The sequence below is a fragment of the Xiphophorus maculatus genome, chromosome 23 (genome assembly GCF_002775205.1).
Source record: "Xiphophorus maculatus strain JP 163 A chromosome 23, X_maculatus-5.0-male, whole genome shotgun sequence".
Lineage (NCBI taxonomy): Eukaryota > Metazoa > Chordata > Actinopteri > Cyprinodontiformes > Poeciliidae > Xiphophorus > Xiphophorus maculatus.
The window spans coordinates 1350521-1411468 of NC_036465.1; the positions used below are offsets into that span (position 1 = coordinate 1350521).

General features: G+C 39.7%; 1 long non-coding RNA gene across 2 annotated transcripts; it reads right to left on the reverse strand.

The window, feature by feature from the left end:
* Window positions 1–15824: 15824 nt before the first annotated feature.
* LOC111606819 lies at window positions 15825–51311 on the reverse strand. 2 transcript variants are annotated; one of them, XR_002752252.1, is made up of 4 exons: window positions 51135–51311; window positions 50821–50975; window positions 49518–49577; window positions 15825–15961 (listed from the first exon to the last, which is right to left on the reverse strand). It is a non-coding gene; the product is annotated as an uncharacterized LOC111606819 (long non-coding RNA). The 2 variants fall into 2 exon arrangements; XR_002752251.1 differs by lacking the exon at window positions 15825–15961 and having other exon boundaries at window positions 49432–49577.
* Window positions 51312–60948: the final 9637 nt, after the last annotated feature.

A 60948-nucleotide genomic window follows, 5' to 3' on the forward strand; every position in this document is an offset into this window, starting at 1 on the left:
ATAGTATATCCGTTTTTGCACTATGATTTCCATTGGGCTCCGAGCCACGTCCCTGCTCATGGTGAAGTGAGAATCAAAGAACATCTTTTTATTTATCTCAGTCCAGGATTCCAATCCATCACCAAGTAATATCAACATTACAGGAAATTGCGATAATGTAGATTTGGAAAGATGGGATTGATGATTCTTCCCATCCCGGCTGTTGTTGCTTGCCTCTTGTTCCATTGCTGGCTTTTGTAGGGGCTCCAGTTCCCCTCTTTCTTCTTCTTCACTCATAGTTGTCTTTGTCTTTCGAGTCGCCTATCCCCCAAAGCCTCTCTTTGCGCTTTCGAGTAGGGATGGGTCCAGGCTGTGTTGGCTACTGGCTTCACTGTCTGGATCTGGTCATTCTATCCTCAGTAGAAGCTTTCCCTCACCTGTATGCTATACAGTTACTGCGAGGGTTGTGACTGATGGCCTTATCAGTCACCACTAACTCTCTTCCCCAAGAGTTAGTAACCCAAGTGAGCTATTCAGAGTCTCACATCTGTTTTCACTGACTTGGTATCTTTGGGGCCCGCCTACTCAGTTGTGCGCCGCCCCACGTTGGGCGCCATGAAGGTTATCCTGCAATAGTCAGCCCCGCCCACTCCTCACTACTACCCAGGGCTGCCTACTGACCAGTTCTCTGTCTAACAGGTCCGGAAGATCTCTGAGACCTGGGTATTACCCTAAGAGTACTCTATAAGAGATAATCTATTTAAACTGGTGGCGAAAGTGATTCGTCTAGCTCTAACTACCTCCAATCCAGAAGTTATGACCCTTTACAGTTAAGAAACAATCAGCTGAGTAGCCCTCACAACTGCATAATTCCAATAACCACTTCTGTTAACGGTAGCCCACTTTCTAAATCATAACTTGCACTTGGAACCGGCTAGATTATGTTTAGTGACTTAGATGTAAGTCCCAGGGTCATTATTTATTCTCACCAAAGGAAATTATGAAGCCTCCTATTTACTGGAATCATGTACATTAGTTTTACCTTAATTAAAAGAACTGAACGAAGATTAAATGACTCTATTAATTCCAATGTCCACCAACCTCTTTAGAATTTTATAGTATAAATTTATTAAGCAAGCTTAAGCAGGGATATGCGACATACAAATCAATAATCAATCGTAAATAATTCAAAAACAGTGTAATAAAATTTACATGTACAATCATACTACCCTGTCCTCTTTTCCCTGACTAAAGTCGCAAGTTCTGAGATGGAATTTCAATGAGCAGATTCAACTCATACCCAGACGATGGTGGATCTTTGGCAACAGGAATTTCTAGCATCCTTGGTTGAGGTCTTTGCCTTGTGTGGAAAAAACCCTCTTTAGAAAAGAAACAAAGCAGAACGGGTCCGAATCCTTTTGCAAAACCCAGTTCCTCATCCCTGAGGGAGCTTTGTCCTTCCTCCAAGTCTTGTTGCAGAGTTTGTAATTGCTGGGCTGAGACGAGACCGACGATCGAATGAAGAACCAGGGATGGGGCGATGGAACCCAGTCCTTTCTTGGCGGTGTGAAGTCCGAGCTCCCCCGTGGTTCTGAAGTGCGGTCCGTGGCTCAATCTGCTTCAGCAAGTTGTCTCTCCTTCTGCGCCGTCGGACTGGGAACGGCTGGTTCCTCTCTTCAGCCCCTTTTTATGCATCTCTCCCCCATGTGTGTGTATGGGGAAATTTGGTCTACGTGACTTGCTTCACATCTGCTATGTATCATGAAAAAGCCCCCACCTTGCCCAACCTATTTCTGCTGACCACAGTGGAAAGTCCCGTACTTCCCCTTTCTCCGTTGCTTCAGCCAAACTCAACACTCCAACCATCCTGTGCGCTCTGACCATCTGTTCAGAACTGCTTGCGACATTTCCTGTTTCAGGACTGTACTGTATTCCTCTCTTTTTCTATAACCCACTATTATGTATTATAGCTCATTAAACACATTAAATCTGTTGTTAAACCTGTTTGAATTAATTTCAAATGATTACAACTTCACATTATCACAAGTTTGATCCTTAGTTAACAATCAATCACATCTCTTACTTATTATAATTCATCAACCATAATCTTTCCACAGTTAATTCATTACAGAAATCATTACAGATCACATTTCAGATAATACATTTCAGAAGGTTACTATGTGATTACTTGTATTCATTTTACTATTCCTTCATATTCAATTTAATTAGCTTTTAATCAAACTACAAGATTACTTATTTTCTCTCAGGCCTCTATGCACCTTTTCTGCATGCACCCGGAAAGATCTCACACCCTATGCCAGTTTTCTTGACAACCGGGACGCGCCTTTCTTTCCCTGATTCTGCTTCCTGCCAGTCATTTCATAAAATAATGAGATTCTAAAATGTTATTCATCACTAATAAATTCAGATTTCCCTTTTATTTCCTTATGAGGGCCAGATTTTCTATGTCAAAATATTAGAAATTAACTTTTCTACTCATATAAAAGCAATAATAATTAATATTCATCATACATTTTTTTCTAGATTTTTCAAAAGTTTAGCTGTTTTCTGAGTTTGTATGGAAAGATAAACAGGCCATAATCACTGCTGCTTTTCTGTTGTGGCAAAATGGCGTTTCCCTGCAGCAATGAGCATATTCATATTCATACTCGGCACAAACATCGCCAGTGTCATCTTTGCAATAAAAATAAAGATTATATCTCGCGGTTTGAATAGTTTAAATACTGCCTCCAGTGAAAAGCAAGTGGTTTGAAATCTAAAACAGGCTCCATGACGGATCATGATTGAAACAATCTATCAGCACTGAAGATAAGTGTGGAAATGCAATAAATAAATATGCTGTAAAGATTTAAACCACCAAGATAACAATAGAACAAGCCCAAGTAGTTCCACAACTGGAAATAATCTAATGGAAGATATTCGACTTTGTTTCCCTCCATCTCTGTGAGAAAATCTCCGCAGCGGTTTGGTGAAGCGACTCTGGTGGATTTTTGTTTACAGTGAAACGTTCCTGTAGGAACCAATCAGAGCCTCTTTCACTCCCCTCCCACCCAACCGCACCAACCCTACAGCTGATGGGTTTCCTGTCAGATTCAGCGGATGGAGGTGTCAATAAGACGCGGCTCGTTTCCATATTTTCTGATCCGATAACAGAAATGATGTAAAATGTTGAGTAACATCAAAGCCTTTCATAGAGTAAAGAGGTAAACAGGAAAGAGAAAGTTCAAACTCCATTAAAATGTTTAATGGAGTTTATTGCAATCGCATTTTAATCGAAAACCATATATCGACAAAATAAGCAACTTTAAATTCAAAAGGATACAGATAAACACTAACAAGTCAAAATGCTGCTGAGCTTCTTCGTTACTAAACTGAATCAGGCCTTTCATCTAAAAATTATTAGCAGCAATCATTTTAAGATAAGATAAGATTTATTGTCATTGTCATCAACAGATTACAACGAGATTGAGATTAATGTTTAAAAATGTTAAATATTGAAATGTTAGCCGACTTCTACAGCCAACAAATTGGAAACTATATAAATATTTCCTTCTACTTTATAAATACTCTAATTTGTTTTGATTCCCAATAGAAAAAATACCAATAGAATATATAAAAGTTTGAACATCTGAAAACATCACAGGAGTGTGAATTGTTTTGTAAAGGTTTCCAATCATTACACAAACAAAACTGTTATTTATTTATGGTTTAATATTTGGTTATTTACTGTCATTTATTTCTTCAGCCAGAGACCTGGAAGGCCCAAGATAACTCTCCACTGCCACCTACAGGCTTCAGGAAAATTGAGCTCCTCTGGGATTTGCTACATCTGACTCTGATTGGTCAGTTTCCTGTCTCAGGAGGTCAGGAATCTGCAGCTTCGGCCTGTTTTAGCGCCTCGCTGACGTTTCTGCTGAAGTTAAACACAAGCTGCCATTAATCCTCCTACTTCCAGGAAACATGTTTGTAAAGTTTCGCTTTGATTTCTACCATGAAATGCCCTGAATATCTGGAGCTGATATTCATGTTTATGATTCACAATGAGTAGCACATTTTCTCCTAACTCAGACACTTAGCCTTTTGTGCGCTAGCAGCTTTCGCTCGTCAGAAATGTGTCATACATATTTGTAAATTCTCAGCCTGCAGACCACAGTCCACACAATGAGATCCAGCCTCGGTGCGCCTGACTCACCGCTCAGCTCCACGTAACCTCCACAGACTCCCGTCCACAGACTCCCGTCCACAGACTCCCGTCCACAGACTCCCGTCCACAGACTCACCTCCACAGACTCACGTCCACAGACTCACGTCCACAGACTCACCTCCACAGACTCCCGTCCACAGACTCCCGTCCACAGACTCACGTCCACAGACTCACCTCCACAGACTCACGTCCACAGACTCACGTCCACAGACTCACCTCCACAGACTCCTGTCCACAGACTCCCGTCCACAGACTCCCGTCCACAGACTCACGTCCACAGACTCCCGTCCACAGACTCACGTCCACAGACTCACGTCCACAGACTCCTGTCCACAGACTCACGTCCACAGACTCACCTCCACAGACTCCCGTCCACAGACTCCCGTCCACAGACTCCCGTCCACAGACTCACGTCCACAGACTCCCGTCCACAGACTCCCGTCCACAGACTCCCGTCCACAGACTCACGTCCACAGACTCCCGTCCACAGACTCCCGTCCACAGACTCCCGTCCACAGACTCACGTCCACAGACTCACGTCCACAGACTCCTGTCCACAGACTCACGTCCACAGACTCCTGTCCACAGACTCACGTCCACAGACTCACCTCCACAGACTCCTGTCCACAGACTCACGTCCACAGACTCCCGTCCACAGACTCACGTCCACAGACTCACCTCCACAGACTCCTGTCCACAGACTCACGTCCACAGACTCACGTCCACAGACTCCCGTCCACAGACTCACGTCCACAAACCCGGCTCAAAGTCTCAGCTTGGAGATTTTAAAGCTCAGATATTCAGTCGCTCTGTGACTGAAGCGACATCCAAACTCCTCAAAATAAACGTGTTTAACTGCAAGAAAAAAATCTCACAACAAAAGAACGAATCAAGATATGAGCTTGAATCATTTTTGACTTGTTAAAGAAAAATTCTATTTTTTGTTTACTAAATTACAGGTGGCACTTTTATTTTCACCTCAACAATTCCTGTTTTTATTTCCAACCAAGCTTTGAAACGGATCAGTTCGTGGGCTTAAACTTCAAACTTCACACAGATACTAAAGGGAAAATCTTGAAACTCAGTAGGATTTTTTTTATTTTGCAGAGTTTTTATGATTCTCTCTAATAAAGCTCAGAAATATGTACTAAACGGTAAGTAAGATGGCTGCTATTTAGAAAGAGGGCCAGCAGAGAATCAAAAAAGATCCCAGCTGTTTAAGTGTCGCTACTCTCCATGGAAACGGTTGATCAAGTGTCTTAACGGCATAAATAAGGAATAAAAATATTTTAGGCTGTTTGTCTCTTTGCATTTGGTGATTCTGAGTCAATCGGTGATCAGAGAAGGTTTCAGTTTGTTAATGTTGACAAAAAACATTTTTATCATTAGTTTAGGCTTTTCTCACCAGTTTTAAACCTTTACATTCAGACAGTTTGGTTTATTGTTATAATTTGCATCACAAAGTCTAAAGACTTAAGTTTCAGACGGAGTCAAGTTTTAATTCTGCACGTTTACGGTAAATATGCTGAATAAAAAGTCAGATTCTTTACAAAGTCAGACGCTTTGCCCTCACTTATTGCTATGAGATCTTATAACTGTATTGCACATGTAGCTGAAACATTTACTGTCTATATGAATTCAATTACTGTCAGCTTGTGGATCTGTACCACAGATTTATATTCAGCCAAATTCTGGTGATCCAGCTAATCCGCTGCCATTACCCACTTGCCTCTGCTAATCCATTACCGCTCATGGAGGATGACTGGATATCTTCCACGCCTGCTTAGAAAATGCTGTCATTCTAAAAGCAACCATGCCGCACACTCTGCATGCTAATAAATGCAATAAAAAGGTACAATTTTAAAAAGGAAGGCTGATCCATTTTTTAAACCCACGCCGTTCTGTCAGGAGACGGGGGAGGATGAAGCTCATCCCAAGCAGCTGGACAGGTTGGCGGCCCACACACACACACCCACACACACACACACTCCTACTGTAATTCATCTCACACTCACCTTTATGCACCGAGGAAGACAGGTTACCTCAGAGGATAACAGGCACGCAGCTTAAATCATTAAAATGCCACAAGAAATACTTGGTTTGCAGTAAATAAATGGTAAATATAATTTAGCAAATCAATAAATTTATACATATTTATGAAAAAGTTATGTTCAATTTGTCATTTTTTGCCAAAGAGATGATAAGCTGCATTTATTCATTACTTTACATTTAAAGATTCATTTACAATCAAAACAGTATCACATTACCACCTTAGGCATTGAAACACAGCTCTGTGTTAGCATGAACAATTCTGTAGGCCTGAACAAGCCAGGAGATTGTAAAACTATAGAAAATAAAAAAATCACAAACAACCTCTGCATTATTTTTAAAGGCAACTTTTGATGAAAAGGAAAACTTTTGTTGATGTACAGAAAATGAGTTTTATTCAAGATTATTATTAGAGACAAGACAAATAAGAGATTTCTAAAAGGAATTAAATGTAACAAATGCTACTGGCAACATGGAAAAAGAATGGAGTGAGCATCATACAAAGATCCTCTCTGCAGGAAATTCATGTAAACTCAGTTCAAGTTAACAGGAGAAAAAACCCAGAACAGATAAAGACCCAATCAATCAACTCAAAGTCTTTACATCATAAAAACACAAAAATAAAATTATTAGAACTTGTAACACGGTCATAATAAAGTAAGGATAGTAAGTTTGAGCAGTGAGTCAGCAGCCAGACTGAGCATAAAGTTTATCTAGTAAAAATTTTATTTTATGATGTTTTAACTGAGTGTCTCCTCTGTCAGAACAAAACGTCACTTTATCAGATAAGTCAGTAACTGCAGCTGCTGTAGGATCACAGATCAGCATTTCAACCTGCAGCTTAGCATTAGCAGCTAATGCTGTTAGCTTGAAGTCACTCTTTAAGGCCAAATAACATGTTGTGAGTCATGACAGAATAACTGGGGCAGTTAAACCACCAAGAGGAAGTCATGTTTGTCTGGAGAAAAGTGAGACTTCCATATTTGTTTGCTGTGACAGAAGCCTGTGAAACAATGCTGGTCAGAACTGGAGCTTACATTTCAGCTGGTGAATGCTGCCAGAACTAATGTTTGGTGTGTAAGTTTCTGCTCTTAGACAACATTTCCTCTCTGGATTAATTATGACATAAACCTTCATCTTGAGCCGTTACTGGAGTTGGGAATTGATTTGATCTAAATGTAAATTCGTCGCCTTTCTGAACCTTTCAACTTTTCATTCACCCTCCTATACGTGTGATTTTGACACGGTGCAAGGCTGCACACAATTGGAAATTAAAAGTTAGAAAAACGTTGATGGACAAGCTGCATACCATATTTGTATGGTGATGATTTTCAGATTATATTTAACCAGCAGAGTGTAGACTATCTGGTAAAGCCAAACCAGTTATTTTGAATGCATATATATTGTTTTACAAGTTCTCCCTGTGATGTCCTCTGTGTTTTTGTGCCATGCTGCTTTGCATTTCTGTGGCAGATTTATTTCTTGTGTAACCAAGCATAATGAGGCCTACAGCGCACATGCTTTGCCAAATGTGGATCTCTTGCAGCAAATGAAAGAAAGTCATTCTCCCATCGCAGCCATTTCTCTGCTGTACTTAAAAAGGAAAGGTATTCATCTTAAGACTTTGGGTTCTGGCAAGTTGATTTATTTTAATAGAAATGAGGAAGATTGTGATTAAAAAGCAGAGGCTCAATCCTTCCACCATCTCAACACTTGGACATAAAAGATTTAAAACTGTAGCAGCAACTTATTAATGTTTCCTTAAGATACAACTGTGTGAATATAATTCATAACAATCATAATTTGACATCACATGAAACTAGTTCCACCTGCACTTCGTAGAGACACTAAATGACACAGAAGGTCATGTTTTCGTCAACGTCTTTCTTTGTGGCGCGTTACAAATAAAAGCCTTTGGCATTTTAATTCTGAAAGCCTTCCAAAGCTATTACTGTCATCATCAACAAAGTCTCTGAGAAGCAAAAGGGATCCTGTTTGAAAGCTCTTAAATATACTCCCAAGGTGCAGCAATCATCCTTTCAGAAAGGAACAATCGCTGCATTTCAAATGAGACGACAGAGAATTACAGCAACATTTAACCCATTACTGACCTAAATCTGCCTTCAGCACAATCACACCGCCTGCTGCTGTCACTCACATGATCCTGGCGATATAAAAAGTGACATGTATTCACATACAGCACACACTGACTCAAAACAAGGCACAACCTTGTGCAGACGAAGGGGCACCATGAAACACGGAGTGTGAAAATACAGGCCATAAATTTCACTCTCCAAGCATACAGATAGACTGCTTGTCAGCAAACAAATCGAAAACTATAATTTCATGCAGTAGCTCCCTTATTCACCTTCTATGGCGCTGCTGTATGTATAATGCACAGGGCTGTCACTCCTCTACTGAAAAGAATACACACTGATGAACCCTGGATGTCAAATTCACTTTGAAGTTCATGCATCATGTTGCAGGAGTCCTACACAGACCTCAGCAGCAGCCGGGAATGTAAAGCAGGCCGAGTGTGGTTCTGTTCAACACGAGTCTGGCTGTGAGGAACAAGCCCTGCTGGACGCAGGTCTGCAGGTCGATCACATGACTGCTCTGATGGACAAATCTACCTTAAACATCTACGTTTCCACCGGTTCTGAGACCAAAATGCGTCAGCACAGGAATATCCACATTATTTGACTCTTTAGAGAGATGATGTGCAAATGTGAAGAAAAGTGTCAGATGTAGCTTAAATATATTACCTAGAAAAATAAATAAAATAAAAAACTCTTCAGTGTGTTTTATTAAATTGGATTTGACAGAGCAACAGAAAGTGCTGATTGATTAAGTGGAAAGAAAAAACCAAAACAATCTGTAAAGTAACATCTGTTCCAACTATAAACTTCACTGTTTTTACTAGGATTTTATAATGTGACAAACACCAAGGGAAATATGTATAGCATTCAAAAAGTTTTTACAAAAAAAAAAACAGCCTAATCTTTTGTGCTACTAATTAACTGAAACTGCAGTCAAAGTTCTGTGTGAAGGATTTACGACTGCAAAGCGACTCGGACGTGCAGAAGAAGAAAGTAGCTATCCCCCAGCAGCGTTCTGTTTACGGTAGTAAAGATGGTCGCCGCAGCGTTGTTTACGGCAGTAAAGATGGCCGCCGCAGCATTGTTTACGGCAGTAAAGATGGTCGCCGCAGCGTTGTTTACGGCAGTAAAGATGGCCGCCGCAGCGTTGTTTACGGTAGTAAAGATGGCCGCCGCAGCATTGTTTACGGCAGTAAAGATGGTCGCCGCAGCATTGTTTACGGTAGTAAAGATGGTCGCCGCAGCGTTGTTTACGGTAGTAAAGATGGCCGCCGCAGCATTGTTTACGGCAGTAAAGATGGTCGCCGCAGCGTTATTTACGGTAGTAAAGATGGCCGCCGCAGCGTTGTTTACGGTAGTAAAGATGGTCGCCGCAGCGTTATTTACGGTAGTAAAGATGGTCGCCGCAGCATTGTTTACGGTAGTAAAGATGGTCGCCGCAGCGTTGTTTACGGTAGTAAAGATGGCCGCCGCAGTGTTATTTACGGTAGTAAAGATGGTCGCCGCAGCATTGTTTACGGCAGTAAAGATGGTCGCCGCAGCATTGTTTACGGTAGTAAAGATGGTCGCCGCAGCGTTGTTTACGGTAGTAAAGATGGTCGCCGCAGCGTTGTTTACGGCAGTAAAGATGGCCGCCGCAGCGTTGTTTACGGCAGTAAAGGTGGTCGCCGCAGCATTGTTTACGGTAGTAAAGATGGTCGCCGCAGCGTTGTTTACGGTAGTAAAGATGGTCGCCGCAGCGTTGTTTACGGCAGTAAAGATGGTCGCCGCAGCGTTGTTTACGGCAGTAAAGATGGTCGCCGCAGCGTTGTTTACGGCAGTAAAGATGGTCGCCGCAGCGTTGTTTACGGCAGTAAAGATGGCCGCCGCAGCGTTGTTTACGGCAGTAAAGATGGTCGCCGCAGCGTTGTTTACGGTAGTAAAGATGGTCGCCGCAGCGTTGTTTACGGTAGTAAAGATGGCCGCCGCAGCGTTGTTTACGGCAGTAAAGATGGTCGCCGCAGCGTTGTTTACGGTAGTAAAGATGGTCGCCGCAGCGTTGTTTACGGTAGTAAAGATGGTCGCCGCAGCATTGTTTACGGTAGTAAAGATGGTCGCCGCAGCGTTGTTTACGGTAGTAAACGTCTTCAAATTTAAATTCCATCTCTAGATGGGATTGAAAGTCGCTGAGAGCGACAGCACGGTCACCAGATGGGCAGCAGACAAAGGAAGCTGATAGAAAGCTAACTGCTAACAATAACAGCCTTTAGTGGAGCGTTAACTGCAGCTTCTGACCCGGTTCTGTTTGGATGGAGTCGGACCCGGAGTGGTTGAGATGTAATGTGTTCACTCACTAAGTCAGCTTTCATCACTTCATCATCATTTTCAGACATTGTTTAAGTCCAAAGTTACCTTCTTCTGTTGCAGATAAAATGCAACAATGTCTGCGTTCACACTGCAGCCTGAAGTGACCCAGTTCCCATTTGTTAGCAAATCAGATTTTTTTGCTGTGGCCGTTCACTCTTCTAAATAAATGCAATCTGAAAGTGTCCCACATGAGCAGCAGAGGGAACAATAACTTCAGCGCTCTCAGTGTTCTGAGTGTTTGCAGAAGTAAACATGGAGGCTAACGGTGGAGCTTAGCTTACACATCTGAAGTTGTCCGACTGGAGCATCAAATTAACAACTTAATCATCATTACAGTCCGTCATGGTTGTTGTTTTTCTTCTCGCTTGTGCGTATCATTTCGCAGAATAGGGTCGAGTTTCAGTGACGTTCAGGCTGGATTAATGCAGCCTGGACGTTAGGTGGCATTAATTGTTAGGTCACATTTGAATCGGATTCGTATCGGATACCTAAGTGGCCTGGTGGCATTTGAAAAGAATCAGAACTGTGTTGTTCAGACTGTCATGAACAGATGGGACACAGGTCACATTACAAGTTCAAAAAATGGAATTGGGTCCTTTCAGGCTGCAGTGTGAACTAGGGGTTGAACGACTACATATTTTTTAAGGTCGACTACATCATGATAATAGTCGAGTCGATGTCGACTAGTCGCGGTGACGTCATAGTGACGTAAGCGCAAAAACCCTTCACAACTACTTGGAGGCTTTATTAGCTATTTTCACGGCAAATATTGACCCCCCCCCCCCCCCACACACACACACACACACACACTCTCTCCCCTTCTCCTGCTTTTACTAAGTCTATTATGGAGATTCTTCGTGAGCAGCGGGGAAAAGTTTGTTGCACAAAGTCGGGTCTGACTTTTTTTTTCTAAACACTGGCTGATGCTGATGATCTCTGGATAGTTACTATAGGAGTCAAATTATCACACTGACTACATGGAGCTTTTGGAACATCACAAGCCAAACCTGTTATGAACGGATCCCGTTTGGTTACAGCTGAATTCAACGAAACCACCTGCTTCTCCTCCGCCCGATGCGCGGCAGGAAGCTCTGCTGACTCAGCAGATTGAACGATTTAAGATATTTTCTAGTCAACGTCAACATGATAAAAGTCGAGTCGATGTCGAGTTGACTAGTCGTTGTGACGTCATGGCAACGCAAGACGCAAAGCTTTGGAGTAACGTAGAGGCTTTATTACCCGTTTTCACGGAAAAATACGGCATTTACACAGAACAGCAACAAGTGAAACAACAAAACATCGGGATAGTTTATGATAAATAATAAGTTGCTGGGAAACCAACATTCAAAAGGAAACGCACATCTTTTAGATGGCATGTAAAAACAATAAAAAGAGGTGGCACGGGGGCGGGGGGTAAATAAAGTTCACTCGCTGTCAATATTCTCTTCGCTAAGAGTTCGCTAAGAGCACATTGTCATACAAGGACCCAGTAATTTCTACCTGTTTGACAAGATGCGGGTTTTGTCCTCGATCTGTTTGGAAGACGCCATTTTGTAGCCAGTGTTCTGTCAGATCAGCTGTCAGAGTGTCATACACTTCTGACAGCTGATCCGATGACACTTCTAAGCACGAAGTGTCATTCTTAGCACGAACTCACGGCTATATATATGTCAGACAAGTATACACTGTCATTACCAACTACAGGCTTTTATTTAATCAGCAGCTATCATTACCACAGATCTTTATTTAATCAGCAACATAACATCATAATGTATTAGTTAGATCGTCGTGACAAAGACACTCGCGAGCCGGCTAAGTGACATCATTAGCGGGAAGGGGGCGAGTTTTAGACGGCTCGTGTTTTGTAGTGGACTGCAGCTGCAACTCCATCTCCTTTTAAAAACACTGTAAAACCACAAATATGCATCCATCTACATATCATTTAAACTAATGTATTATCTTATTTTTCTTGTGTCTTGTGACGTATACTGTGCTGTCAGATCAGCACAGGCTGTCACCACCGGCAATCACATGACTGCGACTAGTCGACATGAAATGTAAAAACTCGCGAGACGTCCTAGAGTCGACTAGTCGACTAGTCGACTAATTGGTTCAACCCCTAGTGTGAACCCAGCCAAACTGTACAGACTGCAGACTTTTTACAAACTATCAGGTCTGATTTTGTTGCACATAAGGAAGTGGAACAGATCAGATTCTGTTTAGAGGGGTGAAAAGATCAGAATTGGGTCTTTCAGACTGTAGTACTGTGAACACAGCCTCGGTTTGCAGAAACCTGCTGCTCTGTCTGCTTGTGTTTTTCATTGTTTTAAATTAAAGAGTCCAGATAAATTTCGCCGTTTCTTGTTTCGCCTTTTACTTTCTGAGCTGCAGCTTCGCCGCAATCAGTCAGCAGAGGAATCGGCCCAGGCTGGGCAGGATAATCCCCATTGTGCTAATCTGAATGACTGGCCTCTAGGAGGCCACAAAATTGACTGGCTTGAAAAGTGAGCTCTGCTGCCCAGCATGAACCCCCCACCCTCACACACACACACCCCCTCACACACACACACACCCTCACACACACACACACCCTCACACACACCACCATAACCACAGAACATAAACAAACTGGCTTCTACATATCTCTCCGCTCAGAATGGCCTCACCTCACGGAAGCTGCTATGATCCAAATTGAAAGGGACAACCTTGGGCCTGGAAGAGGTGAGTCACGGAGTTTTGTCCAATTTCTTTCCTCCAGATATCAACATGACACATTAGCTGTAGGACATGTTAAGAAGACAAAAATAACTTCAGAAATTTGGGGAAAAAATGCTTCAGAGAACAGTAATGAGCTTATTACACTTGTTTAATATGCACTTCTGATTTTTGTTTAATTAATCTGAGGAGACGTACAGGTTCGGACAGTTTGGGGTCTACAGCAGCAATAATTATATTTAAAATAGCCTTACATAATTCTAGTGAGAATCCAGGATGAGTAACAGTCACATCCAGACAACCGCTTTCTTACAAATATGATTAAATATCTGCCCTGGGCTGGTAAGCACCACCACTTTCAAACATGTGACGATGTTATTCCTAAATTCATTAGTCTATCTTGTTTTTGCATTAATTAACACGCAGCACATGACCTGCACCGCTGCAAATTAATCCTACCCTCAAAATACGAACAGTCTCTAATTTAGTTTCTGGCTCAGCATCAGACTTGTTTGCATTACATTTCTAACATGGCTTCCAACACCCAGGAGTAAGCAACACTCAGCAATCCTTCATTATCACTTTGGTTTTCAACAGCAACAAATTCACAAGGACAGACATGATTTTACGAATCAGGTTCTTCGCAGGGTTCTCTGCGAGGTTCACCATCTCACACACGCCGTCCTTCTGGCAACGTCAGCCAACAGATTCTCATCAAACGGTTTCTCTGCTGTTGTCACCAGGATGTAGAAGCAGCAGCAGAATGAAAATAATCATCTTACTTTTAACGTGTTCATTTAAAGATACACTCACCATTAAAATGAGATATTCCCACCAGGAAGTAGGACTTTACATAAATGGCTCATTACAATGCTTTAAAATGAACTACAAGCAGATTTAAAAAGATCCGTTTTTAAATGACTTTTAAAAGAGACCACTGCTCCACCTCCAGCTGCTGTGGTTCTCTGAGCCAAACCAACCTGTTCCCCTCCTGGCCTGTGGGGGCGCTGCACCAAAAACCACTGAAAGAAACACAAAAACCTCTGAAGACGCTCAGAGCAACTTCCTTCTTCACCAGATGGAAACAAGATGGAGGCGTCAGATTTTAGCGGTGGGAAAATTTCTCTTTAGTCTTTGGCTAAAGACCAGGAGCCATTTCTGCTGCTAGCGCTAGGCTATCACGTTAGCTTTGGTTGTATTTACCCAGAATGCCCTGCACTGTAATCCACTTCCTGCTTTTGGAGCGGTCTGCTTGGCGTATGCATTGAAACCGAACCAGAGTTCACTTCAACCGAACCCAGACCGACGTTTGGAGGACCAGAACTTTTACAAATTTTCAACACGACTCAAAATATTGACTTTGTTGTTCTTAAGCCACTTTGACATTAATTTGTTGCTGTTCTTAGGCTCATTGTCCATTTGTGAGCAAGTTCCAAATAGTTTTTCCTGGTGGCACAAGCTATTTTAGAAAGCACACCAGTCCACCTGCTGCTGTCATTGGTCAACTGAGGTGGTGCTATGAAGTCTGGAGAATAACTCAAATTTATGAAAATATGAAACTTCTCTAATAGTCCTAACAACAAATATACCATAATATTCTGTATTTTTCTAAATGCATGCGTTCACTTTCATCCAGGAATGGTGACAGATTTGCAACTCCATGTTTGTCTCCAGTATGTCTGACCTACTTCACTGCACCATCAGCCAAAGTTTACTTTTTGAAACATTACAGTACGCCATGTTGCAAAATTCACACTGAGCGTCTGCTGTCAGCACACACTATCTGTTGGTGCCATTTGCATCCCACCATTGTGTGTTTGCTCACCTGAAACCAGCCCAACTTTGTTTTGCCTGGTGAAAGAAATGTTTTTGAGCGAGACTTTGGGGGGGAAACATGGATCTCTTTACAGGAAGCTGCTGGATCTCCCATGGGATGATTATTGTTTGAAGAGGTTGGAAGGATTTGACTTGTTGACTGAGAAACTCATTCCCTCTAGGACTGAATGCAGAGAAAACACTTTAGCTGCCAATCCCACATGCCAGCCAATCATTTGACAACTTTGGCATCCTGCTGAAAATCAATGTGGAAAAAAAACTAAATCTTTCACCTGTTTTTTTCCTGTCAGAGGGGAAAAAATCCTTCTCACAATATCACAAAAAGCATTTAGTCCTCCATTTTCCCCAGAGGTGGAAGATTTAGAGGATGGTTTTTAGAGCAAGAGTTTGAACGCAGAGAATTATTCTTTTCTCCCTCTTTGACCTGTGAGATTGAAACAGTTTTCTCTTTTAACACACAATAAACGAAGTGACAAGGGACAGATTCAGCGAGGTTTATGTCATATTTGTATCCTAAAGAAGCCATAAAAGAGATTTATGAGCCATATTTTGTCTGAGATGTTGCTCACCAAGCATGTTGTTGCAGTTCTGGAGGCACCTCATTTTCATCTGCAGATTGGATGTCCCTCTTTCTCACCAGAATTGGATTTGTGACACGCTTCCCTCTTAGGTAAAACGGGTGTAATTATGGGCGTAACCTTTGGGGCATTTTCTGCAGAGAGAGAATAAAGTGGTGATTGGGTGAGTTTTGTTCATTTTACCAGCTGCTCTTCCTTTTATTAGGGTCAAGTCACAGAGAAATGGTGTGAACCGACACATGAAAAGATTTCTTCTTAACAAACCTAAACAAACTTTCAGGGACGGATGGAAGAGATGGGAAAGTAATTGCTTTGTTTTATGTCTGGTTGTTTAGAATTAAAGACGAAAACATAAAATTAACAATAACTGGAAGGTTGGTTATGCTGAAAAAAATCAAACAAAAACAAGGTTTGTTTTTCTGTAAGCTGAGTTTATGAAATAGACATTTTGATGTATGAGTGATCAAATTTTAAGTAATGAAGCTGCTTAAAGCAGGGCGTTGTGGGGCGGGCCTCCTGCAGGGGGCGCCAGCGTTCTTAACATGAGGAAAAAATTACATCAGAAGAAGCAACTGCACACATTTAGCCAACTTCACCAAGACTATGCCAGAGAGAAAACTATGGACTGTTATTATTAAAGCTACGATGAGTCACAGAGATAATCTGGGTCAAACAAAAACTAAAAATAGGAGGAAGTTTAACCGTTATTTTTTAAAGTTTGGGTTTCATTGGCTGGATCTGAAAACGCTCTTAGCTAATGTGTCGCCGTTTAGCTAATGACACTGAGGCAATTTTTACATAGAAATCAACTAAATAAAGTGATATTAGGCTGTCTGTTTTTGACAGGTTTTACAGGTGATAACTTTCATATAGATTGTTTTACGTTTTGTTTTTTTTAAAAATGCAACAAAAAACAGGTTTGTGACTAACAGCTTTGAAATGGTAAATATTGATTAGGTCAAACTTTAAATATGAATGAGGTTACAATTAATGAAGCGAACCCAGGCTTGAGTTCAGCGAACCCAACGTTCACCACATCCCAATCTGGTTCTTTGAGAAGAGACACAGCAGGATTTGGACCTAAAGTAAAGCCTTTTCCATACAGCTGCTGTCTGGTGTTGACTAACTCTCCCTTGGACAGGAAAACCGGCTCAATTTTCCAAGGTCCAAAGTTCAAGATATTCGTGCCATTCTTATCTTTTTCTTCCTAAATGTGCTTGTGAAGAACTCTCTGCCCTAAAAATAAATGGTTTGGCCACTAACACAACTTCTTCGTTTCAGCTCATTTGGCTCGCTGGAGCAAACTGTGAAATGCTTGGCCTACTTAAATCTGATGTGCAGAAAGAAAGAAGAGAAAATGAAAATAAAGACTCCAGCACTTAACAGCATTTAGTTTAGGAACTTGTAAGATTTTTACATTATAAATGATTTTACCCGGAGGAAACCTGGGCACATGCTTGGAGTTTAAAGTTAAGAAATGTCACCAGGAGAGGTCACAAATATTCATACATGGGTTTTTAAGTCAAACAGTGCCGCAATGCAATAAACAATCATAAAATTTATACTTGCACTATTAAAAAAAACTGAAAACAAAAAAAACTGAAAATATTCTTTCTTTCTCTAAAACATGATTGGTCTGCAGTTGAGCTGCTAAGCATATAAACCAGTCAGAGTCATTGTTTTTATTTTGTGTAAAACAAAGAAACAGATCACAGTTATTATGAATCAGACTCATAATCTGCCAGAACAGAATGTGCAAAACTTTTCTATTCAGCTTTAAATCTGAAGATGTGAATTCAAATCAAGGCTTTTTTTAAAGGAAATATTCCTTTGACTAAATATTTAAACAGCTTTCAGCTTGGAAGTCTAAAGTCGTGTTATATAAATCTGGCTGTGAACCACTTTTAACCCGAATGTTATAAAGATCTATAAAGCACTCTACATTACATAAAAACTGTTAAAATGCAGCTTTAAAACATTAATTGAAGTTTAGTGTTAGAGTCAAAACCAAATCTTCAATCTAATGCTTCAACACTGATCAGACTGTTTAATAGTGAAACTTTGATTAAGATCTTCGGTAAAGGAAACGGTTTTATTTCTGATTTAAATAAACAAAGTTTCTGCTGAAGATGAGAAGAAACTCAAATCTGCTTCGTCATCAGATCCGGGATGAACCAAAGGCTCTGAGCAGTTCATTTCCAACAAGTAACTCAGGAACATATTTCACCCCAAAACCTTTTAGAGCTTCACAAACAAACTGCAGAAAGTAAAATCCATCCTGTTTCAAGCAGGGAGGCGGTGCAGTGATTTAACAACTGGGTTTCTGGACTTTATTTCCTCACAAAGTTGTTTTTTACTTTCTGTGAGGAAAAAGAAAAACACTGTTAAGAGTTACTCATAGACAGCGCTAAAGTGACTTGGTCAACCTTCTCAGGGCTTCCTGTTGGGTTGGGTCAATATCCTCCCAGATCAGAAAAATCCATCCCTGCATGACTGATTCGGAGTCACAGGTCTTCACAGAAAGCTGTTTGGACAGGTGGCAGCTCTCTCTCTCTCTGGCTGCCATCAAAAATAACGGGACATTTTTCTCCAGTTCTCCATGACTCAAGACATTTCCCTTCAAACACAGAGGCATGTCTTCCTGGCCTCCGCCTGTCAGCTGGGAGCAGACGACTCGTTTCTGACCCAACAAATCAGTCAGCTTCCATCGGGGTTTTACTGCAACATAAACAATTCATCGGACCAAACTTTTCTAAGTTTAGGTCAGTTAGAATCACCAAATGGGTTTCTATTTGCCACAACGAGAATATGTCAGATTTATTTAATAATGTCTTCAAGGTACTGTCTCTTTAAATAACGAGGGGGAGCCCAGATGATGATGTCATCAGCTGGTGGAATTTAATGTTCATACCCTCACAATGTACGGAGCCCCATAAGGGACACGGAATTGTTTTTCCCTTCGCCTTCCCTCGCTAAACTTTTAATATCTTGTTTTTCTGCTATAAGGTTTTGATCAGGTTTTTCCATGTATGTTAATATCTCATTAGTGATGCATCTGAAGGACATCACACACGTATGTGCAAAATGTAAAAGTAGAACAGGGAAATCATGGGCTTTCCATGTCTTTCCATTATTCTAAGAGACAAAAAGAGGCTCTGTTAAAAGGACAGAAAGAAGAAAAAGTACATCCAAATTATGTGGAGAATTTTTGAGTTATTTTCATGAAGTAATAAAGTAATCTGACAGTTTTTATTGTGTCTTTTTCGTGCTGGTATTCTGTCCCATCTCCATACAAACATGGACATTCAGTTAATAGATTTTCAACCAGTTTCTGAACCAAAGAGTCAAGAAATATTTCCACTGAAGCCCTTCAAAGGTTTAGATCTGCGACATTTATCATTATGACTGTATTCAAAATAGAACAGGGTGTGTTTGCTAATTTATGGCAAGAGAATGCAAAGGAAAAAATATCCCAATGTCCCTTAAGAGGCTCCGTACGAATGTAATGCCAATGTATGTAAACTTCTGATTTTGAACATATTAATAAAAAAAGTCTCTCATTGTGGTTTTTAGCAAACAGAAGTTTTGTCTGATTTAACATCAGTGAGGAAAAATGGTGAAGTGAGTGCATCAGGCCAACACAGAGTTTTATATTTGTTGTTTAGCCTGAAATAAGTTTGTGTGGATGGTCTATTGCCTTGTACGATGCCTATTCAGTCATGATGTATAAGTGAAGCAATAAAACAGAGACGGAGGAGCTGTTGCCTGTAAAACAGAGCATCTCTGCTGAAGCCAGGAGTCATTTTGTTTTTCCAGCATGGAGACTCCAGAGCTTCCCTCCCGGTGGGTGAGGGATTGATGGCGGCCTCGCCTGAGTTTATCGAGCGCCTGCCTCCACTCTGACTGTCCAGCCAGCACTTAAGCTGCAAACGCTCTCTGCTCTGGTCCACCTCTTTCCCCGAGATGCTGTGAGACGGACAGATTTCCACTTTGACTGTTATCCTCGACCACCAGGAGACGTTGGAGCTGTTCACTCAAGGCGCTCCGTGTGGCTCAGACCCTGACAGGTAGTGTGATGGCAGCACTCCTGTTGGAAACATTTTAGTGACATCTTGGTGTCAGAAGCCATAATTTCAAATTTGCAGAGACAGATTCCAGCTCCTCGTTTCCTGTTTTTTCTGGAACTGTCTTGTTCTTTCAGTCCAGCTGATAGTTTATGTTCTTCTGGCACCGTGGCATATCACTCAAAATTTTTATTTTTTCAAAGAAACACGGCATATTTTCTTCAATTTATCACATTGCAACCACAAACTGATGTACTGCACTGATATTTGATGAGACAGACCATCAGAAAGTAATGGCTACCAGTGAAAAGGAAATTAAAGGATGAATTGATTTAAACAGTGATGGTAACAAGAATTAAAACAAATACTGAAAAAATGCTAAATCCAATCATTTTCAACCTATTATGTGTTAATAACACAAGATCAGTCACAACATAGTTTAGCATCTACCAAAATATCAAATTTATTAGTATCCACCGAATCGCGGGTGGAGAAAAGGAAAGAGAGTGTAAAGTCTTCACCCACTTCAAAATAAGAGCATGAATTTAAAAGTCTACTTGAGTTCCCAACAGTCGAACCAGAACTTCAACACAGATTATTAAACTGAATGTTTATATAACAATCTAGATAATTAGTACTCTAGAAATTAACTTAATTTAGGTGAAGCTAAAGTTTCCAAAGATAGCAAAAAAAAAAAAGCTAAACAAAATGGACATGACGCCGGCTCCGCCCCCATGCAATCCTCCTCCAATCATTCCACGGCATTTTTCGCAACTGACCAATCGGCGGTCACAATTTGTCCGGAAATACACGCCCCTTTGTGATGGTGAACACGCTGTGATCAGAGATTTTGAGAAAAATAATAGAAATTCAGACATGAGGTCGGCTGCAGGGCATAATTCATTTGTTCTACTATTTCAGACTCCTCTTTGGTTTTGGGAATAGAATAAATTATATTCCTGCCTCTACAGAACCAGGAACGTACCGAGTAACGGCTGTCAGGATTACACGTGACTTCTAGTCAGTATTAGTCAGCACAAACATACCTGCTAGTAAAACATCCCATTTCTGACACTTCTTGATAGTCAGATCAAGCCCTGTAGCGGTTAATTAGGCAAGAAAATAAACAAACACAATTAAATAGAGAAAACTATACTTAGGTATTCCCTTTGTCATAAATGCTGTTTCAACTAAACAATGTTATCTGGAAGTAATCGGGCTAACGGCTAACGATTCGAGGCTAACGGCTAACGATTCGAGGCTAACGGTTCAAGGCTAACGATTCGAGGCTAACGGCTAACGGTTCAAGGCTAACGATTCGAGGCTAACGGCTAACGGTTCAAGGCTAAGTGTCAAATAAACAAAACTCAGTCTGGTTAAAATAACAACGTTAAACATCTAATCATTTCTAGATCAATAAGTGAAGGCAGTTCTGCTTGATTTTATGTGTGTAAATTCCAGTGGTAGCTTTATGGCAGCATGAACACAGCCTGCAGTAGCTTCTGTATGAACATTAAGGCGCCGTTTTATGCTACTGTTTATTCTTAAGCATTTTCCTGAAGGCAGGTTTTCACAAGCCGGTATTATTTAAGTCATTACTCACCCTTTGTACGTGCAAAATGCCGACACAGCTTCACACATCCAACCAGACTTTATCCCTCATCATTTTTCCTCTTGGGCTTTAGCGTTGATTTATCCGTTGTTTCTGCTAATAACCTTACAGACCTGAAGTACAACTCGTTAGAAAATGTTCTTGCCCGCCGTCTTTGCCTCGATGTTTGCTGATAAGGCCTCCAAACCTTTCTGAGGAAACGCACCGAGTTTTACTAAATCTGCCATTAAGTCTGTTTGTCTGTCGGGTTTCTCCACCTCCGTCATGTTGGTTATCAGGCGTTTGCTGGTTTTTCTCTACAAAACAGATCATGATTAGTAAGTGAGATTGTGACCTCTGGTTGTCCGTTAGCAAGTCTTACAATTTTCAATTGCGTTTATAGCTGGACTTTGATTAGGCCATTCTAACTTATGACGTTGCTTTGAGTCATAGGTTCCAGGATTGTCCTGGATTTAGCTCCATCAACTCTGACCAGCCTCTCTGTTACCTGCTGGACCACAAGTATAAAGATGAAACCAGATGATAGTCAGTGTTGTATAAAGTACTGAAATCTCAGAGTCAAGTAAAAGTATAAGTACCTCTCCAAAATATGACTTTGGTAAAAGTCGAAGTCACTGACTGAAATGTTACTTGAGTTAAAGTCTTAAAGTATCTGAAACTTCTTGTACCTAAGTATGGAAATTACTGTAAAAATGGATGTACTCAAGTAATGTAATGAAAAGTACAAGTAAAAAGTAAAACAAAGCAAATGCAGTTTGAATGACATTTTTTATATTTTGGTAAACTTGTCAAATACACTTAAAATAATGTACCCAACCAAGTGCAGGCAAAATTAAACCTGCTAATAGATATACCTGCAGGCATCATTTAGTTAAGAAAATTAGGTGCTTTACCTACAGCACAAGGTTAACTTAACCTGCTTTACAACTGAACCAGCTTCTTAGTAAACCCTCCAGGACAGAAAATACAAAGTTTTTGTAAGCCTTAAGTTTTCCCTTCAAGTAAGGTCAGTGCTGAAAATGAGAAAAATAAATAGTACAGAAAATGCGGCCAACATGAAGAAAAAGATCTGTTACGATTACTCTACTTCACAAATCAGTGAATCAGTCAATGCTACAGTCAGTAGGTGGTGCACACAACTGGTCGTTATGCAAAAGAAAAAAAGAATTGGGAGGGAAATGCAGCTTATTGGCATCTGTAAACCTGGTTTTGAACTTGCATGCCTTTCCTATATTCGTTAAATTTAGTCTAAATTGTTATCGCTATGGCTTCTGTCCCCCCTTGAACAGAGGAGTCTAGGTAGCCTGCTACAGTCAACATTAGGCCTAAGCTAAATACACCACGTGTGGAACTGAAACAATGCCAAACAAAGTTCATTTATGGTCAACGTTTCACAATACAGTAGTGCCTAGTGACCAAGCTATAGTTACTGGAACAGGAGGATTATAACCATTTCATAAGACGTTACCTCGATGTGTTTCTTCAAGTTGGACGGGGAGTTTTTGTAAGATAGAATTTCCACATCTTCGGGCAGGAATAACATAAACTGCATGCGGTACGACGAATCTTTAACACCCACGAAAGAGTGTATTGTGTTTAAATAAGGCCATGGGCTCTCATCACCAGCTGGTGGTTCCCCTGGACCGTGTTGTGGTCTCCGTCTCCTCCTCCATGTGACTGCTGCTGATTGCGAGACTTGCTTTGTGTTTAATGGGAGAAGCGAAACAGGTGTATCCTATTGGAGGTGATGAACAAGCCCAGGCAGGTAGTTCTACCGACTTTGTTCGGTAGCCTACTTGCTACTTGCTAATCAGTAGGTGGGATCAAAACACTTTGTTTCTCTCTCTCGCTTTTTTGTAACGAGTAACTAAACCACACTTTGAAAATGTATCGGAGTAAAAGTACGCAATTAAGTTCGGAAATATAGTGAAGTAAAAGTGAAAGTCATCAAAAATTTTCATACTCGAGGAAAGTATGAAGTACTCCAAAATATACTTAAGTAAAGTAGTGAAGTATTTTTACTTCGTTACTATACAACACTGATGATAGTAATGATACAATATGTCAATGCAGCATATATATATATATATATATATATATATATATATATATATATATATATATATATATATATATATATCTGTGTGTATAATCATAGGCTATATAATAACTTTTGATTAAACACAGACTGATTTTTGTGAATATTTTACCATGTTTTTTAAAACTTTGACAAAGCTCTGATATTTTCTGTAATCACTAAAACTACATGATTAATTGCAAAGCATCTTAAACATGAACACATGACTGATTTTAAAATGCTGACGTTAATGATCCTTCTCTGGAAAAGAAAAGATGGCCTCCTTTACATTGTGTCTGACAGCCGGCGATGGTTATTTTAGGCAGATGAGAGGGAGCCTGAGAAATAATGAAGGCCATCTGTCTTGATGGAGCCATGTCCTCTGAATGCCGGGTCCGATGTAAACAACTCCATTTGTCAAGATATGATGAACCTTGAACTGCTATAACATCCACTGAGACGCTCCGACTGCGTCAGGCTCCAGCAAATCTTCGGCTCTTTTATTTCTTGCAAGTTTATCAGTTTGAAAAGTTGGAAGAAACTCCTCCTCCTAAAAAAGCTGCACAGAAACTTGCAAATATTCATTATAGTGTGAAAATTCAGAGTTCATCCTCTTATTCTGCTGGAGGCACAACCAGCATTAAACCTTCTGCTTTCACTCATTAATGAGTCGCCCACAAAACCAAAATCATATCACCACCAAAAAACATTTTACAAACTGAAAGGAGTTGAAATAATCAACATTGATGGGAGGAAATGCATAAAAATCAATAATATTCCATACATTGAACAGTATGGATCCATTATTCGCCTCATTTCCTGGTTAAAAATTGGACACACTGTCAGTTTACTCAACCTTTTAACCTATAAATACCTAATATCTATATATCTAGAGATATTAGAGGGATGAGATGCTTTTAAAAGAGAAGATCTTTTATTTTTTTGCATCCATGAACTCAACTTTGTTGCTTAAACCACAAATGTTTTTTTCTTCCAAATGCATTTAGTGGGGACAAAAACACTACCTTTTATTCCCACCAAAATAAAAGAGTCTCTTAAAGGGTTCAAATCCAGAAATGTCTCCCAGGAATGGAAACTCTGAAACAGATCATTTCCCATAATGCAACGTGTTGGTCATGAATATGCAGCCTATCCGTTTGCATATGTGCAGCAGTGAAGGATCTGCCTGTGTCTTCATGCGCATCTTTTGACGCCATTTTTAATATCTGGACAGTATTTCTGTTGAAATGTTGTCCTTACTGTACACTATTTTACTCTTATGTTTTATATTCTACATTTGTGCGGAGACATTGCTTTGGTCTGGTCTCTCGTTGTGTTGGGTTGAGCCAGCTGCTGCTGCAGATGTGAGTCCCAGAGTTTTATTTGTACAGAAATACCAACAACCACTGCAGTGAACCGACTCTGTGGGATCATATGGGGGCCGACTCACTTTCCACTGATTATAGCATCAAAGTGCAGTAAGAGCCGACTGGCTGCTTGAATCATGATGTATTTCAGGGTCTGAGAAGTTCGATGTGTTTCAGGAGCTGAAGCTAACCAAGATCCACCAGCAGCTTTTTACCCAGTAAACCGGAGGCCTGCTGCCTTTTGGTGCCTAAAGATCAAAGTTTCTCTGAGGAACATCTTGAAATTCACAACCGTGACGGTTTATCTTCAGGGTTTGGTTCAGATTAAACATCTGGATGCTCCCAGCTCCGGTAGATACTGACTGATGGCAGCAGCAGAAACATCTGAAGACGGCTTTAGAGTGTGTGTGCGTGCGTATGTGTGTGTGTGTAAAAAACATCACAGTTCTCAGTAGCTGCATTTTCCATTACGTGTGCAAAACCTTTTTGATTTTCAGCCAATTTGTAATTGTGTTGTTTCCAAATAACTAAAGAATACAATGAAAATCTCATGAGTCTGTTCAGGCAACAACGGAGGGGACAGATGTGAGCACATCAGATGTATTCATAGTTCAGCCACTAGCGCTCAACGTTAGCGTCCTGTTGAAGCGTAGGCCCGTAGGGATGAAAAGCTCCTTAGAGCAGCTAGCATGCAGAGCTTTTGGACATTGTAGTCAGCATTTTTACAGAAGAGCTTTGGACTCGGTTTCTGAAGAAGTTTATGACTTCAGATGGAGCCACAGCTGACAAATTCTCCTTTGCAGTTTTATGAAATACACACATTTCAAAACAGCTGGAAAACCACCTCATCGCAGCAAAACGTATCAAAATAAGATTTTTTTGGATCTTGCTGTGTTTCCATTAAGCAAATTTATTTTTATAATTCCAATCTGCATCATTTTATGGACAGTGGAAACACAGGTAATGTTTCCAATAATAACCCGCCACTCTTTTGTTCTTTTTATGTTTTCCATATAAATGAATAGTTATTAGACTGTGGGGCAGAACGCACACTGGCACAGGGAGAACATGCAAACTCCATGCTGGGATTCAAACCCACAACCTCCTGCCTGCAGGGCAGCAGAGCTGCCGATTGCTCCGGCTTTCAGCCCGACGTCATCATGAGATGAAATCCTGAAGACGAGTGAAAAGGAAACGTTGTTGCCCTTTAAGAAACGGTTCATCACAACAGATTCCAGCTCATTTCCTCAGGAGAACCTTAAACATAAACTCTACTCTTCATAACTGTATATTACTGAAAGGCCTCACACACATATAAAAATGAAATATTTGTTTTTAAGTGTGAGTTTCGACTTCCTCTCCTTTTGGCAGAGCACTGAGACCAAATCGGCTGAACAGAATCTCAGAAGGAGAAATGTTGGTTTTACAATCAGTTTTCTCCCTTGAATAAGTTCATACAGTAACTCTCAGCTGGTTGGATGGCCTATTTTTGAGAGCGCGGCGCTCAGACGCCTCCCCTCAGAAACATGTGATACGATCACGTAGCCCCAAGCATGTTTTAATGAGCTGAGAACAAAAATAACTTCTCTTCATGGTGTCTGCAGGTTTATAAGGTGGAAAACAAAGAGCCTTAAATTGTTTTAACTCACTGTGTCACAAACATCTTCGTTTGAGGCGTCTCGAAGCGCGGCCTACGCTAACATGGGTTTATATATTAGGATATGGATCTTTGAAACTCCGAGGAGAACCAGAGGGAAATCAGGCTGTCCGCCATTCCTCTCCACATCGGAGATCTGTTGCTTTTGATCAGGTTCCTGATCACATCTCCGTCTGAAGCGTTCAGACTCCGGGCGTCCAGCTGGCAGCGTTCAGCCGCCTGACAGGTTGGTGAATTGAGTCTGGAGGACAGCATCCAGCCAGGAAGGGCCGGCTCCATCAACATCCCAGCTTTTACTCCCAGCAAATAGTGGCATACATTCAGCAGTTTTACTGCCTCAGCAGCAATATTGCTCATTGTCTAAATGAGGAATCACCAAATGTTTTCACATCAAGAAAAGCCATTTGGATGCACATTAAACCAAAGGCCTCCCATTTCATTAGCACTTGTTCCAAAGCACCCCATCTAATCTTTGTGGAGTTTTGGAAGAAAATCATTTAACTGCGACGTGTGCAGAATTATTTAAGAGCGGGGCAGTGGAGGCTGTAAAACGGGCCCTCATAATTATCATTTCCAGGAGTTGAGGGCCACTAAACGGCTCCTCTTCTTCGTGATGCTACCAGCAGAGTTATTAGTGTTTCTATCGCTGGGACTCAGGCCTCTGAGGAACAGCCAACCCGCTCTCAGCTCTTTTTTTACCGTTTTCACTGCTTCTACTACAAAACACTGAGCAGATTTAACATGAGATTTCTAAACATTCTTTATTGCTGAAGTGAAACAGCTGCTCTCCTGTCTGAGCTGGATGATATGAAGCAGCACAGCTTGGATTTCTAAAAACATTTCAACAGCAATCCTGCTTCCTCAGTTGCCTTGAATCTTACCGAGTCTTTCAGGTGAGTCTCTGTCTGAGGTTGTGACTTTGGTAAAACGTCAAACACAGAGAGAACAGCGACTTGTTTGGCTTGTCTGCCAAAAAGGAGAATATCATTAAGAACTTCTGGGCTGAAGGAGAAACAGCTGGTCAGTGAATTAACTGCTGTTCCTGGAATAATAGTTATATAATTGTAATGTCTTTTCTTATCACTAATGTAGAAAAAAGGCAATATGAATAACTAAAAGCCAAAGTGTAATGGAAAAGTACAAGAGAGATTGGCAGGAAATGGAGAGCAATTCATTTAAATTATAGAAATGCAGAAATTTACCGCCAAGAATCAAAAAACTTAAAGAAATATTGAGAATATAGCAAAGGAGACATGAACTGTGTAGTAGAGGAAAGACCTAATGGCTGGCAGAGGTGTGGGAACCTGAAGATTCATGAACTGATCGATTTCACAGGGGCAACAAGGAGAGCCGAGCCAGCAACCAGCAACGAAACCAGCAACCAGCAATCAACAACAAAAACCAGTAACCAGCAACAAAACCAGCAACCAGCAATGAAACCAGCAACCAACAACAAAACCAGCAACAAAAACCAGCAACCAGCAACGAAACCAGCAACCAGCAATCAACAACAAAAACCAGTAACCAGCAACGAAACCAGCAACCAGCAACAAAACCAGCAACCAACAACAAAAAGCAGCAACAAAACCAGCAACCAGCAACGAAACCAGTAACCAACAACAAAAACCAGCAACAAAAACCAGCATGGAGGTTAGATGGAGAGGAGATCAGGAACCAGGTGAGTCTAATCAGGGGAACGTAGATCAGCTGCAGAGAAACAATAAAAGTTCAGCATCTTGTTAAAACATTGACATACTGATATTTATACCAAAATACCAAAACGTTGCACAAGCAACCAGCTGAAGATATAATTAACATTTAAACATCGATTTCTTGTTTCCTTTTGACAAAAATGTTACGTTGGACAATGACAACATCAAACCGACTTAATGCTTCCCTGAAGCTAACATCCTCTGTACTTCCTGGTTTCTGGGGTTCAGCCAATCAGCACCAAGGAAAATGAAAGGCAGTCCTGGGTTGGCTGCGTTGGAAATGGCAGCCAAGTGATTCTTTCAATTATTTTAAATATCTGTGAATTAATAACGATAATTAATAATAGTGAGTCAGAAACCAACAAATGTATTTAAAGGTATTTTATCATAAGATCAGAACATTTTATCATAAAGAGATTCAATTGCAGTTCCAAACTTCATAACAGGTTTTAGTTCCTGTATAATGACTTCAATTTCACCAACTGGCAGAACTGGGACCAGTTCAGTTCACCAGTATGACTCAAGTCTTCCACTCTGGTCTGGAGAAAACCCTAAGATTTTTACCAAACTTTTAATTTTGAGTTTTACTTTTAATTTCAGATCCAATAATTCAAGTCGAAGTGATTCACTGAGTCCAAGTCATTTCAGATTTTATCCATTCGAGTCCAACGTCGTTACATTTCTGACTAAACCGTCAGTCACACGACTCGAGTCCAGAATAAAAGCAGTGGATGGATTTTTAAATATTTTTTATATATATTTACATTAAAAATGATAAATCAAAATTGGTTTTGTTGATGAATATAATGTTTTTCCCAGGATGAACGTTTTTTTCTCTCAGCCATCCTTTAGTGAGGAAATGATTCCCACCTCATCCAATTAGCGCTTCGGACGCCACCAAATGATTTGGTTTGTAACAGCAGAAATGTGAACAGAACCGCCTGGAGCGAGTCACAGCCATCCTGATACAGAACCGGCACAAACAGAGAAGACTGCAACATTAGAAAACAATAAACACTTTTTAGAAAAGAATACATAACTAGCATTCATGTATTTGAAATAATAATCTGTACTTAACAATTTAGCACACAACCCGACTAATTATGACTTCCTCAAATGTTTTAAATCTGTTCTTATGCATATTTGATCTTTGTGATCTTCATTCATGTTGGCTGACATGAGGACGACCTCACTGCAGACCGGAGCAAATGGAAAGCTGTGTGTTCATATAGCATAGCTGCAGTATAAATATTGTATGTTCTTCTATATCCTGCGCTTCTGAATTCATTTCCATCTCTTGCAGCCATGTTCTCCCAAAGTGCAAAAGGGTAATTGAGTTTCTATTTAATAGTGGCCCAGAGTAAAAGCAAAGTGTGTGAAGTGACTGATTTGGTCATAATCAGCTGATTAACATACAACACTTTACCATGGAGCTTAAAGCAAGTTATTAAAAAAAAGTCCAGATTGCCTCCTGTCAAATATGTGTCTGCCGCTGCTGCAATTACTCCCAGTACTCCAGCAACCCGGATTTTCCATCCAGAAAGTCGTCATTATCTGCTGTAACACACAAAGGTTGCTCTGTAAAATTAGCCTGACACCCGGGGGGGGGGGGGGTTCTCACATGCATTGTTTCTCTAAAATGGAGTTTATTGTCCCATTGTCGATAAGAGTGTCTGGAAGAGTGAATGTGTATCTTTAGTGATATTTTGAGCAGGGAAGAGTGCCTTTCAAAGGGGATTGCAGTTACTAGGCAACAAGCAGCAGAACCAATTGAGGACTCCAGCAGAAAAAATAAGTTTCTCTCTCTTTCTCAATCATGCAGTTTCTCCCTGTATACTCTCTCTCTCTTACACGTGTAATTCTGGACTCGCAATCAACCCAGCTGAAATCTCCACTGAACAGGTTCCACTACAGATATGAACTTTAACGTATTATCTGATCACCTGAAGCGCTTTACGTTCAGATGAACCTGAAAAGAAAAGAAAAGGTGAGAGAGGAAATGAGCAGGTGTTGGTGAAATTCCCTATTAGTATGCCTGTGATAATACGGTGGGAGCTTTTGTCAGTTTCCCTTCAGGTGGTGAGAAACACGCGAGTCTTACAGCAGCTAAGATAAAAAAATAAAATAAAACACAAAGCAGAGGAATATATCAGAGCCAAGGAAACCCGGCGGGCGGAGCGTTCAGGCAGCAAACCTGCAGAAGGTGAGCTGTGTTCAGGTTAACAATGAATGATCCAGCAGGAGCCGGAGGAGAGGAGCAGGTGCTGCAGCAGGTGCTGCAGCTGCTCCACCTTTTCTAAAGGCAGAGAGCAAACTCCTGCTTTTCACCTCTCACATCATCTCAGCACGAACTCATCAAGCTAAAGGAAGTCAAATTAAACAGCTTTCTCAGATGTTACAACACCTTTCAGACTCACTTACTGGAAAACTTCCAGCTTTATTCAGGTGGAGGCTGATCAGACCTGCTGCCTGCAGCTGGAGCCTCATGGAGCCTCAGGTTTCCCATCATGCCTCCTTGAACAGGTTAGGATGGATCCATGGACTATACACAACATGTTCTTTACATTTTTTACTCAAAATCATTCTTAGCTAATGAGATTTCACTCTGGTCAGTTCTGCCTGTCATGAGTTGTTTCAGGGCTCTGTCACTTTAAATCCAAATAAGCTGCTGCTGGCCACGCCCACTAGGTCACCATTTACACTCTCACCTGAAAATGTCTGCAAACAGATGCGCATATACAACCGTACATGTTTGAAAAGCAGAAGTGGAGCCTCCTGCACAACCATACACAATACAGCAAGTGGTTCCTGGATGGCAAGTCAACAACAAAACTCATGTCTTTTCCAGCAGCCATTGTACACGTGCAGGTATTCCGATTGGGTTGCTAGGTGACAGGCTGGGTTTCCCTGGGGTTGCTAGGTAACGGCTCAGTGACGTTACATTCCAAACGTTTTTGAAGCGACTCATTTTCCAGACACCACAGAAACCTGAACAGCTGAGTAGTTTTTTTTATGCTTGACCTGTTTTTAGAAACCGTAGAAATCCAAAAGAAAGCATAAAAAAAATGCAAAATGTGAATTTATGTACTTGTTTTGTTTCACAGCAGAGTTGCTGCTCCGGTAGGATGTTCATGGACTCATCAGAGAAACAGTCTGGGGGAAGAAACTCTGGTTTTTCAAGGGTAGAAGTCTGAACAGTTTGTGTCCAGGATGTGTGGGGTCTGCAGAGATGGTAGCTGCCCATTTTCCTGACCTTTGACCTGTAAAAGTCCTGGATGATCCTCTCTGCAGACCTGATGGGTCCCAGCATTCTGGACCGGTCCGGTTCTGAGGATGAACCAAACCAAACAGTGATGGACGAACACGGGACCGATGAAGCCCAGCTCCATTTTTCTTTTGCCCAAATCCAATATTTTTTGCTAAATTCGACTCCCATCGTCAGAACACGAGTCCTGACTGTTGGAGATGTGATTCAGAGAGGCTTTTGCTCCTGACCCGGCCCGCTCTGCTCTCAGCCTCCTCATTGATCCGACGCAGCTGAACTGAGGCTTATTGTCTGTGTGAAGGTTTCTCTCTGTCCTCCCGACTGATGGAAGAAGTCAGACTTTCAGCAGGCTCATTAAAATCAGTGGCTGCAGCTTCAAAAACTCTCCAATCTGTGCAGCTAAAGCAGGTCTGGGATTCATCCACAGCGAGCAGCGGACCGGTTTCCGTCTGCGAGTCGGAATGAGATCAAACAGGAAGGTCATTCAGAAACATCGGCTTATGTTTTCCTCCATGTCACCGTAAATGAAACAGTGAATCAGAGTTACTGTATCATCCACTGGGTCTCCCATGATCATCAGAAACAGCAGAAATTCAGAGTTTTTCCTCCACTGGAGACGTAACGACCTCTAACGAGGGGAAAGGAGACAGAAAAGCTGCTCCGGCTGCAGCAGAGGATTCAGATCATTTCTTTCTTTTCTTGGGTTTGAACATGAGATGCACTGAAGGCAGCAGGTAGAGAACGGTTAAAACAAACTGACAACTCCTGCAGAGCGTCCTGTAAACACTCCATTTACACCATAAAGATCTGCAGCTGCCGACATCTGGATTCAGTTTTCAGCCTCCAGCAGCAACCTGGACATGATTTCTGTCTGAAGGTATTTAATCTGATCTGAAGACTTTCAGTCTGACGGCAGAGGAAGAAAATAGATGGAAACAAAATAAACTTTAAACTAATTTAAACGGCTTGATGCAAAAAAAGGACAGGAATTTTTTTTTTAACACATATATGAACCAAAATGATTCAAGGAAATCTGAACTCAAAGATTAAATTCTGACCTGGAATCAAACGGCTCTTACAGCAGAACTTTTCTAAATATGAACGAGTCACAGCAGCGTTTCTGATCCAGCGCTGTCCACATCGACACCAGTTATGATTCTGTTTTAATCTACACAATATGAAACAAAGTAAAAAAGTTTCAATTAAAACTACACAGTTCTACTTTCAGTAAGAGATTTTTAGTTTTGCTCTTTATTCCCTTTTAGATAAATTATATAATTTACTGTCAGAAATAAAGAAAATATGTTTCACATTCAGTGTAAGAAGGATATATGATTTCTGCTAAAGAAATATTAAACTTACACTGCAAGGTTTTAATAATATTGAAATCCTAAAAAAAGAAGAATTAACGTTTCATTTTCAAGACAAAAAGAAGAAAGAGGATCAATATTTGGAAGATTTTTAGACAGTATTGAGTTAACAGGAAAAAGAAATCTGTGTAAAATGTATAAAGATTTTACTTGATGCAACACATTTTCTTGCAGAATACAGATTCCTCCTAAAAATGGAATCAGGTCTTCTAATAGCATTCATTTGAATTATTTCTCAGTTTATTTTTTATTTTAATGGTGAGAAAATGGTCTGAATTTCTGATAAAAAACTAGAAACATGATAATCAGCAGTGGATATCAGTCAGGAAAACGTTTTTTTAACTGTGGGAAAGTCACTGATGATCCCTGGAGAAACGTAAAAATGTGTTTGTAATATTTAGGATTCGCCCCAGAGTTCACATCAAACTCCTCATCGTCATAGCAACCGAGCCGGGATTCAAACATCGCTAACGTGAAACGAGTTTTAGAGTTTATCGGTGGGGAAATGAACAAAATTAGGTAATTATCTACAATATTTAGTTATTTTTGTTGCTTGGAATAACTGACCAAATGATTACTGATTAATATAAAATACATTTCTACAGATTGATAACTTTCTGTGCTTGAAAATATTTCCTCCTGGAAAAATCCCTCCAGTTTACAGAATGTTTTTCTTAACTTCATTATTTGACACAGGAAACTTTTTTTTGTCATATATTGGACTGAATATTTGCACAACCAAGAGGTTTTGTTTCATAGTTTAGAAACCTGATGCTAAGAGCTTCATCCTTCTAATTTGTGCATCTAACGCTGGAACTCCTGAACACGTTTGTCTGATTTCTAAAATTAGTTTGATGATCAACAGCATCAAAAAAAAAAAGAAAAAAGAAGCAAAGCATCAGAAGAAAAAGATAAAAGAGACTTTTCAAAGAAATGCAGCTTTGAGTCAAACCAGGAATATTTGTTTCCCCGAGACTCTGTGACCCGAAGGCGCAGTGACCGGTCCAGAACCGCGGGTTCAGGGTTTTTATGTTTGCTAAGATTTATTTTACAGAAGATTCAAGAGGATTAAGCAAAAGCAGACAAAACAAAACTCATGCTGTCTTTAGTCAGCGACGGTTCACAAAACAATATTATACTGATCTTCACTTCAGAGAAGGTTTGACAGGATGCCAGAGCAAAACTCTGTTGTGTCGACAGAAATGTTAATATTTCTTGCTTTTAGCTCTTACGGCCATATTTTGCTGAGCACTACAGCAGATTTTCTAGCCTTCTGACATTGAAACGCATTAAGCTCCTTGAGGTGCCGGAACGGTCTTTCCTCCTGGCAACCGAGCATCAGGAGCTGGGATTTGAGTGCCTTGCTTAAGGGCACCTCAGTGAATGCTTGCTAAAGCTCTTTTTATAATTTCTGAACTTATGAACCATAAAAAAATCCTTTTGCTTGCAGCTACTGAAACAGCCTCCCACTTTCTGATTTGGGGTCACGTCTGTGGGCAAAATAAAGGTGGTGGATAAAATCTACGCTGCAAAAACACAAAACCTTACGGAGTATTTTGAATATTTCTAGTGCAAATATGTTAGTACACTTGAAATAAGACAAAACTAACTTACACTCTTCAGCAGGTGTACAAGTTTGTTTTAAGTCGATAATTCCTTAATAATTGACTTAAAACAAGTCAATAAAAAGTAGCAGATCCTCTGGCAGATTTTTCACTTGATCTGCCAGCGGAACGAATACTTTTAAAACTCAATATTTAAGTTATTTTTGTCTTATTTCACGTGTACCATAGAGGTGGAAGTACTTGATGAGGTTTTGTGTTTCTGCAGTGTAACTGAAAGCGCTGGTGCTGAGCAGGATCTCATCAGACTGACTGTAACTCCCCAGTCTGAGTTCATTTCATGAACGTCTCCAGTGTCCTGTCAGCTTTCTGTCACATCTCCTAATTGATTCATTACGCTGGAATTGGATGTGCAGTCAGAGACCATCGGCTGCTGCTGCTGCGTCTGGACAGCAAAGCAGCCTGTGAAATCCTGCTTTTACCCAATAAGGAAGTTAAACATAATCAGGTATGTTCTGTTCAACATGATCCACATGGAAACACCACACATGTCTTTCCTCAGGTATTATAAATGTATTCAACACTTAAATAGGATATACAGTCAGGTTTATGTGAAGGTAGTTTAAAATGGACATAACTGGATTTTTCAACAAACATCCCAAACAAACCAAAACTGCTGTAGGGATGGATGAGTTTGAACTCTTCTGAGTTTTAACAAGCTAAAAACATTCAGTCAATTCAGCCAAGATGATTGTTCAAATATCCAGCCAGGATTATGCCAGAGGCAACAAAAAAGGTCTGATATGTTTCCACCAAAATGTTATTGATGTACATGTCTATATTAGAGTCTGTGTGGATCAGTTGAAAGTACAAAATAAGTTCAAACTTGTGCATCCAAATCTTGTTTCTGGAACCTGTTGAAGCTGCATGTTGTATAATAATGAATGTGACATTTATGCTGATGATGACTCCATGTTAGTTCATAATTAAATCAATCACAGTACTTTTACAAAGTAATCTTCATTAAAGTGTAAGTAGTTTCCAACACATTAATGAAGGTTTTTCCCTGTAACTCAGCAGATTTTTGCTTTCTCATTTTAATTCCACTAAACCTGCAATTCTTACATCAGGATTGCAATTTGAAACGGAAACTTTTATGAGAAAAGCAAAAAAAAGGGTTAAAAGCGACGCTAAATGTCGATATCTGGTCCAAACCCAAAAGTTTAAACAGAAACAGAAAAACTAAAGAAAAACTGAAGAAACATAAACGAGAAACATGATGTGTTTGAACTGCATTTCACCAACAGCAGACTGAATGTAAAGATGGTTTCTAGGAAGATAATTAAGAGGATTATTTCAGCCAGTTAGACCATCCACTTTGGACCAACCACCAGCCTGACATAATGGAACATAATTATGATCTGAGGGCATTTCTGAAATATTATCACATCAGCACAGTGTTTCATGGTGGAAAAAAACAGACCTCTGGGTGAAACTACACGTTTAGCTGCTTTCAAAAGACGAGCTGAAAAGGTTCCATGTTTAATAAATGCCCTACATGCTCCATCAAAGTGATGCGAAGCCTTCAAATGTAAATGAACGCCTCATTACAGGCTTATATTTTTAGCTAAGCAGAGAAAATAGCGAGGGGGAATATGCATGTTTTTAAGAGTTGTTTTGGTGAGAATTACAAAACATAGAAGTGAAGAAAATGATTACCGTGTTTTTAAGCTCTGAACTTTAAATCCTGTGGAGCTGCTTGGCCTCAGGTCACACAGATCAACGACCTTTCACACGCGTCAGGAGAAGGAAGCATGTTTTCTTCTAAAAAGAAAAAGTTCAAATACAAACGTACAATTCCAGACAATAACGTAAAATATGGTGCAAAAGCATCAATACGCCTGGGATCCTTCCACCTTTTTGATGTTACTGCCTCTACTTCATTGTATTTTATGTTGTGTATTATTGTTTAGTGAAAGGAAAATTCATAATTTACAATTTTCTGTTTTCCTTTTCTAGTGGATATTTTTCAAAATGGCCACCATGGCTGTAATGGGGAATATATGTTTACAATAAAATCAGCAGTAGTTATTGCCAGTGATCGGCACAGCTAACCAAAATGTTAGCTTCCCCAACTCTAACGTACCCTCTAATGTAAGTTTCATTAGAGAAGCTTACATCAATGTTAGCTTCTCTAATGCTAAACCGCTAACTGCTAGTTAATTAGAAGCTACACTAAACCGCTAAACTACTAAACAGTTTAGTGTAGCACAGTGTTATTTTACACTAAGCACATAAAAACACAGCTGAAGCTAATGCTAAACCACTAAGCACATAAAAAGTTCTTAGTTTCTGATTTTATTACATATTATCTCTTTAAAGTTGTTTGAATAGTTTGACCAAAGTCAAAAATATCGGATGTGACATAAAATTCATCCAAGTCATAAAAATGAGGAACATTTCATAGCAACAACTGGTTTTAAAAAACGGCAGCCATCTTGAAAAATGGCTGTCATGCTGAAATTCAAGTGTCTGATGGGAAATATAAAAATCATACAACCTGAGGGGTGAGCATGCTAATTTATACGCTTGAATTTTTACAGTAAAATGCTAAACTAGTATAAATAACCCTCCACTGATGCAGAGTAATACTTTAGTGAATATTTCCTGCTTCACTCTGAAGTTTCTGAAATCTCAAACTATCAAACTATCTCAAACTACAAAAAGGATCAAAACATCATTTAATAAAAATTTGTCACATCATAGCATCTAGTTTCAAAATCTAAATTTGTTGTGACAAAAAGCAAGAAATGAAGAATTTATAAAAAACAGACTAGATTAGTTTAGAAGTCCAAACAAGAGCAGAAAAAAAGCAGAACTCTCCTCAGATAAATCTGGTGAGTCCAGTGAGATTATTCCAGATTATCCATCCTCAGGTTCGTCCAGCGCTCTGCCCAGACTGGCCTGCCTCTAAAAACAGGCATTTCCTCAATTTGTCTTTAGCGACGGTTCATCTAGGATCACCAGAGGATCCGCAAAATATTCAGCAGTTTGCAAAGTGTGGATGAAACAGGGAGGAGCTGCTAGATGTTGGCTGATGTTTAATATGAGGATCTTGTTGCCAACGGCTGGCACTTAAACTTTAATGTCCTCTGAGAGGCAATTTATGGCGGAACGTGGAACATAAAGCTACATTAATAACACTTGGAATAAACAGCATCAACCCCAGGGTGAGACTGACGGTTATCTTTCTACAGGTATCTGGAGAGCAGATCATGCTTTTGTCTTTAAAGTGGACACATCTTTTATTTTTACTTTATGTCAGGCTGGATGGAGAACATCAGGTTTCAACTCTGACTACAGATTCTAAGTTGGATTTAGATCTGGACTTTGGCTAGGCCATTGCAACCCATGGTTTAGCTTTAATTTAATGCCAATAAGCTTTTTAGCTTTTAGCTCGGCCGCCATGACTCGGCACTTCTTCATCAACAACTTCCTCGTTTTCCCAGCACTGAGGAAAACGGAAACCCGACTGCTTTCCATCGTGGCAGAACTCCTGCATTAGATCAGGATCTGAGTCCTGGAAACGCTCGACTCCAAGAAGGTGTAAAAAAACCCAACCAACCAGATAAGATAAGATTTATTTGTCATTGTCATCAACAGATTACAACGAGATTGAGATTTGCTCGACTCGAGTTAAAATGCAGGTTATGTGTATATACATAATATACAATATACATACCACAGCAGCTTCACAGAAAGACTTTGGATAAAATGCATCCAACTTCCTGTTTCCTCTGATGAACGTTTGTGAAACTAAATCTTTCATTTTCTACAGATGATGCGTCTCACTGCTTCCCAGTGAAACCAGGAGGCTGTCACAGAGAGCAGCACTGGAAACCGACCCAAACCTCCTGACATGTTGGTTGATTGGATCAAATCACTGACTTTGTCTGAATTCAGGATTTATTCCAATACGTCACAAACGATGTTTCCTCTTACAGAGAAAACTTAAAACACAGAAAAGTCTAGATGCTAACCAGTTTTTTTTCTCCACGGTTACTAATGATTAGACGGGCACTGTCTCCATAATGCATCATTATTTGATTGCATCTTATTAATCTTACTTATTAAGAAGATGAACGTTAATCTCCTTGTAAAAAGTATTCTCTGTAAATCGGTGAATTCAGCTGCCGGCTGTTCGGACTGACGGCTGCTATCATCGCCGTTTTCTGTCCTCATTAAAAGTTTAAAACAGAAAGTTTGGATCGTTTCCTTGTTGGATTGTGCAGGAGCTTCTGACCATTTTTAAAGTGAACTCAACTCAGGCTACCAACAAGACGAGCTTTACAGGAGTAAAGGCTAGCACTGGTTGCTTTCTGAAGAGTGTGAGGTCACATGTAACAGGTACGTACACACACACACACACACACTCCTTCATTAGACTTTAATTTATCCAGACGGATATGCATCATGGTGCACGTGTGCAGGGTGTGTGCATGTTTCATATCTTTGTCAAATCAGACAGAAATGCTGGGAAGGCACATGAATTTCTCTGGGATCATTAAGCAGGACATAATGGAAAAGCTGTAGGAAGCTGATTTATATGTCACATGCTGATGCCATTTCATTTTGTAGTCCAAATGTTTTTCCATCAGCTTTCAAGCCTGTTTAAAGTCCCTTCCTAAATGTAGATTGGTGTGTGTGTGTGTTATTTTAAAGTGAGTTTTCTTCTGCTCTTCAAGGTGAATCTGCTGTTTTTAAAAATATATTCAGAAAAATAAAGCTGATCAAAATCCTCGACTGTCCTCTTAAAATCAAGGATGAAGAAAAGTTTTGACATTTGTTGCAAAGTTTAAAAAGTTTAATTTACATCCTGTAAAAATAAAATCCAAACATCTGGGACTTTATAGACACTAAAGCCAAATGCTAGAAATAACACGCAACCATTCAAGATATGCTGGCAATAAGCTGGTTAAAGAATGATTTGCTTTTTATACCTCTGCTGTAATACAGCTCATATGTCATCGACATAAAAGCCAAACGTGGCAGACATGTTGGTGTGATCGACGCAGTGAATCCTTAGGGTGTCACAAACTTGTAACCGAGACTCACACCATCTGCTTCCAGAACAATAAATGTCACACAAATGACTAAATGTGCTAAACGACAAAGGAAAACCGTTTGTCTAAACGACAGCGCCTGCAAAACTGAAACACACAAACTAGGAGCCCAAGTCTCTTCCTGAAAACTTTGGCAGCGAGGAAAAAATAAAAACATCAGGATTAGTCTGTTGATATGACAGCTTTCAAGACAAAAATCAGAAAATGTGTCAACAAACTAAAAATTAAAAACACTTAAGGGTATTTTTTGTAACTTTGTGAAACATGAATGACCGAGTCACCTAAAACAAATCAAAATCTGAAATACATTATGATCCTTAGCAAAACATCCTAAACTTGGACGTCGTTTCAGTTTATAGCAAAAGAAACAAAAATACATCAATTTCTAAAACTAATAATCACAAAAACAGAAGTAAATGTTCAGGAGCCGACAGTAAGGCAGTCAGAAAAATAAATATTTCATGTTGGTTTGCTTTGACGTCCTTATGGAGGCAATAATTCATAATTATAAAAGAGAATTGACAGTTTATTGATACAGGAATATCACCTTCACCTTTGCATTTTGAAAAACTGACGCAAAGCAGCGTCAGAAACAAGACTTTGAAATCCTGGATTTACTCCATCTATCAGTCACTGTTTTTGTCCTGCCTGCTCTACCACACACACACACACACACACACACACACACACACACACACACACACACACACACACACACACACACACCCCGTGGAGCTTTTCCCTTTCAGTGTAGAAGTGGTAGGTGAACTGCGGTGAGCTGCTGCTTTGCAAAGGTCAGCTCAGGAAAAAGACGAGCCAAACTCGTCTCTTTGCTTCCACCACTCAGCACAGAATGAAACAAATTTAGCATTTTGTTCGCTCCATTACCTCTCAGAGCCGCCACCTCTGCTAATGCACAGACTGTGTGCCTGTGGAGCTGCCTGCTTCAAAATGAAAATCAAGAAATCAATTTACCTGGAATAAAAACTAATCATCTTGAATTTGTTGGAAAACTCAAACCGCAGATAAGAAAATGAAAAGAGAGTGAAGCCAACATGTTGTGATCTGTACATACGTGATCATATCAGCTGGAACAAACATGGACTGACAGTAAATCTCTCACCTGTCAACACGGCTGCATCTCTGTTAGCAACACATGCAGCGCAAAAGAGCAAAGGACGAGACGCTTCAGCGTGTTTGGACTGGACCCTGCAGATGAGCTGATTCACAGGGAACTGTTCAAATACCGGAACTGTTCAAATCCTGGAACTGTTCAAATACCAAAACTGTTCAAATACAGGAACTGTTCAAATCCTGGAACTGTTCAAATACCGAAACTGTTCAAATCCTGGAACCGTTCAAATACAGGAACTGTTCAAATACCGGAACTGTTCAAATCCTGGAACTGTTCAAATACTGGAACTGTTCAAATCCTGGAACTGTTCAAATCCTGGAACTGTTCAAATCCTGGAACTGTTCAAATCCTGGAACTGTTCAAATCCTGGAACTGTTCAAATGTAGATCAAAATAAAAATAACTGTACCTCATTAATGCCAGAATTGTGGTTACTACAGAACAAATACATTTTTAAAAGGTGAAAAAGTAAAATGTTTTCATGATCCATTGATTATTTCTCAGTAGTTTATTTCCGGTCAGTTCATTTCTTTGCTGCTTGTTCAGTTTGGATTGTTGGTAATTTTAGATTATTGATCAGTTTGATCAATAATCTCTGTCCTGCAGGTTTTTCTCCTGCAAAAGGAAACAAAGAAAACAGAATAATAACCAACAAAACATGAATAAATATTAAAAATGAACTGAAATAAAAAAAAAAATCAAGATGGAAACTGCAAACATCCTGTCCTTCATGTGTCCTTGACTTTTTCCACAATTACATGACTCAGATCATTTCCTTCATAAAAATGATTAACAAAATGAGGCTTTCATAACTGATAATGGAAATAATCAGTCTGTAATGGATCAGAAATGACAGGATTACATGTACTTTAGTTTTTTTCCGATGCATTTTCTCCAGTGAAAGCTGCACCTGTAGCTTCCTGTGCAGATCTTTCAGCTCCGCCTGAACAGCAGCAACGCTTCGGTTCATCCACATGTCCTGAAGGGAGTCAGCTGGCTCTCATTTAAAACCAGCCAGGAATTCTCCTGGAACGCAGGAGACGCCGTTAGCAGGGAGGAAGATCGGCGCGGCGCCCCATGAAAGGAGCACTTCCTCTCAAACGCTGGCTGAGGATATTGCAGATGACACATGAGCAGGAGGAGAGGAGCGGCCTCTCTGGGCCAATCGACTCCTCCTCATGAGAGGAAGGTTCACCCGACGCTCTGAGGTGAACATATTGACACAAACTAATGCGAGTATCTCAGAGGAGCAGTTAGCAGCTGATAATTTCAGATTGATGCGTTTAGATCAACGCAGATTCAAAATAACTTCAGCGGCTTCATGAACATAAATGTAGACGTTTTATGTTTCTCTAGATTGGAAACATAAAAAATATTTAGGGTGTATTCACAGCAGAAGCTTTATTTTCATCATTTGGTCCGGTTTCCTTCTATATTGTTCTTTTTTGTAAGCCGACTCATTTGGAAACAAACTTTCCTCCCTTTGGACGGAAATGACGAGACAAACCCAGAGGAAAGTTTGGAAGTTTGGAAATGCTGGTTGAATTTCTGCTCTGAAAATGTGATTTTATTCCAACTGCAAAACCGTTTTGAAAGTCAAGAGCAGCTCATTCAACTTTTCATAAAGTTATATTTCTAACTGTGGAACGGCGCCAGTAAACGACCAGCAGCGTCACTAGGTCTGGTTCCGGTCCAATCAGTACATCCAGTCTTAGCGTTAGCAACACCAAAGGGTTCGTTTTTACCATGATGCCCAGCAACGGTGGCTCGTTAAGTCCAAAAAGACGCAGATTCCTGCCGCCGGGTCAGGTTTTATTCTCACCAAAAGTGAACTGAGACCAGCACTAAAAATGGACCTGGGTCCAGCTGGTTGGTCGGCACCAAGAGTCGCTGGAGTAACAGCTGAACAAGGAGTGAAAAAAGGCTGGTCCATTTAAAACGGACCAGGCGGGTCAGTGTGAAAACACCTTCAAGCTAAATATGATGGACAGAAAAACATGTTCATAAACTCTGTGTGTCACAGCTGGTGGTCCGGTAGACCAGGCTGCAACATTTCCAGCTGCTGGTTCTTTTTCTCACTGCTGTGAGTCAAACAAACCAAACCATTAGAAAAACCTGTTCCCCTCCTGGCCTGTGGCGGCGCTGCACCAAGAACCACTGCAGGAAACGACGTGAAGACATGAGCGCAAAGTGTAAACCAAAAAGGAATCAGATTTTAGCATTTGTCTTGTTTTTGGTAAAAGATGATGAACCATTTCTCCTGCTAGTGCTAGGCTAGCACATTTGTTTTGGTTGTATTTACCCAGAATGCCCTGCATTGTAGTCCACTTCCTGTTCTGGAGCGGCCTCTGGTCCGCTTGGCGTTCACATACGCATTCAAACCGAACCAGTGTTCACTTCAACTGAACACAGACTGAGGTTTGCAGAACCAGAGTTCAATTTTTTACTTTTATTACGCATTCACACCAAACGAACCGAACTTTCCATGTAAACGGACTGGAGGTGGATTAAAGAGAACTGAACTGGAGGTGGATTAAAGAGAACTGAACTGGAGCTGGATTAAAGAGAACTGAACTGGAGCTGGATTAAAGAGAACTGAACTGGAGCTGGATTAAAGAGAACTGAACTGGAGCTGGATTAAAGAGAACTGAACTGGAGGTGGATTAAAGAGAACTGAACTGGAGCTGGATTAAAGAGAACTGAACTGGAGGTGGATTAAAGAGAACTGAACTGGAGTTGGATTAAAGAGAACTGAACTGGAGCTGATTAAGAGACTGACTGGAGGTGGATTAAAGAGAACTGAACTGGAGCTGGATTAAAGAGAACTGAACTGGAGTTGAATTAAAGAGAACTGAACTGCTGCAAATGCAGCCTCTGAAGTTGTTTCTTCAGTATAAAGCAGGAAAAAGTGAAGAATGAAAAGCTGGTTTAAGAGCCAAGAGCTTCCATGGTTTGCTGCAAGAATGAGTCAACAGAGAGAGAGAGAGAGAGAGAGAGAGAGAGAGAGAGAGAGAGAGAGAGAGAGAGAGAGAGAGAGAGAGAGAGAGAGAGAGAGAGAGAGAGAGAGAGAGAGAGAGAGAGAGAGAGAGAGAGAGAGAGAGAGAGAGAGAGAGAGAGAGAGAGAGAGAGAGAGAGAGAGAGAGAGAGAGAGAGAGAGAGAGAGAGAGAGAGAGAGAGAGAGAGAGAGAGAGAGAGCATGTTGACACCTGAGAGGCTCCAAATTAAGGTTGACAGGAGGGTTGGAGTGAAAAGAGTTTTCTGACCAAAGATAAAGACGTTCATCAAACACAAACTGTTTGTGTCTTTCTGTGGAAAACCTCCTGCAGTTTGACGAGTTCATAAACTTTAAACAGCATAATGACAGAAAGCTCCGTGTTTCACAAGAACAATGCAGCTTAAATATCAGGTGGTTTTAGCAGAAAGAAAGATTTTGACAAAAATGTGACTTTCTATTAGAGGAAGCTTTCTAAAGCTCCTCCGCCTCAGACAGGAACCTCCCGACGGTAGACAAGATAAATCTGACTTGTCAGACCTGCTGGGAAAACCAAATTAAATTTTCCGTCTCCTCGATTATGGATTTTATTCTTAGATTTTCTGTTTTTCATTCAGACATTGTAGTTTTTATGCGTTTATATAGATTTTTTTCTTCTGAATTGGCAAAAGGAGATGCATGGCGTCTACTGTCAAAATGTTTACGAGAATATTTAGTGGTGAGTTTATGGTGACAATGCAAATATAAATATTTCATTCATTTTCTGTAAAATCAGCTTTTTTTCTATTACAAAATGCATTTGCAAATGTAGTTGATTTTATAATCTAATGATTTAATAATGAAAGCTTTAATATTCCCTCTCAGAGTTTGATATTTTCTTGAAGAAGCGTATCTCAGCTGGTGAACTCTGCAGTGTGTTCAATACTCTGATCCTCTGCTAAAGTACAACCTGCTGCTCTGACACTCATTCTGTTGCACAGCCAAGATTTCATCACAGAGCTAACAACCATTCCACGCTCCATTTTCTACAAACTGACCTTTCTCTTCTCTTAATCACTCAGTTCTCACATTTCTGCCAGATTTCTGATCAGTGGAGAAAACCAGCAAGGACAAACGTGGAGGAGCGACGACATTCACAGCAACCATTTGAGCAAACCCTCATCAGGCAGAAAGTCTTTCTTACCAGAGCCTGTCTGGTCACATTAAATGCTACACGCTAAGTTACAAGAACAATGACAATAAAAGCCATTTTCAGTCTCTAACCGTTTTACACAACAAACTATTTTACACCAAATCCAGAAATGAGATTAATTTAAACCTGAAAGACATTTTTTAACCTCCAGTTTTAAACCACGTTACATTAAAAAAGATGAATAATTTCTGATTAAAAGCTGTTTGTGGAAATTTGCTGTTTTCTTTTTAAATAACCACCATTATATTTTGCATTTTTATGTTTTAAAGTAAATAAAATAATGTTTAGTTGTTAATATTTATGGACAAAAGGCGAAATACTAGTAAATGACAAACAAATCTAGACAAACATTACTAAAACTTTGTTATGGAAATGCAGAACAATGATTTGACTTTAAAAAAAGAGAAAACAGAAAAAGCCTGCTGCTGTTATAACTATATGTAGAAATCTTAGCTGGTTCTTATTTTAATCCAAAGTTATTAAGAGCATCACAGCTGCAGGTTGCTGATCTACACACATTTTATTTCTATCACAATTAACTAAAATTAATTCCCTAATGCCACCTGGCTGGTAGGTTCGTTTCTCACCATGTAAACGTTTTGACCCCGAACAGCATCAATCTCTGACCCTCAAACCAAACCAGCAGAAATTTGGACAAAGAAACAGAAACAAAGGAGCAGTTGCCATGGAAACCATGTCGGGGCTCAGGTTGAGAGCGAGCATCAGAACGAGGAAGGAGAGTTCAGAAACTTTCAGATGGAACCGTCTGAGCGTTTCACATTCAGCCCAATCACAGCTGGACAGCAGGCATGTTAGAGGTCAAAGGTCAGAGAGGAACAGGCTGAGATGAAGCTGAGGAAGCCGTCAAAACAAGGAATGCTGAAAACTCTGAACAGACAAACCTTTTATTAATTCCAATTTATTGGATCATCAGTTATTTAACATGATAAAAACTCAGGATTTAATCTATTTCCTGTTTAGATCAGAGAAATGAACGTCAGTCACACCTTCAGAGTAAAATCAAGTTGAGTCAAAAAATATACATTATTAAAAATAATTAATATTTACAGGTGTGTACTAACAATCCAGAAAAATAAATAAATCATGTTATTCCACTGATCTGAGTTTAAAGAGTTAAAATAATGAATGAATTTTCAGCCATTTTAAACTAAGAGACAAAAAACGTTTTCAGGTTTTTATTCTGAACTCTGAAAGTCTTGGATTAATTAAATTCTCAAAATGGACAAAGGTTTGAGTTACTACACTGAATTTCACTTTAAGATGGAGAAGATTCATTTTTTGAAGCAAATCAACAAAAACCTAAGAAATGATACATATGGAGATCTAAAGCAGCACATCTGGATTCAACTAAATGGGAACATTTTCACAAAAATGACTAAAACAATTTCTGAAATCAAACAAAACCAAATTCAAACATGGAAATTGACAGAAAAAATTATTTTTCATTTCAAAATTCACATGTTGGGATTCAACCAATGCTGCAAATGCATGTCAGGGTTAAGATCTAAAATCTAATCATCAGTTAGCAGAGAACCCAGGAATGATGCTAAAGAAAGAGCAGCAGAACTTCAACATCTTTACTGAAGCAAAAGTCAAAAGTAGCGAAGCTTCATAATGAAACTACTCAACTAATAAGAATATTCATAAAAGTACATTTCTTCAAAAAAGTTACTCATGGAAATGTGAGTAAATGTAACTAGTTACTGCCCAACTGTCAGTTGCTTAGCTTTAATAAGTGCATGTAAATCAGCGTTTTGCATTATTTTGTGTGTTTTCGCAGCACCAGGCCTTCTTGTTAACGTATGATTATTGCCAGCCCCAGGCGCTGGATGTGCTCTCCACTTAGCTTTGGGAAATCAATGTTCACAGTGACTCGTACAGCTGAATGCAGAGCAGACACTCAGTGCTGTAAATTGGTGCTTCACTGCAGCTGTGATCACACAGTGAGGACCTCTGTTACCTTTTCACTCCCGTTCGCCTCGAGTTCATTAGCAGCAGAGGGAGGCAATCTTAGCCAGCAGTTGTATTAGCTGCTAGCACAAGCTTTAAGAATGGCTGCTGACTGATGAGGATAATTGGAGAGGCTGGGAGAAAGTATCAAGGTACCATTACAACCTGCCCACTCATTTTCTATGTGAGAAGTTTTCTGGAGAAAATCTCTGCTTGCTGTTTGTCTGAAGGGATTATTCATCAAAATTAAATCAAGTTCTTCTGCCCTTCATTTTCCCCCCAACTGACTGACCAGCTGACTAATGAAGGCTGTCACCACAGATTTCCATCCATTATAGCTTCCAACCACTGGAGAGCGACACGTTTTATCCTTTTCCTGCATAATTTGAGCTCAGGGCAACACCAACCGGGTAATGAAAGTGGGATTTTTCTGAATGTATAAAAAATGTTTAGTTGCTCATTAAAAACACTAAGTTCACAAAATATCCTCAAAACCAAAATTTGTGTTTGACGCAACTCTGTTTGCTGGTTTCCTACCCTTTTCTCTGGCTAATATATCTTTTATTATTAATATTAACGTTATTTGGACATTTAATTTAACTGTTAGGAATACTTAAAGCTTCCATAAACATAATAACACATAAAGCAATTTTGTAAAACGTAATAAAAAATTAACTTTCTGGTGGATAAATTAAGAGACTCCTACATCTGGTTTCAGTAACTCCACCCAGGCAGACTGAGGGAAATGACTCTTCATCAGGATGATGAGAACAGGGATTCTCAGCATTCTGATGGAAACTTTCCTGGTTAAACTTCAGACCTTCAGGCTGGCGCTCCTGACTGTTGAAGTGACAGAGACTCAGAGTCGTCTGGGATTGAAAGGGATGTGAAATCAGTAACTGAAGGGAAAAAATTCAAAACGACGCTTCGCTTTGGTCAGACAGGAGGTTCATCCTGAAAGCAGACCGCAAGATGCTGAAAGAACCAAACCAAACCTACAAAACCAAATTATGTCCTGAGAACTGCAGCAAAGTGGACAGAGGAAACATTTACTGTAACGAAGGCAGGATTAAAGTTACTAAAGATGAAGGTTCCTGGAGTTCTGTTCTGTTGACAGTTGAGTTTAAAATTTAATAATTTAAACATCAGAATAAAGAAAAAACTGAACAGCCAACATGGATCAGATGGTCAGGAGAATTTAATTTGTATTTTTTTAAGTGTTGTGTGGATTTAGTTACACTTGTGTCCCATATTTTTTCAGAAGTTTTGTTTTCTTCTCTTTTTTTGGTCAGTTGAGGTTCTGACCCTGAAACTCTTTTTTTTAATGTTGGATCATGACCTCTGACCTTATGAGGCCTGCAGAACTTCAGATGTTCTGGTTTCTTTAGATCTGGCTCCATGATCTTTTATCTGTTCAGAATTTCTTTGAAATAAAAATGTAGATTGTTGCAGCTGTTATCCAACGGTAACAGATCTGCTCCAGAGATGCTTGATCTCACAGATTAGTGGCTAAAATAAAAACTTTCATGCATTTAGTAAAAATCATTTGGCACTACACAAATTAAACCGACTTGGTTATGAATAAGACTAATCTCAAGTTTGTAAAATGTCAACGACTTTAGAAGGACGACGTTTAAATGTTCATTCTGTGTTTTTGCTGAGCAGGAGTTGATCCTGGACTTTATAACAGGAAGTGAAGAGCCTCATTTAACGGTCCGGGTCCAGGTCCGGGTCCGTACCGTTAAAACTTATGTTTACAAATTAAAAATCATCCTCCCCTCCACAACATCAAACTATTCATCTTCTGAGATGACAGTGCTGCAATTTTCTTTAAATTTGCAATTCAAAATATGATGCGTTGTTTATTTAAAGACAAGACATACAGGACAAAACGCCTGGTGGTAAAATCCTGACAACACAGCGATAAGTCAGAGAGGTCAAAGGTCAGAGTAAAGAGCCTGTAACAGAAAAACCTGATTTCTGCATCAGCAGCAGCTCAAACATCAACCAAACTGAAAACATGATCAAATATCTGCCCACAAATCTGTCAGCTTCACAAACACAAACTTCAGAATAAAAGCACACAGAACAACTGCAAAGAGAAACAAAAATCTGCTTTCAGTTTCTCAGGTTATCTGTTAGAATTTAATAATCTGAAACATTTAAGTTTAAGTAAAAACAAGAAATCTAAGAAGAGAAATATTTTTTTCCACAGCAGTTTTTAGTCTGATAGATTTTAAATTTCCACTGATTCTCTGCCTTCAACACATAATCATTAAATCTGTGGAAAAAAGTCATAATTACTGTAATTTGCTTCAGTGAAGGATTTGTGCAGTGAAGCAAGAAGCGCAGATTTCTGGTGATGAAGAACTTGTGGAAAAGATACTGAACTGAATCGGAAAGCAACAGAAAATAAATGTCAATGTAAAGTTTATTTATGTAGCATTTTACAAACAGGCTAAAACTGAACCAACCGTTTACAAAGACAACAGGATAAATTAACAAGGAGAAAATTAAAGGTAAAGCTCCATATGGCAGCTCTGGTCGTTTCATTAGCTGGATGTTTTACCTTTATGGGTTCAGATGTTTTACCTGCAGGTTTGTCAGCGACGCTCCGTCCGAAAGAGAAACGGCTGGATGAAATTTCACCGTCTGTAAAACACGAATCCAATAATTCTGTCGATTTCATTCACATGCAGAGCTACAGCCTGAATCCTGATGTCAGATACGGGTCCTAATGTACAAAAGAATATTGGAAATTAAAAAAGGAAGAAAAAAATTCAGTGCGTATGATTAAATTCCCGTCTGACAGGAGCTGCTGCCACCCACTGTGACATTTTGAGAGGCCTGGAGGCGCCGATGTGGTCAGAACCGAGGAGAGAAGCAGCAGAAAGGAATGGAGGCTGAACGCCGTTCTGCTCTGAAGAAAACAATAGGCTGAGCATAATTTAACGGCTCTCTTCAGCCAGAGGAGAGGAGGAATAATGAGCAAATAGCACCAATAAAAGTGGAATAATAGCAGGATTAGCAGTAGCCTCACAGGCTTCTGTCCAGCATGGTTTATTATTTACAAGTTGTGTGCTGTGAGGCCTGCAGCTCCAGATAATAATATTGTCTTGGGTAACAAAAGCAATAAGGCTGAGCAGAAAACTTTAGGCACACCCCACATCACTCCGCTTCTCCCCGGTGGAGTGTGGAGGAAGGAGAGGAGGATCATGGGTAATCATTAGCGCTGCTGCAGGATGCTTTTCTTATCGTTTATTGTTAATTCTGATTTCTCAGGGAGATGTGAACTGGTGGGAGATGAATCTGAGCGGAGAGGAGGAGCCGTGGCAGAGGTTCGGTTTTATTTACCGACAAGCCGAAATCACTGAAATAAAAGCCTGAAATATTTCTCTCTGTGTGATTAATATATTAGATATATTAATCACAATATGTGTCAGAAATATTTCACTTTCTGACACACAAGAAATATTCAATCAAGTATATTTGTATGGGACATTTCAGCAGTTTTACATTATAAAAACAACAACTGTAAGAGACATTCTGTCATATTTTGGTCAATATTTCATTATGGTTGTAAATAAACCAACCAGCTGCTGTTCAGCCTTGATTTAAAGGAACTCAGTGTTTGAATTGCCTTGTTGCTGAAAATGTGTAATAAATAAAACTACATTACCTCCAGATCTGTGGCATATAGAAGCTGAATGTCGCTCCTCCATGGTTGGTTCTGCACTTTTATGCAATATTTTAATTTCCAGTCATATTAATATTTTCTAAAATCCAATTCTTTTACCAGCTGCAGGTAATAATCAACATTAACAGAAATAAGTAAAATATTTCACTCTGTGTGGAAATCAAACCTGCTGCTGCTGCTGTAATTTATTGAGCTGACCTGTTCCTGGTCTTCATGCTGTTGTGTGACGGAGCCGTTTGCTTCGTCCTCAGGAGTTTTATCCACTCCAGCTGCCTGTTCCCCATCCTGGACCCATCAGTCACCGTCCTGGTTCTCACCGCGCCGCCGCCTCCCCAGAGTCAACGCTGCTCAAGCTGAGAAAAGTGAGAGACGAGCCGTTTGTTGCTTCAGAAGGCAGCAGCGCTTTAAAAGCAGAACCTCCACAGATCTCAGCCAGGGTGTGATGCATTGATTTCTGCTCCCATCAGATGGCTTTCAGTCTCAGAAAGCCTGAGTGAGGCGATGAGTCTCACCAAGCCAACAAAGCTGCAGCCGGTCTTCAGCAGAACCCCTTCAGAGCCTTTTGAGGGTTTTTCCCTCCGTGTGGAGTTCGTTCGTCCAGCGGGTCGCAGGGAGCTTGCTGGCTGCTGAAGAGATTGCTGCAGGGCAAAAAGATGGAATCGATCACAGGGAGGAAGGTCTGCAGCAAGAAGAGCCGGGTGGAGGTGAGCGCTCCATCCGGCTCACCTCCACCCAGAAGACCCAGCTTCATCTGGAGAAGCTCGGTTCCTCTCAGAGTCTCATCTCTGTTTAAGATGTGTAGCTCAGGGCATTTCCTCACAACACGCTGCTGCTGCTCTGAACATCTGTCAACATTTTTAAATATCATGTTAGAAGCAGCAGCTCAGATTTATTTTGTCCAAATAAACGGGACAAAAACTTGAAATGAGGTTTGAGTTTGTGAAACTGATTCAGTTCAGCATCATTTTATTTCTACGTTTGCTCCAGCGTCTCTCTGCTCTGCAGTTTGAAGCCGTTCGATGTCAGTGTGTCTGCCACAGGAAGACAATGTTTCAAAATAAAAGCCTGCTGACTGATGAGCAGCAGGGTTTATGGCTGACTCAGCAAAGCCTTCCAGCATCTTGGGACTTTATATAACTTTATGTATTCTAACTCTTCACAACTGAGTGTAAAGAAATGTTTCTGATGCAGTAAATCTCCAAAGAACAGAATATTCCTCATCCTTCAATGTAACCGACAGAATAAACAAAAAAGCGTCTGTTGGAGGGAATCGGCTCCTGACTGGCTCCAGTTCCAGCCAGGAGGGAGTATTCTCCCCTCAACAATGAGTCTGCTTACTCTGCCAGACGACACAAAGCTTGTCTAAGAATGGTGATAACAAGGCAGGATGGAGAGACGAGGAGGAGGAATGAGGTTTCGTTTAAGGCGGAACAGATTACAGATAAACTGCGTCTAGATTTAGGAGAAAAGTCATAAGCAGTTTACAGAACCAAAGGGAACATGACGCGTCTGCTTCTGATGCCACTTTATTTAGAAAGATACGACATTAAGATGCTTAACTGAATTATGTTGATAAAAAACTAAATAAGACAAAGAAACCGTTTGTGTTCAGATTAACAAAAATACCCTGGAATTACTGAGACTTTTCCTCTCAGCTGCTTGAACTGAATGGTGTGGTGTGCCATTAAACAACATAAATACTTAGCTAAACATTTAGCTTCAAATTAAATAATTAGTTAAGCTAAATATTCAGCCTGCAAGCTACATATTTAGCACAATATTTAGCTTCAAACTGAATAGCCAAGCTAATATTTAGCTTTAAATGAACATCTAAACAGCCAAATAATGTTTATTTAGCTTTAAACAAACAAACTGAAGATGCAGCTTAAATTGCTAAATTTAGTTTTAAGCTAAATAATTAGCTCAGTTCTAAGTATTTAGTTAAAATGTGGACTACCAAAATAAAAGCTGCATCTTCCAAACAGCTTTATAAGCTTCTGTTTTCAAATCGCATCTTTATTATCGTTTCTTTTCTTGTCCAACATTTCAGCTTCAAACACAAAATGAGCCGTTTAGCTCCGAGCTAGCTAAATATTTAGCTTGTTAATTAAATGTTTAGTTATTTACAAATAAATGAATAACATGGTGAGAAGATGACTTTGAAAAATTAACTCCTGTTTTTCTAACAGGCAGATTAACTCAACTGGTTGCTGTTAATCTGACAGTGTTGGCAGCTGGAGTACCCAGAGAGAACGCACCGGGAGAACGTGCAAAGGTTGTTTCAATCCAGAATCCAGGCTGGGATTCAAACCCAGAACCTTCTTGCTGCAAAGCAACAGAGCGATTCTTCCAGACATCATATTTATTTATGCTTATTATATTTATGTTTGCTTCTAGGAACATAAACAGGCTTTGGGAATAAATCTGGCTGCCTCTGGTTTATTCTGCATAGCAATATGTGTTACATGTGGTTTCATTCATTAAATCTGTTTATATTCAAGTTATTAGAAATGTTATTGCTTCAGCAGTAAAACAGAAAATATTCCGCAGATTTTCAGTGGAGACCACATTTCATACAAATATCCTGCAATAAAATATTTCACATAAGAGCAACAAAAACCTTTCATCGTTAAAAGATCATTTCACACAAAAATGTGAATAAAGTATAAAATATGACAAAAACATGATAAACCTCGTCAGTAAAAATGATCACAAAGTGAGACTTGTTTTTTTAAACTCGCTGTTGTGACTGAAGGACCAAAAAAAGAGAAAAAGATGAATAAGATCATTCACCCTGACGAAGTGAAAGGTTAAATCATTTAAAATTGAATTTAAATGATTTCTTTCTCTTTTTACTTTACATTTTATTGGCTCCTGGCTGAATAACACCTCCATGAGCAGAACAGGAGTTATCTCCTCAGGCCAGTCCCTCTGGACTCTCATCTGCTCCACAATATTCCAGCAGCTCCATTAAATAACTTCAATTACCGTCATTTCAATGACCTTGACAGAACGTAGAAAAAATCAATAGAAGCGCCCCCCAAACCCGAAGACCAGCAGGTCACTGCGTCTAATTCTGTGTTTGATGAAGGATTACTGGTCTTCATCATGTTGTTCAACAGGAAATGGTTCCATAAAAGTGAAAGATCTTATTTATTTGATGTCCTCTGTGATAATTTCATCCATATATCAACTCCTCTGAGTCCAAGCGCTCCGTCGAACTCCGAGGTTATTTTCAGTTCCACATTAAAATGTTTCTTTGTTGCTGCTGTTCTCTGACAAGGACCCCAGACTGAAGCAATGTCAGCTGAATGTGAGGTTAGACAGAGAGCCGTTCATCAAACATCTGAACGTTTCAGCTCCTCCAGCAGAAACGCAAATTTAAATCACTTCATCTGCGTTGACAGATTTTAACATAAAACAGAACCATGGAAACAAGCACAATGCAGACTTTTTCCAAATTAAAGATATGAAAAACATGAAGCTTGGTTCTGTTCATTTCTGGTTCTGTTCAGCGGGACGGGTTCTTCCTCTGATCGGAGATTTTAGAGAAACTGGCACTGAAACCACATGATGCATTTAAACTGGATTCTTTAACGTTTTGTAGATCTTTACTGGTTTCAAATTTGTCTTCATCTAATAAACAGAATTTGTCTAACAGACTCAAGGTCAAAGGTGAGTTCAGAGAAAACAAACATGGCCGACGAGGCAGAAGCTGTGGCAATATTTAAAATCAGCAGAAAGGCATCATGGGAGTTATTCTGTCTTGTGTTTGTGTCGCTTTCTGATTGGCTGATTGATTATCTGATCATCTTTAGAGTCGGCCAATAATCGCTGCGTCAGGAGAAAATCAGCATAAAACTGTGTGAAGCAGGAATTACACAGTTGTGTGTTTTGTTTTACATTTTGTTTCACCAAACACTAAAAACTGCATGGAAAGAGAAATATATCAAAAAGATGATAATCATCTCCTTTTATAGAAATAAAAATGTGATGCAGCAAGAAAAATAATTAAAGGTTCATATTTTTCACATTAAAAGCATTTTGTAACAATTATATCAGTAAAAACTCAAAGAATGAAACCAAATATTAAAGTTATCTGCAGTAAAGTTTATTCAGATGTTGGTGTAAAAATGTGTCTCCTATTTTATGATCTTGACTTTTTCTTCCACAGCTGCTCTCAAATCCTGGAGGTTCTGCAGGTCTCATCTATAAACTCTAGTTCTATCTGCAGACCTTCAGCTGGATTAAATTAAATGAAACCTGGTGCTGAATAATGTGTAGGATCCCCAGTAAACCTGCTCTGCTAGAAACACGGAAAATCAATCTGTGATGTACGACGGCGTTTATGATGAAAGGCTTCACATGTGAGACGAAGAATTTTTATTTCTTTCAACAGGAGCCAATGACGGGTCAGATAGGACAAATATGATTGTTAATTTCCATCAGAACTCTGATCAGCTGAAGGCTTTTTACTCATTTTTTACCTTTCTGATAGTAAATTATTACCGTCTACCTTTGAAGCATTAAATGCACGGCGGATTCTCTGAATCACTGCGACAGGAAACGTCTAATTTTAATGATATTGTGGAGGTAAAAGAAAAAAGTTCTGGAAAGCTGTTTAATCTGGGACGGGTTCTGGTCAAGGACGACAACAACGTTCTGTGCTTTATTACCAGAACCCAATTAAATGCCACTCAAAGTCACCGAGCAGTTTGCCTTTCACAGCCTCTGGTCCAGAGGAAACATTTCCTCTGTCGTCGACATTAAAAGGAAAAGTAATCCAGGTTTTTCTGTCGGTGGAAGTTTTCACGGTGCTCTCTGATATTTAACCGACATGAGGAGAACTGGGCCCGACACTGAGCCCTGCGAAGCGCCACAACCTACCTGCTGTGTGATGAGAAACAGTTTGAGCTCAGAACCAGGATCAGTTTTAAATACTGATGAACTTCAGATGTTTTTTGCTTCTCTTATCTGATTTAGTTTTTTGCCTGCGACCTTCACTTTGATTGCAAGTTTTTGGGAATTTTAGGTATATAAAAATATATTAGAAGAAAAACATTGAAGCGTTTAATATTCTCTACTAACATTTAGAAAAGTCTAAAGCGATAGAAAAAGTGAGACTGTGAAGGAAAAGTGTTAATGAAAATCCTAAGTCAAATCGTTTTGTTAGTCATTAATATTTTTTATTAGTTTATTTTATTTTATGGTTGAATGTAAGTGCTGCTGCTATAATGCACAGCTCTTGAAAAAAGATTGTAGATTACAAAAAGGTTTTAATCTCATTAAATAAAGGTTATTATCTTCAGATGAACACATCTTGAAAAAGGATGAACTGAAACAGAAACTTAGATTCAAATCCAGGCAGAAACTCAGAAAGATTCACCTGCTGGAGAAACCTGCAGCATTAATCTCATGTTTCATGTTTCCACCAGCAGTATTTGTATTTGGAGTTAATTAGTTACAATGAAAACTATCTATTTATCATAATTACTTAACGTCTTACTGTTGGGATCGCAGTATTAATTCAAATGCTTTGTTTTTCCACCTTCTCTTTAATTTGGAGTATAATTAGAGCTGCAACTGAAAAATAACTTTATGTAAATAAATATCAGCCAAATTTCTCTTTATGCTCCAGATTTGTTCTAATTTACCGGAGCTAGAAAAGATAATTGGGATGTTAGTTTCCTTTACGTTGCTCCGTCTTTGTTCCTGCTTCATGTGTGAAAACTTCGGCTTCGCCGAAATTTCTTGGGAGATTTAAATAGGAAAAAGCATCTGAAATGGGAAGTGCAGCTGACTTTCTATTTGCTATTCATCCGCCTGATGCGCCTCATTTACACACAAGATGCCAAGTGGAGTTTTTCTTTCCATGAATAACTCATGCCTTACCCAGAGGGTTCTAACTGCAACACAAATATACAAACTCAATGTTTAGATTTGGTCCAATCTAAGTAAATATGCTTGTTCTTTCCTCTTAGTGTTGAAGATTAATTATATTTACAGATTTTAAGCACTGTAGACACTCCTATAGAAAACGTTCTGAAAGGTCAGAATCTGTTCAGGTCAACTACGGTCAGTCCAGCTGAAATATGGAGAAAATCCCTAATCAGCTGCAGCATTTCATAACAGTTACTCTGTATAATCAAACGGGCATCAATCATGCAAGAGTTTTAAAATCTGTTATGTGTACATTCAGTTATTGATGGGCTTTCTTTGCATATTTGAAAATGTTTTCCTCTATTTTACTGAAATACTGTGAGCTGACCACATGATTTTTGTTTTGTGTCATAAAACGGCTGATTTGCAGAGGAGCTGCTGCAGGAACATCATAATGATTTGAAGTGATGAGAGAAGAAAACTGAGCAGCTGCTGGAGCAGAACTGGAGCGCCGATCCTTTCTTACCCTTTGTGATCGTAACGTAGCTGTTGTACCATCTGGCCTCTTTGTGCTTCAACCTTCAGGTTGGGAAGAAGTATTCGCTCGCGGCTCGCTCCACTGAGGCGCCTCGTAGCCGCGGCCGCGGGTCCTCCAAACAGGTGCAGCTGTCCTGGCAGGATGCCTGACAGTTAAGCTCTGATGTGGCGATACAAGAGGCCTCTCACTGCAGCGCCTCCTTAAGTTTCTGCTCACGGCGCGCTGCGCGGAGCACACAAGAAAATTTCATCTGAAAATGTTGCAATGATGTTTGGCTCAGAAATAATAGGAAACATGTTTTGATCAGTTATACAAATAAAATCAGCGGAAGAACAACAAGTTAAAACACTTCTGTTTCATTTTTTAACCAAAACATTTCTAGTAATTAAGAACCTCAGCAACACGTCCATTCAGCTACAGATTTTTCACTCACATTTAAAGCAACAGAGATATTGTCAAGATATTCCCTAAATGCATGAATGGCTTTAAACTTCTGGAGGAATCAGGAGGATCAGGAAAAAAAACAGACAAGCACAGAAAAAAACATGCAGGTTTCACAAAAAACCTTCCATAGATCAGATTCAACCCAGAATTAAAAAGCAAAACTAAAAGTCTGATAGCAGTGATTCCAATGATGACATTAAAAAGAAAAACTTGCAGAAACAAGATAATCAAAGCTGCACAAGTTGGAAAAATTAATTCAGGCTGAAAAGAGCTTCTTTTCTTTGTTAAATAAAATGAAATGTTCATGTTCTCTTTATGAAAAGTAAAGGAACTTATTGGTGTAAAACTATCCTTCAAAAATGTGACAAACATCATCAATCCTGAACAAAGTAATGAAGCTGAGGATAAATCCTTTCTATGACATTTCAATAAATTTGACGATGATTCACAAGACATTTTTGCACTCAGACATTTATAGTTTTAGAAACCTGCTCCAGAAACTGGTTCAAATAAAAAAGCTGTGAAGTGACAGCTGTCACATGACTTTTTGTGCACAGATGGTTCACGGCGGCTAAAAAAGTACTCAAGGTGCAGTTAAAAATCCATGATGCGTCAGCTCCAGCTCTTCGCCCCTTCAGTTGGGAATAAAAAGTTAAGTTTCTGCACTGAATTTGTCACTGGTGACACTTTTAGGCGTCGTCCCAGTAAACAAACCAACAAGCCAGTGGAGGACCTTGTGAACTATTCAAAATCAAAGTTATGACAAGGGCAAAGTCAAATTTTACAGCAAAAAGCCAGCAACCTTCACACACACTCAGTAGATACTTAGAATAAATCGGCGCACAGAGGAGAAAAAAACCTTCTCCAGTTAAAAAGAAAAAAAAAATCAAAGTTATTATCTTTGGACCTAAAGAGGTTTAATCTGGAGTCATTACAGATAGAAACCAGGAAATCTGACCTGAACCTTCAGAGACACATAAAGACGATTACAAAGTCAGACTTCTATCAGCTGAAGAAATAATTTAACAAACAAAGAGCTGCAGGAACTCAACCAAGTGTTTCTCTGCAGTCACATGATGCTGCCACCACCACGTTTCATGTGTTTTTGTTTTTTGACTTCACACCGTCAGAAACGGCGTGTTTATGAGATTTTCTGTTATTCCAAAGGTCTGAATGAAATTTAACTCTATTTTCTAAAATGTAATTAATCACACATAATTCATGATTTATGAAAAGTGGGTGAATTTCACATGGCATAATGCCTTTAATAAATCAAACCATCATGTGAAAACTTTTTTTCAAACTAGCGCTTTTGTCTGATACCAACATTAGCTTCATGTTGTGAAACATTTAAACTAAAACCAGAACAAATCTGGACGTGGCAAATTGTAAGTCAGCGTAGCGACTCTTAAATAACTTCCTCCTTCCAGCCTGAAACTGATTATTTGAACTAAAACATGGCTTTGTGTCGTGAAAGCAGGAATCCAGGATGAGGTTTTTTATTTCTAACATTTTAATTCTCCGAGGCGCCAAGCGCAGGTGAGCCTAACGAACAGACGCTCTGCCAGCTCACTGAAGGGAAGCAAAGAGAAGCAGTCTGCCAGGAATCAATAAGAAGCTGTTTTCTGATGGAAAATATGTGATGCTGGACTCAAAAAGTTTCCTCTCAGTGAAGATGAGTTTTAAATTGGATACATTTTCCTTTACCTTTAAAATTCAGGCCAGATTGAGTCCAAATGGAGACAGTTGGAGTGGAGAGGGACATTTCTCAAGATGCTTTCCCTCTGGAACTAATTATTTGGGATGCAGTTTGTTTTTCAAATGAACCTGTGACATCTTCACGCCTTTGCTGCGCAACAATCAATCAGACAAATCAAACATGTCGCCTGCAGAATCAAGCAGCTGCAGCTTCATTTCTATAAACCAAAATGTTCTTGGTTTGTTCTGTGAATCTGTTGAGTTTCCATCTGAGGTTGAGGAGAAACAATGTGAGCAATGCATTTTCTCCTTCCAACATGTTTCTCAACAATAGATACATTTTCAACATATTGCACAATAAACCTGCCAAACATTTTCCACACCTGTACTTTTCCTGCTGCTGTATTTCAGGTTTATAATTGGTGTTAAAATGGAGCGGGTTCGGACCCGGATCAGAATGGAAGGTCCTAGAATTTTCACACACAGGATCACAGATTGTTTTTTATCAAACTCAGAATCGATGCAGCTTTTAAAGGACGACCTCAGGTGTCGTTTTAAATGCTAACGGTATCAATAAAGATGTTATGTGTGATTTGTGAAGCATGAGCCAAGCTGCATACACATACACCCACATAATGGAGGCAGAGAGAGAAAATACATGGATTTATGCACTCAGCAGAGGAGGTGAGAAAAGAGAACACAAAGGAAATCAAAGTGCAAAAAGTGAACAAAAAAATCTAAAAATATCCAAACTGCTGAAAGCCTTTTCATCTGCTTTATGCAGTCTCCTCCTGCATTAATAAAAAGTCCTATTTTTCCCAGAATGCTGTAATAAAGTTTTAAACTGAAATGCAAAGACAGGAAGTTTGACTCCTGTTATATTGTTGACCTAACAGTTTTATTTTCTTTAACACTTTTTTAATTGGAACTCAGATCTGTTTGTAATACATATTTTATTTTATGCATTCCTACAATCTAACTTGTAGGAACGCAGATGTTAATTTTTCTGTGAAAATTTTCCTTTTAAATGAGTTTCTAGTCAGCAAGACGTTTTTCCTGTTTCACATATAAATTAATTTTGTGACTTTTGTTTGAATTATTCCAGCTCAGCTCAGTTCAAAATGACCTTATTGATGTTCATAATGAACTGGGATTACTTCTTTGGATTCATAAATTAGAAACCTGACAAGATTTGTGACAAACATTCAGATGTTTTTTCATGTAGTTTAGATAATGGAAGAAGTTTATGCACCAATTTTAGGTAAATCGTGTCGGTTTGGAGTGAAAACTTAAAAAACAGAAGATAATTTGATAATTAGATCCACAGCTGGAGTGTGCGGCTGGTTGTGTTCAGTCTTTTCCTGGAAGCTGAATGTTTCTGTGTGTGAATGCTTGAGAGAAAATATAACATAAAAATGCCACATTGATAAACACTTCGGTTCTGCAGGGGTTCTTCAATCGGACCAGCTGGACCAACGATTCTGCTCTGCATGCAGCAAATAAAACCCACCGACATAAATGAGCTGTTTAATGCGTTTGTGTTGGCACAAACCCATGCAGGTTTTTTTTCATTCACACAAACATCTGACACCTTTCTCTCTCCGTACAGAGAAACTTCCTGCTTACGTTTAAATCCGGAGGATCCGACCCAGACAGACAGAACGGATCCTGGAATAATGAGGATTCGTTTTCTTTTTTATATTAAACTATTTTTAATAGTTTGCTCAAACTTTTCTTCATATCCTGTTGATATGATCCAGTATGCT